The sequence below is a fragment of the Sorex araneus genome, chromosome X (assembly GCF_027595985.1).
Source record: "Sorex araneus isolate mSorAra2 chromosome X, mSorAra2.pri, whole genome shotgun sequence".
NCBI lineage: Eukaryota > Metazoa > Chordata > Mammalia > Eulipotyphla > Soricidae > Sorex > Sorex araneus.
Genome location: NC_073313.1, coordinates 325113094 through 325185182, shown reverse-complemented (window position 1 = coordinate 325185182; position 72089 = coordinate 325113094). Strand labels below are relative to the sequence as shown.

Genomic DNA, 72089 nt, shown 5'->3' with positions numbered 1-72089 from the left:
TAAAGAATTTATTTGAGAAAGAAGAATAGAAACACTCTCCGTGGGTAGGGATCCAAGGGAGAAATAGCTTCTATATATTTTAAAATAGCACTCTTATCCTGAAATTTTCATTAAATAGGTATTTAGAAAACATGTTTGAAAATTAAACATTTAACAAACATTTAAAAAAAACACTCTTGCCTAGTTTTGGTATCATGGTTATGTTGATTTCATAAAATATATTTATAAGTATCTCTTCATCTATCTATATATATATTTTTGATGAGTCTTAGATTAGGCTTAAGTTCTCTGAAAATTTGGTAAAATTCTTCAGTAAATCTGTCTGATCATGGACGCTACGCTTATGTTTTGAGAGATTTTTTTATTATGGTCTCAAGTTTTGTAATTGGTCTATTTGTTTTTCTATTTATCTTCTGTTCTGTTTTGGTACACTATATTTTCTAAATATTCACCCATTGCTTTTATATTAGCAAATTATGTGACACAGAGGTGTCCATGGTATTTTCTTATAATCCATCTGTTGTAATTTCTCCCTCTCCAAATTTTATTGAATTTATTGCAATTTTTTATAAGCCTAACTAAAATTTTATCAATGTTATTTTGTTGTTGTTTTTAAGGATAAAAGTGCACTTTAAAGAAACAGCATTTACTGAGCATGCCTATGTAGAAAGCTCTAGAAGACTGGGCTGAAGCAATTAGTACAGCAGGGAGGGCGCTTGCCTTGCACATGGTAGTCCTGAGTTCAATCCCCAGCATCTCACGTGGTCCCTAGAGCACCACCAGAAGTAATTCCTGAGTGCAGATCCAGGAGTAATCCCTGAGCATCTAGGTGAAGCCCAAAACCTAAACAAAAAGATTCTAGAAAAGAGATGGAGGGGGGGATGCCTAGGGGAAAACCCAGAACCTGCAACATTCTATGAAGGGCTAAGTAAAAAACTTGACAAAGTTTTTTAAAGGGAAAATTTAAGACTGCAGATGTTTAAGCTACTTCATAGTATGCAAGGCTGGCACTGAGGTATCTTCCCTTACCAGTCCCTTAGCATAGAAAGAGGCTTCTAGAGAAAAAAAAATAAAAGACACACAGAGTCACACACAATTATTGCTGGGAACCCAAATCAAAATGTATTTAATTAGTCAAGACCAGCAAGATGATAGAGCCAGGTCAAGAAAGTGCACGAGGGCCAGACAGATGGCTCAGAGGACTGGCGCATATACTTAGCATGCAGGAGGCCTGGGTTCAAGCCTGAGCAATTCCAGGAGTGACTCCGGTGCAACAAGTCAGGAGTAGCCTCCAAGTTTGATTAGGTGTGGGCCCAAGACAAAGAAAAAAACAAAGAGGGGCTGGAGAGAGAACAGCAGGTAAGGGACTTGCCTTGCACTACCGTCCCGGGTTTGATCCCTGGAACTACTTATGGTCCCTGAATCCTGCCAGGAGTGATCCCTGAGCCCAGTCAGGAGCATGACCAAGTGTGGGCCAAAGACAAAGAAAAATCAAAGGATACAGAAGACACTGAAGTATTTATAATAACTTTGATTAGCATATTTTAATTGTATCACTCTTCTACGGGCTGGAGCCATAGCACAGCAGTAGGGTGTTCGCCTTTCACACGGCTGACCCGTGTTCGATTCCTCTGCCCCTCTCGGAGAGCCCAGCAAGCTACTGAGAGTATTGTGCCCGCACGGCAGAGCCTGGCAAGTTATCCGTGGCATATTGGATATGCCAAAAACAGTAACAATGTCTCACAATGAGAGACGTTACTGGTGCCTGCTCGAACAAATCGATGAGCAACAGGATGACAGTGACAGTGACACTCTTCTACAAACCTGCATCACTCTCAGTTTTCTATGTCTTTCTTCTATGGTTGTAAAATCCCCAAATCCACAGTAAATAGTAAGTTACAATGGAAAGTCAGACAATGTCCTAGAGTAGGCCTGCTGAGGGCTTTCAGGAATCCCTTTGATGTTGGTGACTTAAATGAAGTGGGGAGGAGAGACAGTCACTTTCTCCCCAACCGCCTCTACCACTTCTACCACCCAGCACCCAGAGTTACTGGGTTCTTGTCTCGCTCGCGGAAAAGAATTTCAGGAGTAGACAAGCAGTGAAGTAAATAGATTTTATTTAGAGGTTTCTGAGGGAAGGAGGAAGGGATAAGTGGGAGAGAGAATAGTAAGAATAACGCGTTCAAGAAAGAACGCGGGTTTCTCCAAGAGTGGAGGAAGCCCCTACACATAACCGAGCTTTAGACACAAAAGTACAAAAGCATGAAAATACACATCTCAAGAGGGGAGATGCGGGCGACACATGTGCTCAGTCATGTGGGTGCAAGCAGCACAAGGGCTCAGGCAGCATATGCCCGCCCTTCCTTTGTTCAAGGTGTCTTTTATCAGGTTTCTTCAACCTACCCCCACGTGGGGCTTCTTTCCAGGTAAAAGTTCATTGCTAAGGTTACCAGGGAGGTTGGGAGTGGTGATGGCCTTCTTTGGGGAACCTGGGGGGGGGGGCGGGGGATGTCCATTATCCTCAGGGTCTGCTGATGGTTTCCTCAGGGTCTTTTGTTTTCTTGAATCTGCAAATCTTAAGAGTCTCCTTCCCAGAGACTCTTAAATCTCAATTTTCATTGCCCACAGCCTTTCCCTATCTACCTGTCTACATCACCTTGTCTCATTTCTAAGTCTTGCACACTTTATCCTAAGGGTCCTAATGAAGGGGAGCACGTCTGCAAGAGACGTACAGAGACGAGCAGGAGAAAAAAGTGAGCAAGGGATCCAGGTGTCTTGTCCTAAGGATGTTTCATCCTAGTAGAAGCTGACAATTTTCAGGAATATCGGTTATTTCGTTATTTCACTGTGGGAGTGGAATACAGGCTTGTAGAGAGTAGATTATAGAAAAGAAAGCTAAGAAGGGGCTTCCAACTTGTTACACTCCTACCGGGCCCCAAGTCATCCGGGGCCAGCAGGCCTTTTGCCTGGGATTCCAGTCCCACCACAGTGGTTAGGCGTGGGCTGCCGTCCTGCTCTCGGTCTTGAAACACAAAATCCACCTGAATAAATGTAGAGATCCAATTGAGCTTATTAAACAATTCCTTCATTGGGCAACATCCCTCGTAGCAAGCTGAAAGCACTGCAAGGAATTATACAAGATGAAGAAGGGTTTCTGTAGTAGGAAAGAGTCGGATAAAGTTATTAGCAAAGGAAAAGAGACTTGCAGCAAAGCCGCCCTGTCAGAGTAAGGGGAGGTAGGGGGGATCTTATCAAGGAGATTATCTCCCTGCTGCTGACCGGGAAATTCCAGTTTAAGTGGCTTAAATTTCTACTTTCGAAAGAAGCTGAAATTACACGTAGGGTTGGGTATCAAATTTGGGTAACGTTGGGTATAAATGACTCACTCCATGGGAGGGGAGGCTGCTGTTTCTCACCCCTTGACAACTCCTCCACACACAGCAGTGATCAGGGGCTACTCCGGGCTGGTTGTTAAGGGTCACACCAGCTAATGCTTAGAGACTATGTGGTGACAGAGATCAAACCCAGCCCCCACCCCCATCCCACCCCCTCCACAGGTAGTACAGTGCTTTGGACTCTTTCCAGTCACTTGTCTTTTTTTTTTTTTTTAATAAGAACTATTCTGGGGGGCTGGAGCGATAGCACAGCGGGTAGGGCGTTTGCCTTGCACACGGCCAACCCGGGTTCGATTCCCAGTGTCCCATAAGGCCCCTTGAGCACCGCCAGGGGTAATTCCTGAGTGCAGAGCCAGGAATGACCCCTGAGCATTGCCAGGTGTGACCCAAAAAGCAAAAAAAAAAAAAAAAAAAAAAAAAAAAAAAAAACTATTCTGACCTTCATGCCACCAGGAGATTCACCTTCCTTTCTCTGACAGCCCTGCAAACTGGATCCCTTGTGGGAAATGATTTGGGAGTAGAGCTGGCCTCTGTACCTGTGTGGACTGGAGGAGTAGGTTTGCCTGCCAACCCTAAACAGCCTTTGGAGGCGACTCCCACTGGCCCCGGATTGCTACAGGCTCTTCCTTTGTGGAAGGCGAAGCAAAGCTACTCTGCTGGAAGGAGAATGCAGAAAGCAAGAGCAGCCAGCTTGCTCAGAGCCAGAAGAGGAGGAGACACTGGTGTCTGTAAACACAGGACCCTGAGAAATCCGGGGGTGGGGGAGATAGTGGCAGCCGAGGTCAGTGTCCCCCTTCTCCAAAAACACATTTGCCTGACGTCTTCTTTACAGTTCAGGCCACACGGAGGCAGCCACCCGGAAGCCACTACATTCTCCCCCTCCTGGGTGTAAGAGCCCAGCGGGCCCATCCATCCCCCCCGCCACCGCCCGTCCGGGCAGGGTGAATAATTCAGCTCTCTCAGCCCCGTGGGCCCCAGCTCGTATCGGGCCGAGCCCTGTGGTTTCTGTTTCCCTGGCGGCCTCCCACAAAGGCTCCCAGACCGTCTCCCCACACTTCAAGGTGAGGCGGGTGCGGGCCAGGGCAGGTCCTCAGGCCATCACTGTCCTTGCTCAGAGGATTCTGCTTAGCACCACCCACCAACCTGGAGAGTAAGGACTCTTAGGGATCTCAGTGCTTTGTCCCAGCCGCTTCCTGGTCCAGCTGGGACTGTCCCCACAGCTCCGATTTCTGGCAGCCACTTGGCCCCTCTCCCAGGCTGGCTTCACACCTCACTGGAAGCTGATTGAGGAAGTGAGGTTCCCCCAGGCCCCTCCCTCAGGCGGCTGCCCTTCTCCTTGGCTCCCCCATCTCAGCCCCCTGGCCCAGTCTCAGTTCCAGCCAAGGCTCCTCTTCCCTGCGCTGGAGGCAGGGACGCTGCCAGGCAGAGAGGGTCTTCACTCCCCACCCCAAATTAAAACTCAACTTTGAAAAAGTCGCCCTGGTCACCGGTAGGATGGTGGCGTATGGGCTCAAGGGGTTCCGTGGCCCGCAGATTCCATGGGACTGTATCCTCTCCACGGAGAGGGGTTGTGTGTGTGTGGGGGGGGGGGGCAAGGTTTCAGGCATTCCTGTCATGAGCCTGAGCCACTGAACAAGCAGGGACATGGACACACACATGAGGGTGGATGGCTGTTTTGCAAGGTGCTATCTGATGTGATCTCGCTGCTGAGTGGCAGAAGCCGTGATGGCAACAATCTGATGAATGGGACAGGTTAGAAAGCGTCTGCCTTGGCACGCCAAGGCTACAGCAGGCTGCAGTTCGGGGCCCTCAGAGAAAGGGACGGGAGGCCCTGTGAATGCGGACAAGACAGCATGGTTCCGCAGCCCGGTCCCAAAGAGTCTCCCCCACCTGGCCAGGCCTTCAGTGGAGAGCCCGGCACAGTGCTCGGCTGGCTATGGCACGCACACAGGACCGCCTAGACTGCAGGAGAAAACCTCTCCCATAACCGCAGCATGCCGAGAAATCACAGTAAGTCTGCTTTGATTTCAGGGTTCTCCACGGTTGGTCTTCTTCTCACTCGGCCTCTTTTCCATCTCAGGGGTTTCTCGACCCTGAACAAGACGTGTCCCAGCACACCTCTCAAGCACTGGCACCTGCCACCCCTCAGTTCAGTGAGAGTCCATCTGTTTCTATGTTTGCTTGCTCCCGCTGTAAATTCCCGTTTTCTCCAGAGTGGGTCAAGGGCCCCTGGTCCCTGGCATCTGGTTATCTTCCTGGATTGGAAATACCTACCTGAAACTCGGGACACTGGCGAAGGTGTGATGAGGGGTTCCAAAGTTAGCAGAAAAGCAGGTGGCTGCTAAAAGACAGCTGGGAAGCACGAGGACATGCTCCAAGGGTGCAGTGGCAGGATGCCCTGAGAATAGCCTATCACACATTGCTCTTTTCAGCTGCCAGCAGAAAACGTTTTACCCATTCAAGGCTACCTAACTGCAGGAATCTGGCTCCCATACTGAAATTGTACTTGCTTATTTTAGCTAATGAGAAAGTTGATTGATGCTGCTAAGCAGAATGTGATAAGGAACATTTAAAACTCTGCTTGGGCTCAGACTGGGGGCTCTTCAATACACAGAGACCCTAGCTCTTGAGCTGGGCAGCCCCTGCAGGGTCATAAAGGCTCTTCAAAAGCTTATTCTAGACTTCTTTGGAAATTCTCACCCCCGTAACAAAGGGATTGGTGTTGGGACAATGTACACCTGAAACTCAATCATAAATATCTTTTAAACTTTGTAATTCAAATTCACAGTGATTTATTTTTTTAAGTAATAGAAGATGTATTTAAAATCGTTTGCTATATTATGTTTATGTCAATAAATGTTATGTGTTTATTAGAAGGGAGGGGTGTGGAGAAATACCCTATAAGGAGGGCAGCTTAAAGCCCCTGATATGTGGGACAGCAGGACCTCACTCTGGTATGTTGGTTATCTAGTCCAGGCTCTGTATCTAGTTATCCGGTTAAGTGTGCGAAAGGGTGAGCTCCAAGGGTGCAGGGACAGGATGCCCAGAGAATAATCTAAGTAGCTATCTTCCTGCCTCTAGCTATCTTCCTGCCTCTTCCTGCCAGGTGGAGACTGATCAACCTCATGGGTTAGGAGGGCAAGGGGGGGGGCCTTTCTCCCTTCTGTGGTCACACACACACACACACACACACACACACACACACACACACACACACACACACACACACACACAAACCAGCTGCTTTACTTTCTGTTTCCTCTTTCTGACTTTCAGGAACTTTGTAGCAGCTGCTGCCCCCCTCCCCCACCTACCCCCAGCCCGGTGAAGGGTAAACCGTGGGCCAGCTGAGTCCAGCTGCCCCTCTCACCAGGGGCTCTCCACTATTCTAAACCTGAAGGCCTGGACCACCAGAGGAGAGAACAGGAGGTGGCCATTGAAGGAGGCCCTTCCTCTGCTTCCCAAAGCTGCCAGCCACATCCAAGGCCCTTTCCAGAGTCACCGAGCTTCAACTTCCTATTGCTATGTGTGGCAGACACCAGGATACACCATCCACAGTCCACTAATTCAATGAGTTTTACAGCCATTTCCCTGAGGTTTCGTCCCGGGCACTGCTGGGGTGCCATATACAAGCCCATGGTTGACTCTGCAGTTAAAGCCCATTTTGAATGAAGATGGGGAGAGAAGGTAACTCTTCGGCCCAAATAAGACTTTGGGGTCTATGAGCACTCCCAGCAGGGCTGTGAGGGTGGGTTCTCCCATCACCCACCCAATCACCGCCTACACGGTGGTCCTCTGCTCTGCTCCTTCCTCTCAAAAGGTCACCGGAGCCTGTGGTGTAAACACATGAGGGTTTCTGGTGAATTGGGAGCCTGGGCTCTGCCAGTGTTCATCCCTATATTAAGCCAGGTTTGCTCTTGCTCAGGATCCAAATAGTTTTGAAAAATCAGTGCATGTGTCTGCACGTTGAACCAGCTTAGAGATCTCTTTTTATGTGATTGTTTTATTAGTTTATTTTGGCCTCCAGAGGGCCTCAGAAAAAACTGATGTAACTCCTGGAGCCTTGACTAACCTCAGTATTCTGATAAATATACTTTTAGGTAGAATTTTTTATTTAATTTTTAAATGGGCCTACAAATAATTCAAAACAAAACAAGCTCTTCACAACACAAACACGGAACAAAACAAAACAGAACAACAAGAACCATATTTAAAAATCCCTGGAAGGCTGATAGCAAGAGCAGTGTGTAAAGGATTTAGTTTTTTAAAAACTAAATCATGTCTGATCTCTGAAATTATAAAACTGTAACAACATCTTTCCCCTGTTGGTGTCTACCAATCTTAATTGATCACATGTGAATACATGTGATCTAAACTGGGGAAGGAACTGACTTGATCTTATGATCTTTGGCTGAGATGGAGTCACTTACAATTAACGTCAATGCAATATCCAGTTCAGGTAAACTTATTTGGCCTGTTTAAGATTAAAACAAATAATAGAAATCACTAACAATAATTGGTCTCAAAATGTTGATTAAGTTTTAGCACTAGATAATGCAGTAGAAAAAGAATGTTATAATTGATAAATATATTACTAAAATAACACAGCGGGTAGAGCATTTGCCTTGCACACGGCCAACCTGGGTTTGATTCCTCCGTCCCTCTCGGAGAGCCCAGCAAGCTACTGAGTGTCCCGAACCCACTGCAGAGCCTGGCAAGCTACCCGTGGTGTATTCAATATGCCAAAAATAGTAACAAGTCTCACAATGGAGACATTACTGGTGCCCGCTCGAGCAAATAGATGAACAATGGAACAACAGTGCTACAGACAGTGCTATTACCAAAATAACTTTATATTTTTTGCCAGTTTTATTATCTTTATTTAAGTAAATCTGGTCAGTTTTAAAAGAGAGTGTAAGGTCAGAGCAATAATACAGTAAAAAATAGGGTACTTACCTTACACAAAGGGCTGGAGCGATAGCACAGTGGGTAGGGCGTTTGCCTTGCACGTGGCCAACCCAGGCTCGATTCCTTTGCCCCTCTCGGAGAGTCCGACAAGCTACTGAGAGTATTTTGCCCGCACAGCAGAGCCTGGCAAGCTACCTGTGGCATATTCAATATGCCAAAAACAGTAACAACAAGTCTCACAATGGAGACGTTACTGGTGCTCACTCGAGTAGATCGATGAGCACCAGGATGACAGTGACAGTGACAGTGACCTTACACAAGGTCAACGCGGGTGCAGTCCCTGACACCTCATAGGTTGTCAAGTAATCACTGGGAGTGATCCAGGATCACACCAGGAACCAAAGGGAGTAATCCCTGAGCATAGAGCCAGAAGTAAACCCTGAGCACCACCAGGTATGACACACACACACAAAAAGAAAGAAAACTAAAATAGACTAATGTGAGATCTATTAACTTGGTAAGTGTGGAAATCAGTCTCCCTGGGAGAAGTCACCTTGTCTGACTGGTTCAGTAATTGCGACTATATTGTTATGATAATCCAATTATCTACCAATATTTGTGGTTTTGTTCTGTTTTTGCTTTTTTAGGCCATACTCACTGGTGCTCAGGGCTTACCCCTGGCTCTGTGCTCAAGAATTACTCCTGGCAGTGTTCCAGGAATCATATGTGGCTATAAGGATCAAATCTGAGTCAAGCCGTATTCAAGGCAAGTGTCCTACCTGCTGTACTAACTCTCCAGCACCAATACCTACCAATATTACAGAGTAAGGTTTGTGTAGTGATAAGGATCCCATGTTCCATTATGGACAGTATTGGCCAATGAATACTGATTCTTGAAATGGTAGAGTAAATTACAGGACCTCTGACTCCTAAAAGACCAGTCAGGTCTACAATTCCTTAATGGAAAACTTCCAACAATGTAAATGAAAAGAGCCTATATAATTATATCTATTCTTACTGTACTTATGCAAAATAAATGGCCAGGTTCATTAGATGTACACTTATTCATTATTGTAATTACTCGGTAAAGTAGGGATGAAAGTAAGGGGGGGAAATGCATTTCAGCAACAAGCCTTTATGTAGAAATCCAGTGTCTAACCATCATTTTCCAAAAAAATTAAAAGGTTTTTTTTTTGTTTGTTTGATTTTTGGGTCACACCTGGGAATGTACAGGGGTTACTCCTGGCTTTGCACTCAGAAATTACTCCTGGCAGTGTTCTTGGGTACTATATGGGATGCTGGGAATCGAACCCCAGTCAACCGTGTGCAAGGCAAATGCCCTACCCATTGTACTATCACTCCAGGCCCCCAAATTTTAAAAGTTTCCGTTTTTTTTAAGTTTTCAGTTTTTCTAACTCATTTGAAGTCCCCAGATCCCATCACAATGACAAGGACCCAACTTTCATGGTGGCTCTGTCCCTAGGAGTAGTGAGTACCCTGGGTTTAATACTAGCACATGACAGCCACTGTCCTCTATAAAGACAGAATGAGCCAATCAGACCCTGAAATGACATCTGGCTAACCTGTCAGGACACCCGTCACTACTGGGTCCAGATATTAACATTACCCCTCATCCATATCAGGACAAGTCCAAGGAAATTGCTCTTCTTCCTATACCTGAGTCAGTAAAGAGCTGAGATTACCAAATAAGAGAAAGCAACCTTATTCTGCCTCCTGGCTCAGGCAAGTGACCTCAAATATGTGGCCCACAAATGTGTGGAGGTTCTGCTCCTGCACAGGAGTATTTTTCATCCCTCCCTCCTTCCCTTCCTCCCTCCCTCCCCCTCCCTCCCTCCCTCCCTCCTTCCCTTCCTCTCTCCCTCCGTCCCTCCATCCCTCCTTCCTTCCTTCCTTCCTTCCTTCCTTCCTTCCTTCCTTCCTTCCTTCCTTCCTTCCTTCCTTCCTTCCTTCCTTCCTTCCTCTCTCACTTACTTTCTTCCCTCCTTCCTCCCTCCCTGCTCCCTCCCTCTTTCCTTCCCTTCTCTTTCTTTTTCCCTTTATTGAGTTCCTGTGTACATGCCCCAGATGAAACCTAGGGTGAGGGACACCCAACAGAACAAGTACCCAAGGAGCAAGTGTTTGCTTACCCTACACTATGTCCTGGGTCTTGAGGGCTTATTTCTGAATAAATAAAAATGTTTTAACAATTGATTGTGGGGGCTCCGGGGAACAGTTCAGTGGTTCAGAACTCATTGGAGCAATCTGACAGTTCTACAATTCCCACAGCACAATAGCTGAGTATGTGTGATTGTGTGTGTGCACGTGTGCACATGTACAACACAACTACAGGGGAGAGACCCCTATAAGCACATGTGAAAACACCATATTAATATGCACACAGCCCCCTGAAATTGCCTTGAACCAGTGGCAGGCCCAGAAAGCCCTACTGCTAATAGGTGCAGCATCACACCCCGCCCTGTGTGTGACCCCAGTCACTGCAACAACACCAACAAAATGAGGGCAGGGGGCCACACCCGGAGATGTACAGAGGCTACTCCTGGCAGGCTCAGGAGACTGTGCAGTGCTGGGGATCAAAGCCATTGCTGCATGCAAAAGCATGTGCTGCAGCCCACTGAGCTCAAACCCCAGCACCACATCCAAACAATAAAACTGTAAGACATTCACTAGGAGTGATCCTTGAGCACTGCCAGGTGTGGCCCCCATCCCCCCCAAAAAATTGAAGGATGGCTTCATAGCCCTATGAAGATTGGATTGTATGCCATGGATGGTTAAATTGTGTGGTCTCTGAGTTATACCTCAATGAAGCTGTTAGGGGACAAAAAAAAGTAATCTTACAGATGTTTTTGATGCTTAACATGACCCATGCTTTCGAATGTGGCTCTGTATCTAGGCTCAGTCACTATCCCTGTAACCAGAACTTCTGCCTCAAATGTACAGTCTGACCTCCTGGAGGCTGTGTCCTGTCTCCCCCTCACCATGTGGCTTGTCAAGAAGGCCAGGAAGAAGACAAAGAGGCTCCGGGGAAGGGAGGAGGGAGATGTGGAGGATTCCCTTGCACTCACCCAGACTCTGGCACCCTGAGCTCTCTGCTAGTACCGGGATGCGGGCAAAGGGAGGCTTTACCTTTCTGAGAGGCCATGAAGACCTTCCAAAGCTTCCGTTTCTCCAATCTCAGGTTTAGGGCCAAAGTTTTTGAACAGTCTACCTGGAGGTCAGTGTCCCTTGGGAAGCTGATTCTCCTCGTGGTGAGAAGCACAGCTCTGGGCGGCCAACCTCAGGTAATTAGGAACTTGGCCCAAGGCTCCGCATTACCTAGAGCTTACCTGAGTGAGTCACTGAAGTGGGAGCTAAGGAAGATCTAATAGAGATTATTTCCCAGTCCAGTAGTTCTCCAAGAGCGTTCCCAGACATGTGGTGTATGCAACGCCTGGGAACTTACTGGGATTGCAGAATCTCTCCAGATACCATGGCTTCAAAAGCCCAGGTTGGAACCCCACAATCTATGTTTCAACTATACATTGCTGGAGTCTGTTGACGTTAAGCTGACAACCAGGCATAGAGTCTATGGTCCACAAGGAGAAGAGGAGAAGAGCCCCTTCCCTTGCTAGAGCTGCATCCTCCACTCCAAGCTGGAGTTGCACAAAGTCTGGCAGACAGTCATGAACATCTTACTGAGTGAGAGGGTGAATAAACGAATGGGTTTAGCTTCATTTGCTACAGACTGCTTTGGCCCATCAGGTGCCAAATGGGTCTTCGGCAAGCTGATAGGAGAAGGGTGTGGGTATATCTGATCATTCCCTCCAGTTTCTAGTTGGCTCTGTCAGGTCCCTGAATTATTGAGCAGGACTTGCAGCCCATTTCTTTTAGTGATGAGGTTTTGGCTTTTGGACAATTGTTTTCCTGATCTTCAGAAACAAAAACACTTTCCATTTGATTTCGGATTGAAGCTCTTGGGCTGTTCCGGCCTGTAAGGAAATGGAGGATACAGCTGGAAGGATGTTGTGCATTTTTTAGTTAAAAGGTATCCAAATTCGTATAGATCTGGCTCTCAGGGGAACCAAGGAACTGAGAAACATGGGGCAAGCATTTCTTTTAAATCCTGGGTATGGGTACCCCAGACCACACTGGGTTGGTGGTCACGGGTGGGTTGGAGTTGGAGCCTCCCTCATTCAGCTGAATGACGGACCAACATCCTCATTCTCTGGGGCTGTCTCCTCCTCGAATGCCCTGGAACCAAGATTTCTTTGTGCTCACACCTCCAGACATCACCCTTTGTTGGTCCAGTCCCTTTCTCCTATGCACCTTCCACATGCACTTCAGTAGGCCTCCGAGAGGCCAGTGCAGTGCCAGGACACTGAGCTGGTGGTGCTCTAGCCCCTGCTCTCCCTAGTCACCACACTCAGCTGGCACATCCTGGCAACCTCTAGGACCCACAGGGCTCCGCCCACCTCTTGCCCCTCCTTGTGTCTCTGTTTTAAAGCTCAGAGTTTCAGCAGCAGTGGGATGGAACCACCAGGCTGAAAAAGTTACTGCCCTCATCGGGGCTATAGGTTCATACTGAGAACAGTCTCTCTGGTCCTGGAACTTGGGCTATACCTCGGGACGGATATCCTGGATTCCCTTTACCAACTGCGTGAAGAACTGGAGGGTCACGAGGCCAGAGAGGTGGCTCAGGAGGGAACTGTCCAGAGAGGATGGAAGGAGGAGGACACAGCTCCCAGGCTCTCCAGGGCCCCTGTGTGTGAGTGGGGTGGTCACTCCAAGAGAGGGGGAGAGACAACACAGTAGGAGGCCGGGGGGGGGGGTTGAGAACTTCCACCCAGAGAAAGAGCCTGGCTTAGTTTGAAAGAGGAAGAACCACGAGCCTGAAGCCTTCTCAGGCTCTTGGACAAGCAGCCACTGGTGGGCTAAGACAGGGAGATTCCCCGCCCCCCGCCTCCCACAAATCTGTGCAAACCAGACGGGGTGTGGAAGAGGAGAAGGAAGAGAGACCCTACCAAGAGACAGGGACTTTTAGACGAGGCTTTATTTGTCCTCACCCTTGTGGGGCTAGAAAAACACATGACCTCTCTAATGGCTGCGGGCGCCCGAGCACACACCAGGTGACAGACAACAGGCACAGGATGTGTGATCCCCAGAGCTGCTGATTTTCCTTCTCCCCCTTCTTTTTCCTAGCCTTCTCCTCCCACTTCTTTTTAATTTTGCTTTAATATGATTAGGGAGCTCCCAAGCAGTGCTCAGGAGCCCTGGGGACCGTTCCTGGCAATGTAAGGCCCATCAGCCACATGGTTCCATCCTAGAGCCTGGCAGTGCCATGCTGCTCCGGCCAGGGCACTGGGGACTGCTAAGGTGACTCCTGCAGTTCAAGGGCCACCATGGCTACACCTGGTGGTGCTCAGGGGATCTTGTGGTGCTGGGATCAATCTTGGGGCTTTTCACATGTGAGCCTGGACCCCCTGCTTAACCCTTGACCTATCCTCCCAGCATCTCCATTGCTATTTCAAGGAACTACATGGGGCATGATTTACACAGAGCAGAGTTCATCCTTCTTGGTGTACAGTTCCTTATTTTCACAGACTCATTAGTCAGGCAACCCCATCACAAGGCAGGTCATAGGACACCCCTTCACCTCTGAGCTTTCCCCTGGACCCCCCAGCAAGCCAATGTCCCATCCTCCACTGCAGTCTCACAGATCAAGATCCACTGGTTGGTGGCTTCTTCTCTTACCATGATGCTTTAGATAGGTATCTGTATTTTCCTGGGTGTGGGCACTTTGCTCTTTCGGCGGTGGGGGGGCGGGCACCTCCTACCCTGCTCTGCTGTGTGCTGCAGATGCACACCTGGTACCAAGGATCACACCTGGTGGTGTTCAGAAGTGATACTTTGGTGATGGAAAAGTGTGACCAAAATCTGTACCAAAATCTGATTTTTCTCAGCAGCCCAAGGGAGTTAGAATTGCTTCTTCAAAGGATTCTTATACTATCACTGTCACTGTAAAACTAGTTGAGATACATCAGTTGACTAATGCAGCTGCAGGAAGGAGGTGGGAGGTGGTTCAGGCAGCCTCTGTGGTCTGACACGCCCACCAGACATCAGAGGCCCAAGTCCCCCAGCTCTGTGTCCTGCCCACCTTCACCACCACATTTTCCCCCGTCTTCACCACACAGCTGGCTCAGAGCATGATCTTAGAGACACGCTGAGTGCAGGGGCACAAGGTTCTCAGGGTCAGAGCTGGGCTTGTCCAAGGGCCATGGGTCTATGTGGTACTAATGTAGAAAGTCCATGTGTATTAGCTGGACCTGGTCTCAGACTTTCTATCTGTGGAGAACTTAGCCAGGTTGGCAAGATCTCTTTCAAACTAACCAAAGAACTGAAGGTTGTTGAATGGGAACAACCAGCTCGGTAGTAACACCTAAAGAAAATGAGGGGAATTGTTCTAGGCAAAACAGAGTTATCATAGAGATGTTGCCAAAACAGAATTCTGGGCCTAAAAATGGTGATAAAAGGTGTCTGTCTTAGTGCTGGAGAGATAGTACAAGAATAAGTCACGTGCCTTGCTCATAGCAGACTTTAGGTTGTTTTTTAATTTTTTATTTTAATTAATCATCATGAGGTACATTTACAGACTTACAGACTTTCATGATTGCATTTCAGTCAAATAATGTTCAAGTACACATCCCTCCTCCAGTGCCCATTCTTCACCACCAATGTTCCCAGTATCCCTGCCTCCACCCCAACCTTCCCATCTCCTGCCTCTGTGGCAGGCACAATCCCTCTTACTCTCTGTCCTTTTGGGTGTTATGGTTTGCAATACAGGTAACAAGCAGCCATCATGTTTGGTCCACACTCTACTTTCAACATGCATCTACTATCCCGAGCGATCCCTCCAACCATTATTTATTTAGTGCTCCTCTCCCCATCCCAGATGACTTTTCCCCCAGCACACGAGACCAGCTATTAAGCCATGGGGAAGTCTCTTATAGTTTGATCCCTGGTATCACCTATGTTCCTGAGTCCCACCAGGAATATCCTTAGAGCCAGGAATAAGCCCTGAGCACCACCAGGTGGGGCCTGAAAACAAACAGAAAAGTGCCTATCTTACAAGTATAGCACTACACTGTAGCACCGTCGTCCTATTGTTCATCAATTTGCTCAAGCAGGCACCAGTAACGTCTCCATTGTGAGACTTGTTGTTACTGTTTTGTCATATTGAATACGCCATGGGTAGCTTGCCAGGCTCTGCTGTGCAGGCGGGATACTCTCAGCAGCTTGCTGGGCTCTCTGAGAGGGACGGAGGAATCAAACCCAGGTCGGCCACATGCAAGGCAAATGCCCTACCCACTGTGCTATCGCTCCAATCTAAAGATACTTAGTACCTTTTTTAAAAATAAAGTATAAGTACAAGTATAAGGCCCAAACTCAACCCTCAGGACCACCCACATGTACAAGTGTGACTATGGCAACTCTGTTGACTGGGAACATCCCCTCCCAGCACAAACAGTATGCAGGTCTAGCATAGGGCCAGTGTGGGGCAAGCATCACAGCTAAAACGTGGGACCTCATAGCTAGCTGAGGGCTTACTCCTGGCTCTGTGTTCAGGGATCATTCCTGGAGGCACTTGGGACCGTTTGTGGTGCTGGAGATCAAACCAGCTGCATGCAAAGCAAGCTCCTTACCTCTTATACTATCTCCCCAATCCCTACATTGACATTTTAACACCAAACATACAGGATGCTTCAAAAACCCAAAGAAATATTAAACAACTTCTAAAATGTCCAAATAGAGGAAAAATGTTTTGAAAAATGTGTTACTATAAATGAAATATATATACTTGCTTCTTGCAAAACGTATCAGGTTGTAAAAACTGAAAAAGTCTATTTTATTAAAATGTCAGAAATAGTCATGAGGGAAAGTACGATTTCATTATTGAATGGTGCTGGTGTTTGTCACCTTACATGGCCTTACCTTAACAAGCATTGTCCACAGTGGTGCCATGGAGCCTCTGTTATGATTATTTGCAATTTACTTTGATCAGCAGAGACAACTGGGTCTTGTCACTGAGGCTTGGTGGACCAAAAGCTCGGAGCAAAAAGAGAAAATAGCAAAAGAGAATCCTCTCACTCTCCCCTTTCTTTGTCCCAGCTGAGAAATTTGGTTATTATCTTTTAGATGGCAGGGAGCCATGGAAGTTTATAAAATGAACCTTTGGAGGCCCTGTCTGGCAGCACATCGCCAGCAGTGTCCCCAAAGATGACCATGACAGCATCTCCCACTGCACCAGCTCCCTGCCATGTCCCACACAGTCTGCCACACACCGCCAGGAGTGATCCCTGAGCAATGGGCCTGGAGTAGCCTGTGCGCACTAACACGTATGTTCACCCCTGAACACATATTTCACTTGTTTGTCTCTAGGTCTCTTTGCTTAGTTCCACTCTGGAGAAAGCTATGTGTTTAAATAAAAAAACAAAACAAAACAAAAAAAACGATGATGCTTCACACACACACACACACACACACACACACACAGAGAAAATACAGCAGACAGCTGCAGTGGCAGTCATCACTGGTACTTGCTCAGTTACTATTTTCCCTTCTATTTCAAATATTCTAACTTAGTTCTTAGTTTTTTGGTTTTGGGGCCACCGTTGGCAGTGCGGAGGGGTTGCTCCCAGCTCTAGGTTACCTCTGGCAGTGCTCAGGAGATCATGTGGTGCCAAAAAATCAAACCCAGGCCTCCCACATCTCTCACATGCAGAGCATGCACTCAGCTTATTAAGCGCTCTCTCTCTCTCTCTCTCTCTCTCTCTTGTTTGCTCACTCTCTCTCTTGCTTTTTTTAAAAAATTATTATTTTTTAATGCCACTAAAATTTACTTTATTTTTATTTTTTTGTTTTCCCATGACAGATAATTTTTTTATTTTATTGAATCACCAGGAGATTAAAAATTATTTTCATTCATTTTTCATATATCCTCTACCTAGTGGTGCCTGGAGTCCTGTCGGTGATGCTTGGCTAATGTTGTGGGGTTGGCAATCACATCTGACCCAGCCTGGTGAGGCTCAGAGACATCAGCCTGCAGCCTGCAGTGCTCAGAGCTCTCAGCGCCGAGATGGAGTACAGGGCTTCAACTGTGCAGGGCCTGTGCTCTCCGTGTCAGTCATCCACCAGCCCCCTTCTTACTCTTCAACATAAATCCAAATTGATTCAGAGCCAGTACACCCAACTGAGAGAACAGGAAAAAAAAAAGAGAATTATAATTGGTCCAAAGTTCTGAAAAATAAAGCATAAGCAGAAAATTGATGGAGACTATTAGCAAAGAGTTTACTTTTTTGAAATAATTACAGAGGAAAAGATCCCTTATGTGCTGTTTCTTAGTGTTTGTCCTCTGTGTGTATATAAAGTTCTTTTTTCTTTTTTACAAGTTCATAGTATTTGATTGGAGATATATGTTATGACTTATATTTATGAAGCCTCCATGGATAAACAGGGTATATAACAAACAATGTTACAATAAACATCATATCATTAGAGTGTGTTAGATAAAAGGAGTAGAATACCCAGCTAAAAGTAGTCCAAACCTTAAGAATGTATTTATCATCTCCTGTGGCAAAGGATCTAGAGAACATGGTTCAAGGGTGGGTTAGCTCAATTACAATGGCATCGTTCAGAAGTCAGGTACTTTTTCTGCTTCTTTTGCATCACAGAGCACTAGATTTTGCATTCTGGGTTTGGAAGTTAAGATGGTTGCCAGCAGTCCAGATTTCTCTTCTGTTCAGAGAAATACATGCTTTTTCCTTCTACATATCCCCCCTTCTACATATTTCCCAGGAGGAAAACTTAGCAGAAGCCATGCTGCAGACTTCTCTACACACCACTGCCAGAAAATGCCCATTCAGGCCCAACCAAATGACTATTATTGGTTTATTCCCATTGAGATCATCCCTCAACAATGAGAAGGGCTCATGTTTGCTGAACACAGAGAATATTAATGCCTGAATCTGATCTTGATCAGATCCTACTAAGAAGTGTCTACAGGGAGGCAGCCAACAATACAATTACATTCACAGAGAGAAATCTTTGCAATAGACTTCCTGGGTTAAAAGAATTTGTTCAGCTATGGGGAGATGGTACAAATGGCTAGAGCGCATGCCTTGCATACACTCGGCCCAGAGTATTCTTGGCACTACATGATCTTGCACCCAAGCATCACCAGAGTTAGCTCCAGTGGTTTCTGAGCACCACCAGGTATGGCCCCTCAGTTCTCTGAGCACAGCTTGGGAGCAAAACAATAATTTTTTGGCAAAAAGAATTTGTTCGTTTTAAATGTTTCTAAACATCAGTGGATGCGTGGATAAACAACATGTGGTATACTGTAAACATGAATGGGAAATGATTCAGCCATAAAAAGTATTGCAATTCTGACACATGCTATGATATGCATGGGCCTGAAGGCATTATGCTAAGCGAAGTAAACCAGACATCGAAGGACAAAACTGTACAATCTCATTGATATGAGCTCTCCCGACCTCCAGCATTTGCACCCGATTCCTGGGCAGGCCCTTCCCAGACCTCACGCAGCACCAAGCAGCCTAGAGCAGTCAAACTTCCAGACACAGAAAGTGGAACGGTTTCCGGAGGAAAGGGGACTCGAGGTCACTGCTGGCATTTCAGGGACTGATGCTGGGGTGTCCCATCCTTAGCCACCTTATTCTAGGTTCCCATTCCCTTTGAGTGTCCCTGCCCTGCACTGCAGCTGCTGTCTTCTCGACAAGGCTTCTTTTTTTTTTCTTTTTGGGTCACACCCGGCGATGCACTGGGGTCACTCCTGGCTCTGCACTCAGGAATTACTCCTGGCGGTGCTCGGGAGACCATATGGGATGCTGGGAATTGAACCCGGTTTGGCCGTGTGCAAGGCAAATGCCCTACCCGCTGTGCTATCACTCCAGCCCCTCGGCAAGGCTGCTTTGCAGACCCTTGTGGCCAGATTTCTACCGTCACTGTCAGGACTCTCGAGCACTCCAGCCTTTTCAGCTGCTTCTCAGGTGGCCCCTCCTCAGACCTCATGTGTCTGGGACAGAAGACACTGCAGCCCCTTTTCTCTAAACCGTTCCCTGTTCCCTTCCTTCTCCTCCCTGCTCCTTTCCCCCTCTCTAGAGCTGTCTAGAAATTCAAAATTGTTCCCACCTTCCTGGGGAATGTATATCCTGGTCCACTCTGCCCAGGACCTGAGTGAGTACTCACCTCTCACACCCCAGACATCCTCCAAAGGTTTTCCAAACTATAGTCCTTCCCCTGGAAATAAGACACGGCTCTAAATAAGTGGCATACCGGACTCTTGGTTTTTTTCATCTGTTTTAATGATGGACTGGAGCAATAGCACAGCAGGTAGGGTGTTTGCCTTCCACACGGCCGACCCAGGTTCAATTCCTTCGTCCCTCTCGGAGAGCCCAACAAGCTACTTAGAGTATCCTGCCTGCACGGCAGAGCCTGGCAAGCTACCCATGGCGTATTCAGTATGCCAAAAACAGTAACAAGTCTCACAATGGAGACGTTACTGGTGCCTGCTCGAGCAAATCGATGAACAACAGGACGACAGTGCTACAGTTTTAATGATCTTTGTTTCCTCCCCTTCTCCTTCCCTCTATTATTGCAGAGGCAATGGTGATGGGGACGGTTCTCATGCACGCCTGACTGTGTTGAAGAGCATTTTAGCTGTGGTAGTTGTGCTCCCTCTTAGCTGAGGTTGTGCTCACTGGGCTCACACATGCATTCTGTAGGGTTGCACCTCCCCAGCAGTGGAGCTTGCACCTCTGTTCTCTGTTATAATGTTCTTGCCTCATGGTCGTGGTACAAAGCTAACAGCAGTGCATCCAGAAGCTGCTTGCAGTTCTAGGGAGGGCAGATGGCAGAGCTGCCAGGATCACGGCTGGCACAGGCGGCAGCACTGGGGATTTGAACTGGCTGGTGTAGGAACAACCATATTCTTTCAAGTCATGCATTCTAAGCCACTGGGCGACCCCTTCCAGGCCCCAGCTAGTTCTTGTTTTAAGAAGCAAACTTTGGGGGCTGGAGCGATAGCACAGTGGGTAGGGCGTTTGCCTTGCACTCGGCCAACCCGGGTTCAAATCCCAGCATCCCATATGGTCCCCTGAGCACCGCCAGTATTAATTCCTGAGTGAGGAGCCCCTGTGCCAAAAAGCAAAAAAAAAAAAAAAAAAAAAGCAAACTTTTGGGGCTAGAGACATAGCACAATGGGTAGGGCATTTGCCTTGCACAGTAAGTTCAATCCTCAGCATCCCCATATGGTCCCCAGAGCACCACCAGGAATAATTCTTGAGTGGAGAGCCAGAAGTTACCTCTAAGCATTGCCAAGTATGACTTCCCCCCAAAACGGTGGGGAACAGAGTGGGGGAAGAAGTAGCAAACTTTTCTTCATGTAAGCACATTACAAAATAATAGGACAGCTAAATGGAGAACAGGAATAGGAAACTGTCACATGGGTGCTCAAGGAAACCCCATTTGTATTCTCATTCTGAGAAGCAAAAGAAGCAAGATTAAGTATTTCCCTTTAGGGACTAATGCAGCTTCCCAGATGTAGAACACATCTCTGGGGCTCAGACCATAACGTTTGGGGCAGTGGGGGATGCAGAAGCAGCAGCCTGCAGGCAGGTGAGATGCAGGATGCTCCTGCAGGGTGTTGGCCCATAATCCCCACATGTCAGCCAGCAGCAGTCGGGAAGCAGCTCAGCTGCACAGGGTGGCATCTTAAAATAAAATTTCCTAATTCTAAGTTTCATCAAGCTTTCATTTGATTTTGTAATATTATGCTTAGGTTCCTGTCTTCTGACATTGTCTCAACTCTCACATTACTTTTAGGAAGCATCTCTATGTACAAAGAGGTGACCCCAAGTTCCACTTTGGAGAGGGAAGGATTCTGGACTGCAGACCCTGGACTGCCGTCCCAAACACTGCAGACTGCACAGGCTGAACAACAGAAGCTAATTTCTACACATTCTATTTATTCCTAGAGAGTGCATGCATTCCTTTTTTTTTTTTTTTTAATCTATTGAATCACTGTGAGATAGTTACAGACTTTCATGTTTGGGTTACAGTCAAGAGTGTGTGTATTCTTGAAGGTAAGAAAGTTCAAGGTTGAGTGGGAGAAAGGTAGATTTTCTTCTGGGACACTATCTGGGCTTCGGGCAGCCACTGCCCTCCGGAGCTCTGGCTTATGTAGGGCAAGAGCTTGCCCTGCTGATTCTCTTCAGTCAAACCCCCTCACCTCCCAAGGTTCCAAATACCAGCACATTGAGAGGCATGGTCTCTGCACATGAAGTGGAGGGGTCACTATCCCATCCATAGTCAGGTCAGCCTTAGGACAGTCTCCCCAGTTCTGATCACGTCAAGTGAAACACGACTTTTGAACTCTGAAACATCAGGATTAGAGAGATAGTACAGCAGGTAAGTCGTTTACCATGCACGCTGTCAACCCCAGATCAATCCTCAGTACCACCTGTGGTCACTTAAGGTTCACCAGCAGGTGTGACCCACACACATACGGTGGGTGGGGAGGAGAGAAGGAGGGAGGGAGAGAGAGAGAGAGAGAGAGAGAGAGAGAGAGAGAGAGAGAGAGAGAGAGAGAACTTCCTTTTTTAATTATTTTTATAGTGAGTCACAGTAAGGGTACAGTTACAGATTCACACATTTTCGTGCTTGTTTTTCCCTCATGCAATGTTCGAGAGCCCATCCCTCCACCAGTGTCCATTCTCCACCACCAATGAGCCCAGTATTCCTCCCACCCCCGGATCCCATTCCCCCCACCCCACCCCGCCTCTGTGGCGGTGCATTCCAATTTGTTCGAGAGAGAGAGAACTTCTTAAAGGCCAGAGCAATAGGGCATTTTCCTTGCATGCAGCTGACCTGGGTTCGATCCCCGCCATCCCATATAGTCTCCCAAGCACCTTTCGGAGTAATTCCTGAGTGCAGAGCCAGGTGTAACCCCCTAAAAATAAGAGAGAAAAAAAGACATTTCTTTCATCTTCTGTGAGAAATATGGGACAGGGTATGGTTCAAGCAGCACGGCACACGTCTTGTGTGTGTAAGGCCTTGAGTTCAAGCCTCAGCACTGTGTGTCCCTCCAGCACAGGACAGAGTGCCCCCAAATTAAACAGGAACAGAAAAGTTCCTCTAAGTTTCAAAACATTCATAAATTTCTGCCAAATCGCCTTCCTCTGGAGAAAAAGAAACTCATGATAAATAAAGGAAGAAGATGACAGTAAGTTTCTGTGGTGATCTAAAAATATCACAGAATGTTGCATGTTAAAAAGCATAAGAAATGCACAATGACTTTCTTTCCACCCTTTCATAACTCTATTTATGAACCGTGATTCATGAGAATGCATTATCACTAGAAAAGCACCAAATAAAATAAGATCAAATTTCACTCTGGCATATTTATGACTACTAGTAATAAAACATGTGGTGTTAAAACTGAATGTGATTATTTTTTCCATTGATCTTTTGCTGTTTCCTTTGTTGTCATAATTTTGCTGCTTATCTAATTATTTTTTGAGCAAGAGCAAATACTGAGAGCTAACATTGACAGACTTTTATTTACTTACTGACAACCTTAATATCAACATGTGTTTGACTCTCAAGAAACTTGCAATTTAAAGGGAAAGACAAAGCGCTGGAGAGATAGTACAGCAGGCAAGGTGCTTGCCTTGCATGCGGCCAACCCTGGGTCAATCCCTGGCATCCCAGATGGTCCCCCAAACACTGCCAGGAATAATTTCTGAGTGTAGAACCACGAGTAACCCCTGAGCATTGCTGGGTTTTACCCCAAAACAAAGTAAAGGGAAAAGAAAGTTGCCATTAGTGAAAGTATATGTTACTTGTGGAAGATAAGATGCAATTTCTAAATCCAGCTAATATCCAAATATATCAAAGCAGGGCTGGAGGTAAAATGATCTGGCATCACATATGGTCTCTAAGCACTGACAGGTGGAGCCCATCCCCCCCACCCACGCTAAGACACTCAAATATATCAAAGCAATTGATAACACTCATGTTTGAACAAAATTTCTTCAAAGATTAGTTCACTTATTCTTTGGGGCAGGGATGGAGCATGATGCAAGCAAGCCATATTGTCTGGATATTCCAGTCATATCATGTGGTCATGCTTGTGCTGCAAAAATCTCAACCAGTTCCCTTTTATTCTGGGGGGTGGGGGGCCTCATCTTGGACCTCGAGGACCACCTGTGTGTCTGTGCCCCCATTCCTGGAGTTAATCAGATGTGTGCAGGCACTGAGGTGAATGTACTAGGCCACTGGGATCACACAATAAACCTGTGCTATTAATGCACCTGCTGACCAGGGAATCATCAGAGGCTATAACAGGGCCTTTGTAACACCAAGAATTGAGCCAGGACCTGCAGGAAACTGCCACTTCCCCAACCAACAGAAAGACCAGACCTGGCAACCACTGATGAAATTCTTAACACATGACTGCAGCTGCCAATTACAAATCCCTATTTCTCTTAATCCTCACAAAAGCCTCATGCGGTAGCTATTATTATTCCTATGATTATTCACAAAACCACACACACAAATGAAATGTTAAGTGTTTAAAATTGCTTCACCTTCTAGGGGCTGGAGTGATAGCACAGCAGGTAGGGTGTTTGCCTTGCACGCGGCAACCGGAGTTAGACTCTCAGCACCCCATATGGTCCCCTGAGCACCGCCAGGAGTAATTCCTGAGTGCAGAGCCAGGAGTAACCCCTGTGCATCGCTGGGTGTGACTCAAAAAGAAAAAAAAAATTCTTCTAAAAAGGTGGGTTTCTCAGAGGATTCTATTTTCATGGGGAGGTGCTGCTGGCAACAGGAATCAAAGAAGTCAAGGGAAGATGATTAGATTAAAGACATGGAGATTGAGAATTATAAGGATAGAGAAAACACAGGAAAGTTTTAAACAGAAATAATATGTTAAAGAATACAATAGCTTAGAGGCCAGAGAGAGAGTACAATGGGTAGGGCACTTGCCTTGCACATGGCCAACGTGTACCTCATATGGACGCCCAAGCATCTCCAGGACTGATGCCTAAGTGCTGAGCCAGGAGTTAGTCTGGAGCACTGCTAGGTGTGACCCCAAAACAAAAACAAAAACAAACAGAAAGAACACAATAGTTTGGCTGAAAAGCACAGTGGGGCTCACAGCAAACTAAAGGAGGTAGCTGATAGAGTACAGTGTTGGATACAGTGAGGTGGGAAACACCCAAACAGGTGTTAAAAAATATTTTTTAAAAAACAGCATAAAAGCCCTAAGGGATATCGACAACAACTCTGAAGAGGAAAGGGAGGAGGTTGGGAACAAAAAAAAAAGTAAAGCATTAAATTATTTTTAACTTACAAAAATGAACTTATGCCAATTTTAGTAAAATGAAAAAAAGCTAAAGAAGATTCTGAGAAGCAAAATAAATCTAAGGAGAAAGACTAATATTAGATTATTTCACCTTGGATGAAACAGAAGGAAAAAAAATAATGATAAAAGAAACAAAAATTTAAACTTTAAAACAAATCAGTAGATATTTGTTGAATATTAACCCTAAGTGTTTTAGGCTTCATCAATGAATTGCCCCTTTTCCACCCCCCAAAGAGCACCTCTAATCCACCTGAGTTTATCTTTAACCTTTCCTTTGTGCTTTACCTCTCATTGTCACAATAATCTAAGTCAGGATTGGTTACTTATAAGTCAAACTTTCTGATAACTCTGGACTTTGTATTTGTAGTGAATAACTTGCTTTACTATTTCCCCTATAACCTTTCCATATTTTACTAAGGAGCAATGTTCTTTGCTTAAACATAGAAAGACGATTAATGCTATTCTCCTAATATTTGGGAGCTGACAGACTCTGAAATATATCTACTCCTAGACATCTGTCATAAATACTTGACTCAAGCTTCAGTAGCTGTAGTTTCTAATACCCAAAAAGGGGGTCCTCACCACAGGACTTGGATGGACCCGGGGCGAGCAGCTACCCCGGCACTGAAATGGGATAGTATAGAAAGCATAAAAGTATGGTCTTGATGCAAGCCATTATGACTTAAGAGACAGGACCCCCATGGGGAAGGACAAACTGAACTGGCTTGAGGACTTAGTCTTGGATTTGCGGTAGAAGCATTGCCCTCAGAACCCAAAGAACTAAGTTTTGGAATATCTATTTCTTACTGTGTTTATCCAAATAACTGAAAGTATTAATAGAAGTAAACTTAATTGTTTAATACGTACAATTAAAGGGAAAGAGAAAAGCAATATAGATGTCCCTGAGAGACAGAGTGTCTACTTAAGTTAATTCCCCCCAAGAGAATTGCCTCTGTCAAAATGCTTTACTTCTGTAAATGATCGATCACACTGTGTGCAGTCCTATACCTTGAACCCCCTCAGATGTCCTCTAAGTATGCTCACAGCTCTGCATTAAATGGGGTCATTTGACCATCGGTCTATGGTTCCCCATCTCTTTCCTCCTCTGCTGGGGGGGCCAGGGAGGCAGTTCTCAGCCACTGAACGCATTGTGCACCCCACTTCTGAACTCACAGATATTCACAGGAGAACTAAGGTTTTTGAAGGGAAAAATATTGAAGGTAGGAGAAAGGGCAGAAATGGTTGAGAAGGGAGGTGATGGGTATTCATTTTGGTATTTAGTATTTTAAATAAATTAAAAACCTGTAACCCTGACAGGCTGGAGGGTTGGGGCTAGGGGGTAAAGAGAAGAGTAAGGAGAATGTGCGGAGAGAGGGAAAGACTAAGGGGAACCAGACAAAGGTTGGCAGGCTGCAGGAGGAGACTAGAGAGGAAAAGAAGGGAGGAGCTGCCACGGCTACCACAGAGGAACAAGAATTTTGCAAGAATGGGCTATTAGGAGAGGAACTTTCAAAGATCTGGTACATGAAATATTATTTACTTCTTCCACAGTTATGGAAAAGCTGGGCACAAAACCTGCCAAATTTCATCTCATCTAAAACGCAGAGACGACGACATGTAATCAATGGCAAGATACATTATTATTTTATGGATGGAAGGGAGGGAGGAAGGGAGGAAGGGAGAAAGGAAAGGAAAGGAAAGGAAAGGAAAGGAAAGGAAAGGAAAGGAAAGGAAAGGAAAGGAAAGGAAAGGAAGGAAGCAAGGAAGGAAGGAAGAAAGGAAGGAAGGAAGGAAGGAAGGAAGGAAGGAAGGAAGGAAGGAAGGAAGGAAGGAAGGAAGGAAGGAAGGAAGGGAGGAAGGGAGGAAGGAAAGGAGGGAGGGAGAAAGGAAGGAAGGAAGGAAGGAAGGAAGGAAGGAAGGAAGGAAGGAAGGAAGGAAGGAAGGAAGGAAGGAAGGAAGGAAGGAAGGAAGGGAGGGAGAAAGGAAAGGAGGGAGGGAGAAAGGGAGGGAGGGAGGGAGAAAGGGAGGGAGGGAGGGAGGGAGGAAGGAAGGAAGGAAGGGAGGAAGGAAGGAAGGAAGGAAGGAAGGAAGGAAGGAAGGAAGGAAGGAAGGAAGGAAGGAAGGAAGGAAGGAAGGAAGGGAGGGAGGAAGGAAAGAAGGAAGGAAGGTAAGTCTTTCCTTCTCTCTCTTTGGGGGTGGGGATGGAGCCACATCCAGATGTGCTTAGAGGCTTCCTCCTGGATCTGTACTCAGGGATCACTCTTTTTTTTTTTTTTAAATATTTTATTGAACCACCGTGAAAAAAAGAAAAAAAATACAAAGCTTTCAGGTTTAAGTCACAGTCAAATACTGATTAATCCACCATCCCTTCACCAGTGCACCCGTTCCACCACCAAGAACCCCAATACACCCCCCTCCCACCCTACCCCCCATCTAAGTAGCTAATGATATTCCCATTATTCTCTATATATATTGAGTACATTCCATATTTCCATACAGAACTCACTATTATTGATTGGAAATTTTCCCCAACAATCAGGCCTGCTGAATAGGCATCATCTAATAATTTCTCTTCATTGCTAAGAGTGAAGACTTTGCGGCCGCGCGGTTTTGGGTTTCTAACATTTTAGCTCAGTTCACAGTCAAAATGGATGGCTGCAAGCATCCGCTCTGGTGCCAAAATGGGTTAGGAGACCTCAGGATCACAGTCAATAGGCGCGGAGGGTCCGTTTCTCATGCCGCGGCTCCCGGTTCATCTCTGGGCGGAAGGCGCGCCGGGAACGCCCCCCCTCCCAGGACCACCTACAGGCTACGTCACTAAAGAAAGTCCTACCTTCTGGTGGAGGGGTCTTAGAGGGTGGCTCTTACCACGTGGCTGCTACCGCTGCCGCCATTTTCGCTCAGAAAAATGGGGTGGAGAGGGAAAAAAATCCCTCTCCGGGCTGCACGAAGTTGTAGCTCAGTTCACAGTCAAAATGCATGGCTGCAAGCATCCGCTCTGGTGCCAAAATGGGTTAGGAGACCTCAGGATCACAGTCAATAGGCGCGGAGGGTCCGTTTCTCATGCCGCGGCTCCCGGTTCCACTCAGGGATCACTCTTACAGTGCTCAGGGACCATATGTAGTTTCAGGGATCCAACCAGGACCTGAAGCATGCAAGGAAAGCACAAGAACCCCTCTACTATCTCTCCAGTTCTTTCCTTTCTCTTTATTCTTATTTTCTTTGTAGGTGTTGCCAAGCACCGGGGTGGTACACACGTGGTTTGCTGGACCACATGGGCAGAGGTAGATCACTCATCATGATGTAACCTCATGCATACAGAGCAGGCACATTACCACTGAGTCATGCCCCAGAACTTGGGTATTAGTCTTCAATCTTTTCACCATCAGATTTGTGGGCTTTTCTTCTTTTAATGCATCATTATTTGTCCAGGCCAGATTTAAGCTGCTTAAGAGGTCTGGTTATATTTTAGTAATATCTGCTTTCTAAATAAAAATATTAAGCCTCAAAGACACTAAGTTACTTATCCCCAGGCTCAGGGCAGGTAATTGGAGAGACAAGATTTCAGCCAAGTCTGCCTGATTTCTAAAACTGTGCTCTCTTCCTTAATGAAGATACCCAATCAATCACCGGCGAGCATTTAGTCGGCCAGTAACTAATCCGTAGTCAGTAACAAAAATAGTCTTTGAAATACAAAATAACACCATTATATAACATCTCCTACATGCTGCTGTGATTCAGAACCTCCTGGCCCATCTGGAGTGAATTGTGGGAACCCATGATTTGGGGTTTGTGACTCAAGAATTCCTTTCTGTTCTTATTAACTTATCTGGATTCAAACAAAGGAGGGAAGGAAAATGACAAACATCTAAGGGGTCTAAAATCACGACAGACTCCATGATTCCATTAAGCAAAAACAACACAAGAAACATCTTTCAGTGACTCACAGAAACAGCAGGACACCAAGCTCCCTATGACCAGGTGCTAAGGACAGCTTCTAAGATCAAAACTATGCAGTATGCATGAGTGTGCACAGCACGGCCACAGGGGGAAACTGTTCTATCCCCTCTCAATCATTACAAACAATCGTGGGCTCTCCCGGTCCACCACAGGCGTCGGACAAATGGTTTTTCATTATTAAGAGCACTTCAAACAATCAAACTTATCCTCCAAGAACCACCACAGACTTGCTTATTAAACCTCAACGGCTGCCCTTCCTGTGCCTCCCCTGCACTGCTCCACCCTTCTCTGCCAGTATTCATAGCCCTTTCTTGAGCCTCCTGCCCTGATTCCGACGATCCCACCCTCATCCAGTACTGGGGATCAAACCCAGGGCCTCACACATGCAAACAAGTGCTCTTCTGCTGGGCAACATCCCCTGTTTTTTTTTTTTCCTTTTCATTTAGTGGGAATTGAAGAAAGAACTACAGGGCCACAGTAGAAGTGCCGAACCTCTTGTACTATTTCTCTAAAATATCCTGTGAGATGTTTCAGTCTACAAATTGGGAAGAAGGCAGAGAATAAAAGTTTAGAGAGAGCCAGGGCCGGTGCTCGGCTCCGGCCGGCCGGGTTTTCGGCCCGGGTGCCCATGCCTCTGCAGAGCTGGTGGATGCGGAACGAGCGGGAACCAGAGACAGCTTTAGGAATTGGGGTTCCAGCAAGTGCTTGCACCCATGTATGGAGACTGTGAACTAACTTTGGCTACATGCTGTTCCAGGGAGGGAAATGATTCATTTTAAAACTTAAATCTTCACGGACTTAATTACTATAATACAGAAATTGTAAACCACGCAGCCGCTACCCCAGCCGCGCGACATTTTATCTCTCCATTTTCATCAGTGGAAAACTTATTATCAAATATTTCCCTGTTAATAGAGCTGTATTCTTAGGGGATACATTCCAACAAAAATAGTCTGTTTGGAAACTCTAACAACAATAGTGAGTTATGTGTTGAAATCTGGAATGTAATCAAGGTAAAGAGAAAAGGAAGTGAAATTATCACTCACGTACAGGGTGGGTTGGGGGGTGAGGGGTGGGATGTATACTTTTTGTTTGTTTGTTTGTTTGTTTTGTTTTTGCTTTTGTTTCTATTGGTGGTGGAATATGGGCACTGGTGAAGGGATGGGTGTTTGAGCATTGTGTAACTGAGATATAAGCCTGAGAACTTTGTAACTTTCCACTTGGTGATTCAATAAAATAAATTTTAAAAAAAAGTTTAGAGAGCTGTCACTTCAAAATTTGTAATTGTTTTGTTTCCAACAGGAAGATAACAGTTGTCTTTGGAAAACTACCTGCCTGGTGCATAACTTAAGAAAGATAATACAATGGAATGAGACCAGAGAATTGTTGGACTTACGATCACACAATCAGTCTGTTCTTTCTTTTAGTGACTTTGCTTAATTTTTATATTACAGTAACAATGCCAGTCTCACAAAATGTGTTGGGGAAACCCTTCCTCTTCCATGTTCTTACAAAGTTTAGGCAAAATTAGTATTGTTACTTCTTTAAATTTACCATTTGTGTCTGGACCATTCAGTTTTTTGCTTGCTCTGTTTTGTTTGGGGGATACACTTGACAGTGCTCAGAGCTTACTCCTCCTGCCTCTACACTCTGGCAGTGCTCAGGGGACTGTATGGGATGCTGGAGATCAAACACAGGTCAGCTGCATGCAAGGCAAGTGCCCAACCTCCTATACTACTTCTTCAACCCCCTTTTCTGGGATGTTTTACCCTACAAATTAAATTTCTTTACTAGTCAGAGCTAATAAGGTAATTTCTGTTGAAAGAACTTTGGAAGTTTCTATCTTTAAGGGAATTTGTCAAACATGTTGGCATAAATTGTTCATACTGCTCCCTGGGTTGTGCTAATACCTGCAGAATCTGTTGTGATGCCATCTCTCATCCCTGATCAGCAGTTTGCATCTTCTCTTAACTTTCCTTAGGGTCTGGCAAGAGGCTCATCAATTTATTGATCCTCTCAAATACATCTCTTTTGGTTTCATGGATTTTCTCTTATGATTCATTAAGTTCTGCTTTGATCTTCATTATTTTCTTTCATTTGGTTTAATTTGGTTCTCTTTTACTCATCTCTTAAGGTGGAAACTTAATTTCAAAACATTAATTATAAAATTAAGACTTCTTTTACGAGCACTTTGTGCTATAAACTTCTATGTTCTGCTTTTGCAATTATCATAAACTCTGATATGTAGTATTTCCACTTTCAGTTTCATGAAGACTTTCTACCATCTTTTTTATTTCTTATATTACATATAGTTAATCTAGATGTGTTGGGTTGTTTAGTAATTTGGGGACTCTTCCAGAGGTTTTAGTAAATTGATTTTTAATTAATTTCATTATGATTAGAAAAGATACTTAATGACTTATATCTCAGTAGCTTGCCAGGCTCTCCACGAGGGGCGAAGGAATCAAACCGGGGTCGGGCCACATGCAGGGCAAATGTCCTACCGACTGTGCTATCGCTCCAGCCAGGCTGACTTATCACTTGTATCATTTGTCTTCCCATTGATCTTCAATTTGCTCGAGCGGGCAACAGTAATGTCTCCATTTGTCCCTGTCACGTGCTAGTGTAACCCAATGACATCTGCTCGCTCCAGGAACAGGAAAAGCCTCAAACCATTCAGGGTTTTAACAAAGAAGTCTGACCATCTCGTTGGTGGGTGGCCACACAGTCTTTTGACGTCCAGTGGAATCCAGTCGGTAACAGCTCTAGTCCAGCGGTAGTCTCTGAATCGATTACATGTCCGGCCCATCTGATTTTTGATGTCTTGGCAAACGAGACAATATCCCTGATTCCTGACCATTGACGGAGGTCGGAACTCCGGATTCCTTCTCTCATTTGAGTGAGACGTGATACTCCTAGCATAGCTCTTTCGATTCCTCTTTGGGATACCCGAATAGCGTTCTCATCCTGTTTGCATAGGGCCCAGGTCTTTGAGGCATACGTTAAATCAGAAAGAACAGTGGAATCAAAAAGATGTGCCCGGAGTCAGAGGTCCTTCATCCTCTTAACCACTTCTTCGGTGCTCTTGAAGGCGTTTCACGCTGCTCTCTTCCTCCTGTGCAGTTCTGGCACCAAGTTGTTCCTCATGTTGAGTTCTCGACCAAGGTATATATAGCTGCTGCATTCGGAGATGTCTGTTCCATTGAGAGCAAATGGAACATCAGGGACTAGTTAGTTTTTCATGAGCACCATCTTGTTGAGGTTCAGCTGCAGTCTGACCTTTCCACACTCAAGGTCGAAGTCGGCCAGCATTTGTGCCGCTTGGCTAATGTTTGGCGTTATGAGAATGATGTCATCAGTGAAGCGGAGATGGTGTAGTTGCCGACCATCTGTCTTCACTCCCATTCCTTCCCATTCCAGTCATCGCATGACATTCTCGAGGGTGGTACTGAAGAGTTTCGGTGAAATGGTATTACCCTGACGAACCCCTCTCTTTACGTCAATGATCACTTCCTTGTAGAATGGTGAGATGCTGGTGGTGAATCCGTAATACAGCTCAAGGAGGATCCTGATGTACTGAGTTTGACGCCCTGTTTGGCTAGGGCTTCGATGACCACTTCAGTCTCAACAGAATCAAGGGCCTTCTTTAAGTCGATGAACGTTAGACAGAGTGGCATCTTGAACTCTCACGAGCTTCAATGAGTTTGGTCACTGTGTGGATATGGTCGACATAAATAAAATAAAATAAAATTTATTTACATTTCTTTACTTTTTTTAGGGGGTGCATACCTGAAAGTGCTTGGAGTTCTACTCTTGATGGAGTGCTTTGGGGTTACTTCCTCCAGCGCCCAGAAAACCATACAATGCTGGAAATTAAATCCATGAGTCCCACATGCCTTGAACTCTCTTTCTGGCCCATTAGACTTACTTTATGACTTCAAATATGGTTTATTTTGGACAACTTTCCATATGTTTAGAAAAATCTATGTTTTTCACTTACTATAAGAAGGTAAGGCTGGTTAATGTTTAAATCTTCGATAGTTCTGATTTTTTTTGTCTGTTTTTTGTCCCATAAATAACTGAAAGATTACTGAAATCTCTAAGAATTGTTGTAAATTTATTTCTCCTCGTTGTTCCACTTGCTCTACATGCTTTGACTATCTTTCAAGTACATATTTAGTTTTGGGTCTGGGGATGGGGGAATTGGTTTGAAGGCCACATCTGTGGTGCTCAGGGCTTTCTCCTGGCTATACACTGAGGGATCACTCCTGGCAGTGCTTGGGGAACCATATGTGGTACTGGGGAGCAAACCTGGGTCAGTCACATTTAAGACAAGCACCTTGCTAATGTACTATCTCTCTTCGGTCAATATTTGATATTTTTATCCTCTTGATGTCATCATGAAATGATGTATCTTTATCTCTATGAAAATAATTTTCTTTGATATTAATAACCCCACCCCAGTTTTCTTTTGATAGGTGTTTGAATATAGATCTTTTTATATCCTTTTATTTATTTTGGGGTTTGGTCACACCTGGTGATGCTTAGGGATTACTCCTGGCTCTGGGCTGACTAATCTCCATTCTTTTATTCTGTCTTTTGATTGAGAGCATCTGGATCATTTTTATTTAATGTGTTTACTGGCATAATTAGGTTTTAAGCCTATCATCTTATGACTTGTTTTCTATTAATCCTGTGTCCTTTATTTCTTTTTATGACTAATTTGCTGATTACAAGTATTTATGAACCTACTTTAATTATTAAACTATTCTTACAACTATTTTTATTTAATGCTATAGGATTTATATCTCTAACTTTTCAGTTCCTGAAAGAGAAGCTGTCAGCTCTCCCAGGAATCTCCAAACCCTCACTGGTCATACAGTGGCACATTACAACTTCCTGCTCACTGCTCCCGTGTGTTCCCTCTTATCAGTCTTTGGTTTCAGCCCATCAACTCCCACCCCCAGAGGCCCGCTGGGATCAGCTGACTTGTGATTGGGAAACTCAGGTAGGAATCTGAAGGTACGCATAGCTGAACTCAACCTAGAAGTGAGAGAAGGAACTTGGTATTTAAGATATTAGTCAAAAATGAGAGAAGCTCAGAAAGACCAGAGATCTGTGTAAACCAGCTCTGCATCAGCTCACACAGCTGTGGAGGTCAGGGATGGAGGGGTTCAGAGTCCAGAGCTTCCCATGTGTCACCATGTGTCACCACTGTCCTCTCTCCTTTCCCTTCCATTTTCTTAGAGGTGTTGCCTGTATTTAGGTTTTCTGCCTATGGATGCTTTGGGCCCTATCAAGGGCACAGGCCAGGAACTCCAGGGGCCCCATTTAGCAAGCCTAAGGCAGAAGAGCTCCCTCATCTAACCTGGGGGAACCCAAATAATCCCTGCTGGGCCTGTGCACATCCCACTGGGCTTGAGGCTCAGACAGGGTCCAGCAGGAGAAGGATGGAGGCCAGTGTGCGGGGCAGCAGAAACAGCAGCCACCACAGTCCTTGCCACAGGAAACTTCTCGTGTCTGACTAAGAACAGAGCCCAGATGCTCTAAAGCGACGGCCGAGTGTGGAAGGCTGAGGAGAAAGCTGCCATGAAGAGCTGCCCTGTAAACCAAGCTCTGAGCTGGGGAGGGGCCTGGGGGGACAGACACGCAAGATCTCCAGGAAAGGGACAAGCGGCTCCTTGCTGGTGTCTCGGCTGCACTGGCTCCCTCAGGCCTGGGCAAGGGGATGACGTGGCTAAGATGTGGTCGCCTGTCCAGCGTGGGAAGGGGAGCTACTGCTCCCTCCACTTTACCCTCAGTCCTCTACTCCCATGTGAGCCCTGGAGTGTGCTGGGACAGCAGCCCGGGCCTCCATCCCCTCCTTCCCCACCAAGTGGACTTGCTCCAGGGCACGTGCCTGACTCGGGGCTTCCACCGGCTTTGCTCGGCTGCATCCTGTCCTCGAGGTCCAAGAGGAGAGAGTCCCACACCAGAAACACAGGGAGGCCAACTGTCCCCTCTACAGATGGGGGCTCTTTCCGTGTGTGTGTGTGTGTGTGTGTGTGTGTGTGTGTGTGTGAGAGAGAGAGAGAGAGAGAGAGAGAGAGAGAGAGTCCCACACCAGAAACACAGGGAGGCCAACTGTCCCCTCTACAGATGGGGGCTCTTTCCGTGTATGTGTGTGTGTGTATGTGTGTGTGTGTCTGTCTGTGTGTCTGTGTGTGTGTGTGTGTTTTAGCCCTGAGTAATGGTCAACTCTTGTCCCACCCGATCCACATATACTCAGTAGTGTCATTCCTCGGCATCCTGGGGAAGGCCCTCAACACTTTGGATGCGAGAGGGCCTCGGTCATCGGTGTGAAGAAGAAATAAATTAAGGTGGACCAGCCACGGCTGATGAAGGTCAACAATCATAGTGACAGCAGAAGGCACTCCTCAGAGAGAGGACTGGGACAGAGAGACAATGATGAAGATGAAAAGCAGCAGCTGCCACCCATTATGTATGTTTATACACTAGGTTCTAAGCTTTCCAAATATTGACTTAATTATTTGTACATTTTATTTATTGGTTTTGGGGCCACATCCCACACAGCTCAGAACTTACTGCTGGTTCTGTATTCAGGGATCACTACAGGCAGGACTGGGGGGACCACATGTGGTAACTGAGCAAGGGTCAACTGTGTGCAAGGCAAGTGCCTTCCTTGCTGTACTTCCTCTTTGAACCCTATTTGTACATTTTAAATATACAAACATTTTCTTTGAGCACTGCTGGGGATCAAACCCAAGGTCCCTAAATGTACCTAAATTTCAAAGTACAAACATTTCTGGGGTTTGTTTTTCCAATTTATTTTATGGGAAGGGGGGAGGTTCTGGAATAACACCTGGTGGTGCTTAGGTGTTTCTCCAGGCAGTGCCTAGGGGACCACAAATGGTGCTGGGAACCAAACTAGAACTGGCCATATGCAAAGCAAATGCTTTAACCCCCATGCTACCTCTCGAGCCCTCTGAGATATTTAGAGACAGATAGTACATTCCTGGGGTCAAATCCAGCGAATAAGGTGGAAACTACCAGGAATCATGACACCAAGATGTGATGCTCAGAGGACAAAGCACTGCTTCTGGGCTTTATGCTTCAAGAAAGGTCACCTCATTCTAAATGTGAGAAAACATCAGGCAAACTCAAACTGAAAGCCCTTCTACAAATAACCAGTTTTCAAAAGCATTAAAGGTCATGAAGTACAAGGAAAGACTGACAAGCTGTAACAGATTAGGGATCACAAAAATAACTGAATGCAATATGGAACCTTGAACGGAAAACGGTTACTAGTAAGAAAAAAAAATGATCAAATTAAAGTAAGATCTGCAGTGTAGTAATAGAATTAAAGAAATGCTGAGTTTTATCACTGTAATATGGCTGTGTAAGATGCAAAACAAGGGAAAGTCAGCTATAGCTATGACTGTTCTACAGATCAGAAAGTAATTCACAAATTTTGAATGCTATTTTAAGTTTCCCAAATGTAAGATTCTCCAATCTTCTGAGGTATACTGGCTCAGAAGAGTAATTTATTGACTTGGTTGCAACAACACTGGTGGCCAGCAATAAAAATGCTTAGACTTCCAATGCATAAAACATGCATAGTGATATCAGGCCACATCTGGCGGTGCTTGGGGGCTACTCCAAACTGTGCTGAGGTCACTTGGTGCTCCGGGTCCCAGGCGGTGCCAGGGGGCTGATACAGGCCTCTATGCACTGAGCACGTACGCCAGCCTTTTGAGCTATGGCCCCCAGCTCTTTATTTTTTGCAAGAATTTTTTCTTCTTCTTCTTTTTTTTTTTAACTTCCATCCCCTTCCCTTTGTTGCTTTCTGCCATGACCAGGAGTTGTACCGCTGTGGCACTGGGGGTCATAAGCAGCAGTGTCCTTGGGATCATGCCTGGAAATGTGAGGCAGGGATCAAACTCAGCCTCCTGCTTGGGACGCAGCCACTCTACCCTCTACCCCAGCCTCTCAGTAACACAGCTGCGTTTAAATGTGTACTATTGTTGAGTTGGTTTTCATCAAGAAAGCACAGATTTGGAGAATAGGAAGGTGGATGCTTTTAAATCAGGAAGTGTACCTTAGAAATCACAAAATGAAACCCCACTGTTTTATAAGGTCTCCCCAAGCCCTGGAAACTCAAACACCCATAGCCAAGAGGGGAGATTGGAGGCAGAGAGTGAGTCTGAGACGTTGTATGACAGCACCTGCAGGGCCCATAAAGGGGGTGGAACTCAGCACAGGGCCACAGAGGCAGAAAGACTGGAGGGTGGAAAAGGTGAGTGGATTCCCAAGGGTAAGAGGAAACGCTAGGGGCTGGAATGATAGCACAGCGGGTAGGGCATTTGCCTTGCACGCGGCCAACCCAGGTTCGATTCCCAGCATCCCATATGATCCCCTGAGCACTGCCAGGGGTAATTCCTGAGTGCAGAGCCAGGAATAACCCCTGTGCATCACCGGGTGTGACCCAAAAAGCAAAAAAAAAAAAAAAAAAAGGAAACCCTAGACATTGGGGCAGGGGAGAAGAGGTGCGCTAGAAATGAACATGCAGGTTTGCCTTTGGTTTGAAGGATTAATGGCTTCTTACAGAGAGGCGATGAAAAGTGGGGTTGATGATGAAGAATGGTGAATACAGGGGGCGGGGGGCCACTGCAGAGGGCAGAAAGAGGTACCCCTGGGAGAGGCCCAGAGATGATGTGGGGCAGTGCAAAGCTCCGGCCCAGGGAGCTGACAGGACAAGGAGGCATCTCCTAGTGGAACAGATGCTAGGAGAAGCTGGTGAGGAAGGAAGCTGGGGAGAACGAACAGGAGAGAAAGTGTGATCTGGTACAGTGTGGTGCAAGTCTGGAGGTCAGCTACAGAGGTACAGTCCTGAGGACCCACCAGTTCAGGAAAGTGCACAGTCTTTGCCTCCTCCCCCAGACAAAATCACCTTCAATTAACAATAAAGGGATGCAAAGATAAAGATGAAGAGGCACAAGAGAGCAGCACGTAGATGTGACAGCATCAGCAGCAAGATCTCAGTGTGCAAGCTGGGACACAAGGAGCTGAGTTAAAGGACAACTGGAGAAAAAGCACAGCCCAGAACAAAAATGGAATCAACACGGCATACGAAGCCCACCTTCCAGAGTGATCGAGGGGATGGGCAGCTGCAAATCAGGGTCAAGAACCCAGCACACACAAAACTTAGTAAGACTCCATTATTTTCTCTTTTGAGGGTGCCTCCCAAGCAGTGCTCAGTCCTTGACAATGGTAGTTGGCCAACAGGACTCAGTGGTTCATTGCAAGGGCCTGAGGACCCTACACCGCTCAGAGACCACTAGGCCTACACGTGCAGTGCTGGCCAGAAAAGTTGCACCAGATTAAGAAGGCCTGGAGATGTGGCACAGCGACAGACATACGCCTTAACTGTTATGAAGTTGAGTGTGATCACGAGCACTGAAAAACAAAAGAAAGATCTAGAGTGATCTCACCCACCAAACATCATTAGCACCTAGGACTTTGATCTGATAACACAACAGGAAGGCCGCAAGAAGCTGGCAAGAATCCCTCAGTGGTCCTCCAAATAGTGCCTCCAAAGGGGCTGAAGTGATAGCACAGCGGGCAGGGCATTTGCCTTGCATGTGGTCGACCCGGGTTTGACTCCCAGCATCCCATATGGTCCCCTGAGCACCGCCAGGAATAATTCCTTAGTGCAGAGTCAGGAGTAACCCCCGTTCATCGCCGGGTGTGATCCAAAAAGCAAAAAAAACAAACAAAAACAAATAGTACCTCCAAAATCTGGTCTCTCCCTTCTCCCAGGATATTGTAATCTCAAAGGAGAATTCCTTGAAGAAAAAAACTAAAGAAATTCCCCTCAGAGGAGAAATCTATTACCTGAGAATGTAGAATCAAGTTATACGAACACATACAAATTGTGAAAGTTCTGTGAGCGTTATTCTTCTCAAAACACAAACCTAAGGGTTTTGAGAACTCTGAGAACTATGCCAGCAACCACCAGGGACAGTGAAGCCAAACGCTGGCACAGGAAACTTCTAGAAGGAACAAGTTAACAACAGTCTTCAAAACCACATCTAGTATCTGTGTCTTGTACCTTTGAGATGCTGATAGGGCCTCCCAATTCTTAGCAGTCTGCTGGATGCCATCGCAACACTAATTCAATGCCTTGGGCTTCATCAAATGTCTATTTGTTTAATATTCAACAAGCAGTGAGAATAGGAGAGTAAAGAAGCTTTTTCTTTTTTAATTTCCTCCCTTCCTCTATGGTCTGTGTTACAATAAGCAGAGCTGCACATATTCCAGGCGCTGGTACTGGCTGGGGCTGCATCTCAGGTTGTGGTGCTCCCTGAGATGTACGCTCTGGTGGATAGGGTGCTTGGTATGTGCAAGCCAGGCCTCCCATTCTTCGCTGAAGTATACAAGTCATGACTAAGATGTTCACTTATCTTTTCAGTTGTGCTGGCCAGGGGCCAGCCACGCCCCTCTACGTGGTGCTTGCACACACCTGGCTGTGGTATGGCCATAAATTTCGTGTGGTGCTGGGAGTTCAGATAACAGGGCTGCCAGGGATGCCTTGGGTGTGTGCGGGACACTGGGAGTTTGAACTCTGACCATATGCTTGCGCAGCAGGCACTCTGAACCCCTGTGCTATTCATCTTTTCTAAAAGAGACAGGTGAAGGCTGCCTGCCAGTTCGGATGCAAATTCCAAAACAGATATTATAGCTCATACAGTCTCAACAGTAATACTCAAGTTCCTAATTCTTTATACTCACTGAGAATAAAAGGAAGCATAAATAATTATTCATACTTCTCCTTAACAATTCTGAGTGGGAAAACACTTTTAAGAATTTTAAATGCAAAAATAAAGGGCCCAGTGAGGCAGAGAAAAGGTTACAGTTCAGTATTACTGTATCAGTTTCTAGGGGAAACGGGGCTCTGTGAGCAAAATTAGCCAGGTAGGGTAAAACCGTAAGGAATCATTACAGGGCTGGAAGATAGCACACTGGGTAGGGCGCTGACTTTGTACTTGGCAAACCCAGGGTCAATCCCTGATACCCCAGATGATCTCTCTGGGTCCTCCAGAAATGATGCCTGAGAAAGAGCCAGGAGAGAGCCCTGAGCACTGCAAAGTGCAGACTCAAAACTAAATTACTGAGTAAGTTAAAAAAATGTTTTTTAATCATATATTTGGCCAGAGTAACAGAACAATGGTGCTGCTATAGTTTCCCAAACCTGCCAAGAGTGAGCCCTGTGTAGAGATCCAAGAGTGAGCCCTGAGCACAGCCGGTGTCCCAAAAACAAACCAAAACAAAAAACTGAAGAAGAAAAAAGAGAAATTACACAAGATAATTAAAAATACAGTGACTTTATTTCTACCTTCTCACAGTCCTCAAGTATCACATCTGGTAAGAATCTTCAATTCTATAAACACAAAAATATTTCAAGAAAGCATTTTACAATATATATATATATAAGCTGTTTGGCATAATTTTAAACTAGTTTACACCCACCCTCAAAAAAAACATTTTAAAATTCAAAAATAACAATTAGCTTTAATAGACATATATTACACCTTAACACTTACAATGTCATGCTCTAATTAAATATTTTATCAACAACACTGTATACAAATAAAATATTACACAAAATATATTTAAGAAAATGTTTGGTCTTTGATCTGAATAATAAATAAAAACACAGGCACTTCTACACGGAGACAGGGAAGGGTCACTACTCAGTATAACTATTTTCTAGAAGCAACATGTAGAAATATGGCAAGAATAGAACCCTGGAGTTTAAGACTGACAAACTGTTACTCATGAAAAGGTCTGCAACTTTAATCTTTTCACTTGCAAGTTCCAAAGTTACATTTGCTTTCCTGGGCTATACTGGAAAACCATAAACCATAAACATAAAATATGGCTCCCAGGATCAATTCAATCTGTTGTTGGCCATTATGGAATCATACTCCGATTTTTCAAATACTAAAAATAGAGAACTATGACTCCACCCAGCAAACCAAATATAAGAAAAGTTAAAATTGCTCCTTATTATGACTGAAGACCACAAGATACACGAGATAAAATGTTACACAATGATTCTAATTTTACAAAATTTATTGATAAAATTAACACAAGTAAATACTGTTGAGGCGGCAGGATATTTAAAAGGAAGTCAATTTTTCTAGACAAAAAAAATCCAAAGACTCTAAAAATAAATGTTAATTCCATTTTACAAAAAACCAATTAACTTGTGCATAACAAAAGTTTTTGTAGCCAACAGGTTTATAAACAACTAAACTGCAGATAATTCTGTTATACTGAAAAACAGTAACATTACCATGAGAACAAAACAAAAAATTTTAAATGGCTAAATTGCACAAACTTTAGGTTTCAGATGATTCAAGGGATCATTCAAGGGATCAATGAGAAAGTAATGACCACTAGCCAATCATCCAACTGTAACTTCCCTGAAAACATGAATGTTCTGCTTTCCCTCTTCAGAAAGTTCCACAATGGACGACAGAGAGGCCCGCAAATAGATACTACTTATAAAGGCAATTTTGATGGTTTACATAGAAGTTATCCCTAGTGTGTAGCAATACAACATGGGAACTATTCAAGATAAGCCTTCCTATGCAAAAGTTAGTTTGTAACCTATTTTAACATTTTAAATGAACATTTTGCAATCGAGACCATATATCAATCATCTCTTGAGGTTTTCTACTATGTACTAACATCAGATTGAGATAGGAACAAATGTTATTCTTGTTCTTCTCTTCTATATCAAAGGTCTTGAAGCCGTCATGTTTCTCTGGAACGAGGCCAAGTTTCTGAAGGCACATTCCAGTATAAACGTCATCAATGGGGTAGAGAAGGACCCGGTCAGTGACATTGTACAGTCTCAAGGCCAGGGGGCCCGAGAAGAGGAATCCACCTCCCCCCGCGTAAGGCGGGTAGACACCAGTGTAAACAACTTCAGGGATGTAGTACTTCAGTTTCTTATTCCGATGAGGTCCAGCATTGTGGATCACATCACCTATAAACAAATCTTTGGCCTTCTTCTTAGATAAGCTATTCAAGTAATTCAGGATATGGTGGGTGTTCACAAAGACATCGTCGTCGCCCTTGAAAATGAACTCTGCATCCGGGCAGGAGGTGCTCACCCACCTGAGAAAGAGCACTTCCTTCAGAGACAGGTTGAAGAAAGTGTCTCTGTAGTTCCACAGGAGAATGTCCTGGTGCTTCTCGCTCTCATATTTCAGCATGTAGGACAGGTCAGGGTGGTTGTCCTCTGGGGGAGTCTGGCCCAGCAAGAAGACCCGCACTACGGTGTGGTTCCCCACACTGGTTTCTCGGCCCCAAGACTCCCGAATGGCTTGCCTTCGAGCAAAATGCGAAGTGAGGGACTTAATCGCCAGCAACAGGAAGGGTTTCTTTGCACACTTATTTGGTTGATCAATGAGCAGGGAATAATTTCGACATCTCAGATACAGGAGGAAGTCTTTAAATCTGTCTGGCAAATTGCTGAAACCTGAAACAATGGAGGTGACCCTCAGGTCAGGTTCACAGTAATTCAGATGGCTGGTATTAGAAAACCCATATGCATCCCCCGTCTGGTTGGCAAACATGTTCAGGATGGGATTGTACTTCCTGTTCAGTTTTTCTTGTTCTCTGTTCCAATAGGCCGCAGGTGGCTCCGATATCCTCCAGAACTTTTCTTTGGGTATTATGACTTCCCCCTTGGCATTTTTCTCTGGGTTACTATTTTTGGAGACTTCCACAATCAAATAAATGAAGACATTTACCATCATCAGGATACCCAACAACTTTATTCTTCGACGTCCAACACTCATTTCTCATATCTGGAATAAAAGGGAGGAGGCACCATATTAATTACCAGTTTGCATTTGCACACATGTGCTCATTTAAGTCACTCGCCTGCCTCTCAGTCTCTGTCACCACTGGAATCAAGGTTTATTTTTTGGTTTTGGGGGCACACTTGGTTGTATTCAGGGACCATGTGGTGCTGAGGACTGAACAGGGGCCTCCTATATGCAGAGCTTGTACCCCAGCCTTTGAGTTATCTCACTGACCCCAAACTCTGGTTTTGAGTTGGTTCTCGATTTGCCATTGCCAGGGCTCAATTCATGGCCCTTTCATCTTGGTTCAGAGAACATGAACACACTGTATTGATATTATGACCTCTCCATCTATAAAATGGAGAAAATGACGCATTCCATAGGATGGCTGGAGGCTGTATGTGTGCACAGGCCTTCAGCAAGCACTAAGTAACTACCTGAGCAGTTGTTTCTGACACCTCTGGTGACACACATGCCAAATAAGCACCACATATGTTCAACTTCCTTGCTTACAAAGACACAAACATTTGTATACTGCAAACTTACTTGCTCACAATTCACAAGTATGTGTAGCTCCATCTGTGGAAATTGTGGAATGTGAAAATTTCACTGATTTACTATTGATTCCATTTCATTGTTTATAAACGATGATCTCAACCCTGAATTGTTTTTTCAACCCACCATTTGCAGATGAGGAAACCATGGAACTGGAGAGATACTACAAAGGGTAAGGTGTCTGTCTTCCATGAGGCCAGACAAGGTTTGATCCCCAATACACATACCTGCCAGGAGTAACCCCTGAGCAAGGAACCAGGAGCAAGCCCTGTGCACAGCCAGGTGTGACACCTCTCCACTCCCCACACACACACACAAAAAAAAAACAAGAAACAAATGAGAAAATCAAAGCAAAGATTAAGCTCTTGCCCAGAGTTTCAGGAATAGAAGAAGAGACATTAGTATCACTGAGTATTCTAAGAGACTAAGGATAAAGAAAAAAAAGAAAGAAAGAAAAGCGAAGGCTGGAGTGATAGCACAGTAGAGAGGGCCTTTGCCCTGCATACAGCCAACCTGGGTTCGATCCTCGGCATCTCATATGGTCCCTTGAGCACGGCCAGGAGCCATTCCTGAGTACAGAGCTAGGAGTAAGCCCATGTGAATCACTGGGTGTGACCCAAAAAGCAAAAAGAAAAGAAAAAGGAAAAAGAAAAGTGAAGCCTCATACCAGTTTATCCTAGTAGACCCACACTGATAATTACCATACTAGCAACAATACACAGAAAGTGAAAGACAGCCCCCCCACCCCGCACTGCCAAGTTCCATTTCTGTTAGGTTCAAGAAGGCAAAATTAATATATGCCCTAGAAAACTTCATGTAATAGGGAACAGCTTTCGACTACAAAGGTGCAGGAGAGACCTTTCTGAGGGATAGAAATTTAATATGTATGTCTGGATTAAGAGTTTCATAAGTAGGTACATTTCTCAAAACTCAAATTATAAACTTAAGATCGATGCAGTTTATAGAGAAAAAAAGGAAAAAAGAAATGAAAATGACATTTCAGTGAAATATCAAAGGTCAAGAATAGACTGCAGGCTGAGGCTACAGAACAAAGAGTAATGAAACATTTTACTGGGGTGTAACTCCAGAGTTCAACACCATTCAAATGCATAACCTGCACAAGAATAACCACTTAATGGACATTGAGAGTAGCATGCAAAGTGAAATTAGTCAGAATGAGAGGGACAGACATAGAATGGCTGCACGCATTTGTGGAATATAAAATATCAGACCAACAACTAAGAAGAGTAGAGACAAAGGCCAGGAGGATAGCGCCATGGTTTGGAAGCCTGCTCATGTGCAGGGGGAAAAGACAGTTGGGATGGAGAAGGGACCACTAAGTAAATGATGGTTGGAGGGATCACTCAGGGTGGGAGACACGTGCTGAAAAGTAGACCAAGGACCAAATAATGATGGCCTCTTGTATTGCAAATCATAATGCCCAAAAGTATTATAAGGGAGGGAGGGAAGGAAGGAGGGAGGAAGGGAGGGAGGGAGGAGGAGGAAGGGAAGGAAGGAAGGAAGGAAGGAAGGAAGGAAGGAAGGAAGGAAGGAAGGAAGGAAGGAAGGAAGGAAGGAAGGAAGGAAGGAAGGAAGGAAGGAAGGAAGGAAGGAAGGAAGGAAGGAAGGTAGGTCCCTGCTGCAGAGGCAGGGGGTGGGATAGGGCAGGGGGTGGCAGAAGGGATACTGGAAACATTGGTGGTGGAAAATGAGCACAAGTGGAGGGATGGGCGCTCAATCATTGCATGACTGAAACTGCTCAATCATTGTATGACTGAAACTTAATCATGAAAGTTTGCAACTGTATGTCACAGTGATTCAATAAAAAATAAAAAGAAAAAGAATAACCACTTAGATAAGCTTCACAGTAAAAAATAAAAACAACCCAAAAAGTGGAACAGCAATTCAGTGTCAGAGTTTCTTAAGCAGTTTAGGCTATGGCTGGAAATTAATCTTCAGCAAAGAATCCCAAAGACATATTGAGTCCCAGGCACAGAATTCAAAGGCTTCTTACATTTTTTCCACTTGCAAACCCCTTCTGCCCCAAAAATATTTGTGTGACCCTGGGTATATAAGCATATGTAACAGGCATACAAAAACATTTGCTTATAATCTTAAAATAAATTTTTCAGTTTATCTTTGGACCATACCCAGCTATGCTCAGGGACCACTCCTGGCAGTGCTCAGGGAACCAGATGCAGTGCCAGGGATCAGCCCAGGAATGGCCATGTGCAAGGTAAGCATCTCAACCTCTGTGCTCTATCCCGACAGTGTATTTTACAAGTACCCCCAATTTCAATTAACAATTCCGTACGGGGTCCTGACCCATTGTTAAGAAGCCAGGCATTATCTTACTTGACATAGGGGAGTCTATGAAGTAGGTATTGGAACCTTTGTTTCTGTTTTATACCTGACGGAACAAAGAATAACTGTGTCAAGGACAGAGCTGGAATCCCAGTCAAGGAAATAGGATTCCAAGGCCACTGTGTCAAGCATGGATTGGAATCTACAACAAAGGTGTGTGACTATTTAGTGAGGGGTAGTGTTTACTACTTTTTTACTCTGAGAGGATTTTTGAATTTAATGAATTCTAACAGTCTCTGGGCAGAAATTGTTTGCTGTGCTGAAAATGCTTTGACATTGCTGTATATTAACTATCCTGACTGGATGAATAGGCACTGTCTCTCTTTAAACCTGTGCTGTTGATCCTAATATTGTTATTTGTTTTTACTATCACTACTAAACAGTTTCAATCATGTACCTGTATGCGAAAGCTATCTTTTAACTTTTCAAAACTTCCTCCATAACAGTACAAAAAACAAAATCTCTTTTTCCATAACTACAATTTAAAAGGATCCCAAGACATGCATGATTAATGAAAGCCATGCTAATATCTACACCTGTCTCAGAGAAACGCTCTCCTAGGTCACCCCTCTCCTCTCAGATGGGGTGTCAGCTCACCAATATGAGTCCGGCGGGTCTCTGCCAAGCAGAACCTTGTGACTTACTTCCAAAGGCATCTGGTTTATGAAAGAATGGATCATCTTGGGAACTGGAGCAATAGCACAGCGAGTAGGGCGTTTGCCTTGCACACAGCTGACCTAGGTTTGATTCCCAGCATCCCATATGGTCCCCCGAGCATTGCCAGGAGTGATTCCTGAGTGCATGAGCCAGGAGTAACCCTGTGCATCACTGAGTATGAACCAGAAAGAAGTCATCTTTTAAATTAATCATAGTTGTAGGTTTTGTTTTGGCTTCTGGAAGTGAGACAGAATAGTTTTCAAAGACAAATGATTTGAGGCCAGAGACTTGCGCTCAAGTGGCTAAATGCAAGTGTTGCCTGCAGGAGGCCTGGGGTTTGATCCCTGGCACCACATGGAACTAACCCCTAGCCCAGAGATGGGAGTAGGTCCTGACTACCACAGAAGTCAAACAAAGCCCGGCCTCCCCACACACACAAAAAAAAATTCAAAAATTGCTCTAATTGGGTTAGTTCACCTACTGCTAAAGCAGCGACTAAGCATCACTGATTTCTAGGTGTTAGCCTTCTGAGTAAACAGAATAAGGGAAGGGCACATGGGTGAGTGGAGAGAAACTATAATGAGGACAAGGACATGGAAAGGTATTTGGGGAAAAAAACAGTAATGTTGTGACCAGCCCACTAGATGCCATTTCCTCGTTTCCCTCTCTTTTCAATTTTTTTGTTGGGAGTATGGCACAGTGGTGCTTGCGGAGACTGAGTCACATTGCCAGCCCTCACTGAAATTTTCAACTCAGAAAGGAATTAATTATCAGTAGGCTATTCCTGAAACTTATAAAAATGATAGTGTTAGCTTAAGGAAGAAAAGAGGGAAGCATTGTACTTAGCGTGGCAGGCCACTGAACCTGATTTGATTTCCAAGGGAAAGATTCAGAATGAATGATCTAAGAAGATTTGGGATAAATGAGCAGGTTATGCATTCAGTTTGGGGGGTGAAGGATATACGGAACCCAAAAAAGAACCACCTGAAGTCATAGGTAGGTGCCACAGACAGCACCAAACTCTACAGAATGTATTAGGTGTGCCAACCTTGCCCAATATGTTCAGCTTTTTCTGGTGTAATCCAAGGTTCCACTTCCTCGATCACAACCCAAGCCCTCCCACCATCTGACCAGCCAGGACGGTTCTCTGGCCCGCAGCAAAGGCACCCAAGCCTCACCTTGCTTCTGCCTATGGACCCAGGCTGCAGGATCTTTTCCTGGCTATTTCTTATTTGAGGCTCCAGTGGGAAGCTGACAGGACACAGTTTCACCAGTAAGAGAACATTCCCTAAAAGTTAAGTGACCAGGTGGAACAATAGTACACGGGTAGGGCACGTGCCTTGCATGCAGCCAACCTGGGTGAGATCCATAGCACCCTATATGGTCCCTGGAGCCCTGCCAGGAGTGATCCCTTCACAAAGTTCCAGGAATAAGCTGAGCACAACTGGGTGTGGCCCAAAAAACTCCTAGCCACCCTGTCCTAAGAATATGTCAACTATCCTTCTTGAAGAATTTATACTCCCCACAGCACCCTTAGGCTGACTCTCACAGCGACTTGCTGCAGGCATGTCTTCCAAACCAGCCTGAAAAGCCAGACTCTCCAGTATACATTTTCCATCGAGTTTAAATGTCAACGTTCACTCGTGACCTGGGCACACAGTCCCCGGCATGGGAACTCTGGTTTTGGCTGACACTTCCAACAAACAAAGTTCATGGAAAGGAGGATAAAGCAATGACCCCCATAAAAATATCTGTGGGAAAACGTTCTCTGAATATCTGACTAAATGTTCCCATTGCAGAAATAAAAACCCATTCTGTGTCTTCGAAGCAGGAAGTTACACTGCTAGAGAAAAATTTGACTAAGAAAACTTACCCCCAAGCTGGGGAAGATGTTATACAACCCTCACTGTAAAATCTAAAATTTTTACTGTTGATCAACGGAAATCAAAAATCCCACAAAGAACAACTTTAAATTTTCACCTTATGTTTGTGGATCAAGTCTTCAAACGTGGATGAAGGGGTCCTGAAATTTTTAAAATACTTCAGCTGATTTCGTTTTACAAAAGGAACAACTTCCTTCTTTATTTTGCAAGTAAAGTATTTAGGATGACACATAAAACCTACATTGGGCATAGATAAAGTTACAAAGTTGTTCAAAATCTCTGATTAAACTATGTGAATATTCAGATAAAATACCACTCAAAAGCAAGAGTTTATTCACAGTAGGATTAAGTATTCTTCTAACATTCTGCAATGCTATTACATTATAGGTTGCCAGAGACAGCAGTGGGGACAGGATCACCCTAGTGTCCTGAGGCTGGGCTCCCATTTATGCAGCCCACAGCACTGGCCTATGATATGGCCTCATATCCCCCTGGACACTCCACGACTATACTGAACCCCGAGACCCCAGTGGCCAGCAGGGATCAACACAACACTCCCCTGAGATCTTATGCATGTCATTCCCCAGGCCTGTGCAGCCTGTCTGGAACCATCAACTGGAATGAACTTCTAAACATAAGAGTAAAATACAAACCTATCTGCTTTAATTCAGTATTTATTATGTGCGAGGCACCAGCAATCCTATTATAATATGCACAGAGAATTGATTTCACTTGCAAAGAAGAAGTCTGGTTTGGTTGCCACACCTGGCAGTGATCAGGGGTTATTCCTGGCTCTGTGCTCCTAAGTGACCCTTGGTGGTGCTGCGGGAACAGATGGGGCAACAGGAACAGAACTGGAGCTGGGCACGAGCAAGGCACCCTTCACCCCATACTATCTCTCCAGCCGGAGCAGTGATTTAACTTGCCCAAGGCCCCACAGTGGGTCTTTGGCAGAGCCCGGTCGAAGGAGCCAGATGAAGCTGACAGTGCAACTCAGAGTCCTGAATTCCAAACTCAGTCTCCACCACATGCTCTCCAGGTTATGAAACTCAAGGAACGCTAGCCCTATTTTCAAAAGCCAATCTTCTTAAAAACTGTTAAAGGTTCTAAAACTTTGCTACATACGCATTTTTGTCTCTAAATTGAACCGGCACACATCTAAACTAGATAGGGGAGGTGGGCCTGGTTTCTAAGTAACGTTTACCAATTAGGCCAAGCTCCAGGTGAAACACCACCATACCTCACTTCGTTTTTCTCATCCATAGCCCAAGCAAGTCCAAAGGCCCACTCGTCAACACCAGACTGGACTGCACTGGACAGAAGGCCCTGGGATAGCCCCACATTTCGGAGAGGCCAGCAAATGCTGAAGCACAAAGTTGGTCATTAAACATTTTTACCAGATTACCCATAGAGGACTCTCTCACAAAACTGAGTCAAAGACTGACCTTCGTCCTGAAGGAGTATTGACAAGGCAGGTGGGTGGCCACCAACCGCTAGTCAGGGGCTAGGCCAATGACCACCCCAAGCCCCCAACCCTGAAAGCTGCCTGCGCTGGTCTACACTCTCCCCTCACCATAACACCACCCGGCCAAAGTTCAGGACTTCCTTGTTACCAAGACATAAACTGCCAAGTGACCTGGTCTACACAGGTTGACACAAGGAGCTTGGAAATCCAAGACTTGCGATGACCCTGAGGTGAACATGGTTATCCAGAGCAGCAGTCTCCAGATAACCATGGGGAACCCTCCTCCTTCACTCTCCTGGGAAAACTAGACGTGCACATCCTCAGAGAGGAAGTGCCCAGGCGCAGGTCATGGGAAGCAGGAAAGACACTTCTTCCTCTCTGAGAGCTGCTGCCTCATTGTGTCCACCCACCACCCTCACTCCAGAAGCCTGGGAGAGCATTTTCCTCTCTCTCCATATCCAGGAGGCTTCCATCTGCTTCCTGGTCCTTGCTAGCCCTTCCCAGGCTCTGCTCACTCAGAGAAGGGGCAGTGTGTGTGGCTCTGCTTTCGGGAGACAGCAGCAGCCGCATTAGTGCCTGGCCAGAGGGGATAAGGGTATTAGCAAGGCGACTATGAGACCAAAGGGCCGGGCCCTTCCTGAGCTTGCTTCTTAGTGGGAACAAGAAGCCTGGCCTGGGCTCATGCTACAGTTGGAGCCGGGGAAGCCCCAAGACTCCCTCCATTTCCTCCTCTCAATGCTGATGCCAAGTGAGAATCAGTACCTGACTCTGCTTTCAGATCTGAAAAATCACTACACAGCTACCAACGACTTTCAAGAACCGTGGCTCGCAGTCATTGGCAGTACCTTCATGTTCAAGCGAAAAGGGAAAGAAGCACAGGAGTCTAATTCACTTACGCTGCCCCAAAGGCAAAAGGCAAGCTCAAAGTGCCAGGCAGCACATGCTCTCCTCCCCACTGATGACAGCCCTCCCCAATCCCAGGGAAGCTTGTTTTCTCAAATGGTATTTGCCACCTAAAATAAAGCACTGAGTCCATTCTTCAGATACACACATACAGACATTTCAGGAAAAGGCAAAGGAGAGCGCTTAGCGAACAGGGAAAAGAAGCTGCAGTCTGGTTATGCCACCTACTCACTAGGTTACGCAGGGCAAGTCACTGCCCTCCCAAGGTGGGGTTTGCATGGCTGAGAAATGGAGGTGCATCGCCCACCACACCCACTTAATCACAGGCCACGAGGATGAAACAATGAAACCTGACATTTCTAATTGCTACACAAACACAGAGCACGTGTCAAGTTTTGTTGCTCTTTGCTTCTACTCTAAGCCCTCTTCCCCGGACCCCAGGACCCATCTGGCTAGCTAGCTACCCCTGCCGTGGCCATCACCTCCAAAGGATAAACAGCCCACGCAGCTCTTCTAAGCTCCCTGGGCCTGCCCGTTCGCTGGCCTCCAGCTGCAGCTCAGAACCTGGGTGACTGCCCAGCATCACCAAGCCGAGTGTCTTCCTCTTCCTGTCCCCAGGGCCACCTAAGACTCATGTCCCCACTGCTATGACCTCCCTTTCTCTCCCCTGCTCCACTTCAGGCTCTGCCACAGGCTACAGCAGGAGGCCGGTGCCTTGCTGCCAAGGAGGCCCCCGAACACTCCGATTCCCACACCCCATCTTCAGCATCCAGTACATATGCTACCTGCTCACCCAGGCTGTCCGGTCTGGGCAGGCCACTGCATGCACGCTGCTGCTCCCTCAATTCTCACGGGGTCCCATCCTCCAGAAAGCCCCCTCCCAACCCCCTTTCATTTACAGAGCACCCAGTCTCTGCTATGAGCTCTCCAGTCAAGCTCCCACCTCACTCCTCCATTTTTCTAGTGCACCTGCCTCTAGTCCAGGCCAGGGCACAGGGGAATGAGGGATGCTTCCCTCTCACATCCCCCTGCATCAACACTGCCTCTGTCTCCGACCACAAAAACCGGACCACCAAGTATAACAAATACAAGCTTAGGCCAAAAAAAATCCCAGCCTTGCTCCACCGGCTGCAGAACTGGGTTCTCCACAGTCCGCTCCTAGAGCTCTGACTCCTCCCGCAAGAGCACGCCTACAGAGTACCCACTCCCTGTGAGGGGAGCACGTTCCCCGCACAGGGCAGCTTACCACACAAACACCTGTCTCACTCTCGATTTTGTTCCGGTTTGGGGATCACACCTGGCAACGTTTAGGGAACTGTGCTAATGACGGCATTCAGGGGAAAGTGCATGTTTGCATGAGGAAGCCATGTCCCCAGGCCTACCCCACCTTTTCAAGGAAGATGAGCGCTGCAGAAACACTGAGTCCCTGTTAGAGCTGAAGGTGAGGAAAGCAGGAAGTAGGAAGGAGTGAATGGAGCAGGGTACAGGTGTTCAGAACACAGAGAAGCTCTTCTTCACGGCTCCACCCTCCTCCTGAAGTCACCAAGCCAACCCCTCCTCCAGGGAAACCTCCAGCCATGGGAACCCACAGCCCAGCGATGCTGACAAGGTACACACGCCTACAGGAAAAGGGCACCTACCAGGGCTGAAAACCTAAGGGTGAGAAATCTTTGATTTTGGTGAGGTTTTTTGGCTTTCAGGCCACTCCCTGCGATGCTCAGGGGTTACCACTGGCTCTGTCTGCTCTCAGGTATCACTCCTGGTAGTACAGAGAGGGCCGTATGGGATGCCAGGGATCAAACCCAGGTTAGCAGCATGCAGGTAAGTGCACCACCCACTGTACTATCTCTTCAGCCCTGATAAGAAATCATTCTAGACTCCCGTTTCTGTGGGTCCGGGATCATAGCTAGAGCTTCACACATGTGAGGCAACTTCTTTACCAAACAGTCAGATCCTTAGCCCCAGAAATCACTTTAGAAAAAAGAAATGCTGGGTCGCAGACAGTCACTTCCTGAGGAGTTTCGGATCCCTTGGCAATCCCTACAAAACTTCTCAGTTCCACCCTTGTGTGCTAGGCTGTGTTAGATGTTGTGGGTTTCTACCTGGGTTCAACTAGGAAACAGAAACTACAGGGCAAGCCTAACGGGAAGTTGAGCGTGATAAATGAGCAATCCTAAAGATGGAACAGAACTCTAAAGACACATGGAAGGGTGTTTAGAGGTTACTGAAGAGGGTCTAGAGGAAATAGGGACAGAAAAGTTCCTGGATTTCTAGGATAGAGATAGTCAAGTGACCAGGAAATCTCCCCTGGAGTGTAGGTAGCAAACAGGAGAGGGAGCAGAAGGCAAAGCCTCGAATGAATATACAACGTTGGTGTCACGCAGCCCCCGCCCCCCCCCCCCCCGCCCCATCAGAAGGGCCAAAGGAGCAAGTCTTGGGGATGCAGGAGAGTCAAGACTGCTGGGAGAGGAGGGCCAGGGAATGAATGAAGTGCAGCTGCCCCCTTCCCCAGAGAGTCTATGTGCCTCTGACCAGAACCAGAGAGGCCCATTTGGGAGCTGACCTTGCACAGCGGTAGGAACTGGTGCTGTTCAGGGCAGCTGCTCAGGCCAGAAACTGGTGGTGAGCTCACTAGATTCCCAGGACCATCATGGACCACCACCCCCAGTGTGCTCACATGGACCAAGGTGAGAGTGCAGGGACTATATGGGATGCCAGGGATCAAATACGGGTTAGCCATGTGCAAGTGCCCTTCCCGCTATGCTATCAGGTGCTTTTTCTCCAGTCCCTCTACTAAACAAACAGAATCACACAGAACATAACAGGAAAATAAAGACTAAACTGGATGTTTATGTTGATCACATATATCTGGTTTTTGTAGCACTGTAGCACTGTTGTCCTGTTGTTCATCGATTTGCTCAAGTGGGCACCAGTAACGTCTCCATTGTGAGACTTGTTGTTACTGTTTTTGGCATATCAAATACGCCATGAGGAGCTTGCCAGGCTCTGCCGTTCGGCGGGATACTCTCAGTAGCTTGCCGGGCTCTCCAAGAGAGAAGCAGGAATCGAACCCAGGTCGGCAGTGTGCAAGGCAAACACCCTACCCGCTGTGCTATAGCTCCAGTCCCTGTTTTTTGTAGTCATTAAGATTTAAGCTTTGTTGAGGCTGGAGCAATAGCATAGCGGGTAGGGCGTTTGCCTTGCACGAGGCCGGCCCAAGTTCGATTCCCAGCATCCCATATGGTCCCCTGAGCACCACCAGGAGTAATTCCTGAGTGCAGAGCCAGGAGTAACCCCTGTGCATTGCCGGGTATGACCCAAAAAGAAAAAAAAAATACAAAAAAAGATTTAAGCTTTGTTAAGGAATAAAAAAAAAATTCATGATCTGAACTGTATGTCTCTATCATCATGTTGCTAACATATAGCTGACAGAATTCAGGTATTTGGTCTTACTTGCCAATCATCAAACCATTAGTTCTCAATTTTCCCCAATAATAATAAAAAATAATAATAATGAGCTCACACATGGATATCTTTTCATTCTCTGTGCTTTGAAAAAATTACAAAAAAGATATAATGTTCAGTTACTTGAAATGCATATAACCAAATTATTCCCCTCCCCTCCTTTTCAAAAGGCAAGGCTGACAATTATCCTCGCCATATGCTCAGGCAAGGAGCAATGCACACTGACTGTGGATATGTTCATTCCTTTTCCTCTCTGGAGGGGGGAGGGGTGGGATCATTTTCTTATTTATGTTTTGTTTGTTTGGAGGCCACACCCAGCAGGGGCTACTCCTGGCTTGGTGCTCAAGGGATATACGGTGCTGGGATGAAACTGGGCCGCCCATATGCAATTTGAGGCTATCTTCTCAGACTACATTTATGTGTGTGGGGGGGGGGGAGGGGGAGTGGTGTCCCAGAAGTGCTTAGGGGAGCCCAGGAGACGCTTCCGGCTGTGTTCTGAGGGTCATGCAGCGCTGGTAATCGAAGCCAGGACTTCCCTAATTTACAGGCTTTTCATAGCTCTTTCTCTTTCATTTTTACAATAAAAAGAGGACCTTTCTCCCTGTTTCAGTTTACATTTCACACATTATTTTTCTCTCTCCTTCCTGGTTTCTCCATCCCTCAAGCCCTTATGCCCCTTCTGTGTGCTGTGATATTTTCATCTCACTTAATCATAATTATAAGTTGAAATACAAGAGACTGAGGTACCACATCTCATTTGGAGCCAGTATGGGGATCCTGGATCCTGACTCCAAGTCCAAAGTCTCACACTTTTCTGCCCTGACACATTGCCACTCAAAGAATTTCAAGAATCCCCAGATATACTGCTTTTGTGGGTAGCCGGAAGGTCATTTTGTTATTTTTAAATCAGTATGAGAAAGGAGTGACGTAGATAAAACCACCAGTTAATGAGCAAAATGGTCTTGGTAGCAGGGGCACCACTGAGCTCCTGGCAGAACGCTGCCTGTCTCTACACGGCAGAGGAGAGGCTGGCAGGGCTTACCCTGGCCTAATCAGGAGCAGGCAAACCCTTTGTAAGGCTGTTTACCCGGAGAAAATTCTGCCTCTTCCGTCCCCTCCAGTACCAGAGGCCTCAGCCTCAGGGAAGCCTGCTAGCACCACCTGCCACCTGCTCCTCAGAACAAGGGTTAGAATAGGGGTCCGGGTGAGAGTTACTGAGTAGGATTCTGGGTGGGAGTCAGGCAGGGTGGGCAAACTGTGAGTTGGGGGGAGCTAGTCAGCAGCCCAGTTCCTGGCTCTGAGAGGAATACACTCGGGCAGTGTCAGAAAAAGCGACCAAAAAGGCCGGAGAGATAATACAGCAAATAAGACATTTGCCTTGCACACAGCCACCCAGGTTCAATTCCTGGTACCCCCAGCCCGCCAATAGTTAATTCCTGTGTGGAGAGCCAGGACTCCTGAGCATTGCTAAGTTTGGCCCAAAGACCAAAAAAACAAAAGTCTTCAAAGAATAAGCCACATCCTTTAGTTTTCTGGGTAATCTGTGCATACTCTTTACCTATACATTTGGATCACGTACCAACTTTCATTACGGAATGAAGAAACTGAGATTTGGTCTAACAGGTAAACCAGCTGATCCAGCTAATAAATACAATGTGAAGGTGCCACTGCACTTAGGCCAGTTTGTCCTTCTCTAACAGGCTTGCCATAAGGGTTCAACATTTGAGATCTGGCCCACAGCAACCCAAGCAATATGGTAAGGAATGTGACAACTGATGGAAATGTTCCATTTGACTTATTTGGGTGAATGTCAGATAGCCTCAATATCTGCTATTTTTTTCTGGTTGTTTATAAGCTGTATACATTCACAAACTCAAACCTCAGCAGTGCCCTGTTCATTTACCCCCTGAAACCTAGTACATACTGTGTTCCACTGGTTTTCTATCCATCTGCACGTAGAAAAATAAGTAGGATATTTAAATGAGACCAGATTGTTTTGGGCCACACCAGGCTGTGCTTCTTCTGGCTCTGCATTTAGGGTTCACTCTTGGTGAGCTTAGGGGACCATACAGGGTGCTGATGACTAACCCAGGTCAGCTGCTTGCAAGGCACATGCTCTACCCACTGTATCACTCCAGCCCCATGCTTTTACAGTTTATCTTTTAAAAAGTACGGTATGTTATCACTTGTAGGGAGATTATTGAACACTATCTACACACTGTAATGACCCCCAATTTAGTGATAATCCATGCACCTGTTACGCAAGTCCAGAAACAGGAAACTGGGCCTGATCAGCAGTGTGCCTTCGTGATCATGAGCACCTCTCCATCTGCCAAGAGAAATCATGACTTTGATTTGGGGGGCGAGAGTTCTGCCGTTCTTCATACCTGCATCACATAGCTGGATATTTCTGAGTGACACTTTGTTCAGTTTTGACTATCTTAAACTTTGCACGAAGACAATCTTATTGAGGGTGCGAAAAGAAAAGATTTCTTTTCCAGAGCCTTACAGATCATCAATTCCAACCATCTCATATCCAGAAGAAGAAATCAAGGCACAGGGTGGTGCTGAGGAAGGAGACCCAGCAGTAAGCCTCTTGTGTCCGTCTCCTACTGCTCCAATTTGGGGCTACCAAGAGCCAAAACCAAAAGGTCAAATGCCATCACCCCAGAGCAGGCCTCCCTTGATCTCCCACCCCTCTTGCTTTGTTTTCTGGTGTGCAAAAATGTATTAACTACCATGCTTTCACCACCAAAACTTATCATGTTGGTCTTTCTTTCCTATCTCCGTATAAGGCCACAAGAAACACACTGGCTTAAGCCAACTCCAGGAATGTCATCCACAGTACTACTGCGAATTCAGTGACCAAACCAGCATTTTCCTCAATAAAGATCAAGCAACCATCAATGAATTACAAAGCCTGTGACTTCTCTTGGTTTGGGGGGGTCACACCTAGAGGTGCTCAAGGATTTATTCTTGACTTGTTACTAAGAGGTCATTCACAGAAGTGTTCAGGGGTCCATGAGGGAATGAACCTGGACATACTCATGCAAAGCGTATGTTCCAGCCCACTGAGCTCTTTGTGTGATTTTCTTGCTGTTCTTGTTCAGCTTGACCTGGACACACTTTCTGGTGGCAGAAATTCACCCGTTTGGCTTCAGCTCCTACACAGACAGGTTATTAGGGCACTTGGCAGTGGTTGTTAGTCACTCCCAGTGGTAACTGGGTGACTATGTGGAACCGGGGATGGAATCAAGGTTGGCCATGTGCAAGGCAAGGCCTTTTATCCCCGTACAATCTCTCCAGCTCCTTAGGTTCTTTTACTCCAGCACAATTCCTTTTGTACGGGAAGTACCTTCCAAAGGGTTGGCCTTCAACGCTATGCCCCAGTGAGCTTTCTTGAGCTGCTTCTAATGCTGTTTCTGATCTCACAAGTAGCTATGCATTTCCTGGGAGGAGAAAGGTCATAACATTTGTCCATTCTCCCAGAGTGACCAACTTTTCCACAGTAGTTATTGCACCTGATACTCATTAACTAGACCATGTTAACACGTGGTATATCCACAGGACATGTGGGTCTCCAAAGCAAAGACTAAGCCACATGCATTTCTGCATCTCTAGTATCTACCAATCCATTGAATGTCAGTCAATAAATCAAAGGGCAAGAATGACTAGAGAGAGAGGAGAGAGGAGAGAGGAGAGAGGAGAGAGGAGAGAGGGAGATGCCTGCCATGGGTGGGCAGGAGGGAAACTGGGGACATTGGTGGTGAGAAATGTACACTGGTGAAGGGCTGGGTTTTGGAACATTGTATGACTGAAACCCAGTCATGAATAACTCTGTATCCCACAGTGATTCCATTAAAAAAAAAATAAACCTAAAGAAATGTAAAATGAGGGTCCCTCAGTAAACACTTGACAGGCTATTTTCAGTTGGGTCCTGAGAACATTTCCTGTGATATGAACTAGCCAGCAGTGAAGGGATGGGAAGAGAAGTAGGGGGTGGGGGGTTCAGTTAATCTGCCAAGTTAACAAGGACTGACTGAGAACTAAGAAAAAGAAAGGAGGCTTTACCACTGCTCCAAACTAACCACTCCTTAAACATGGTTAAATACAAGACAGGCCCTTGGCCTGGGGAGATGGTATGAGGGTATTTGCCTTGCACGCAGTGACCCAGGTTTGACCCTTAGTGCTCGCCAGAGAGTCAGAGGCAAGCCTTTAGCACTGCCAGGTGTGGCACCAATATGAAGGGGGGTAAAAAAAAAGAAAGAAAACTAAAACACAGCTCTCATATTCTGAGCACCCCACCCCCAGCCTTCTGGAGCCTGGGCTGCCTGTGTACCAGACCAAATCATCCCCATAAGCCTTCCCTTCAAAGCCTCACTCTCAGAACAGTATTCCCACTGGGACATTGGTGGGATGTGCACTGGTGAAGGGCTGGGTGGTGGAACACTGTATGACTGAAACTCAATCATGAGCGACTGTGAACTACATATCTCAAGGTGATTCAATTAAAAAAGTGGGAAAAAAGGAACAGCGTTCCCTGATGTCAACAGAATACATCCTCTAAAAACCTCTCTCACGAAAGTCACATAAGATTAAATAAATCTGTAAACACACAGAGACCCCAGGGATAGTGAGAGGAAGACAGCAATTAAAACTTAATACAAATGTACAAGCATAAATTTTAGTAACAGATTAGAAATAGAATCCTATTATATAAGCTAAATTATCCAACTGACCTTGTGTAAAGGCTTCTACAACCAAGTAGGCTGTTCATCAGCAGAGCCTGGCAATATTGGTGCAAAGAGATGGGAACAGAGGGAATTTGGCATCTGCTATATTAGCTGCTCATGTCTAAAGACACATATACAGAGAAACCAGAAGAATGAATGAGAGAAGAATATCTTGCTAGAGGAATTAGGAAGCTGGGGCTGGAGAGAGCGTACAGGAGGAAAGGGCTTGCCATGTCCGGCCAATGCTGACTTAATTCCCAGCACTGCCAGAAGTTATCCTGAACACAGAGCCAAGCACATACACTGCCATGTATGGCCCCGTGTCACTCTGCCCCATGCCCGACTAAAACTAATTACTGTCATCTTACATCATGAAATACATGGGAAAAAAACCCTAAGGACTAATAAATAAAATTTAAACATAATTTTCTTCAAAATTTTAAGGCTGACTTTCTAAAATTCCATCATCCCCCACTATTACATTGGTTGGTACAACTGATCTCAAGCACAGAAATTTTAGATTTTAAAACACTTTTTATGGGTCTTGTACATAGTCAACCCCAGTTCCATTCCCTGGTATTCCATATGATCCCCTGATCTTGCCACGAGTGATCCTGCGAGCAGAAGTAGGAGTAAGCCCTTCACACTGCTGAGTGTGGCCCAAAAACCAAAAAAAGAAAACCACAAAAACCAATCATTTTAATGCTAAGCACCATAGGCAGTCAAATTCAATCTGCTCTTTCCTGACGGAGATAATTACCTGTGGCACCGCCAGGACATGCTCTTCAGAACAAACACTGCCCTTCCCAATTTTATTAAACTGTGTCTGGCAATTCGCTTGCCCATGAAAAATAGTTTCAGAGCATTTTCCTCAATTTCTTGCAAAATGAATGCTTACTTTATACACACAGTGTATATATACAGTGGTCTTTCAAGCAAATCAAAAGATCACTGTCTAAACATGCTGCAAGTCAGGATTGCATATGGCAAATTAGAAACATTCTTCCTTTGTAAAAAGATATTTAAATTATTATCAGTGATATTCTACTTGCTAAGTAACTTACTAAACCACATGGGAAATTTAATTTCCAGGTTGTCAGGATGAGGGTAACCAAAATGTCAAGTGACATATTCTTAAAAAGCATTTGCCCTTTGTTACAATGAAGGAGCCCCTGGGAATATAAGGTCCCACTGCTGCAGGCAGCGGGACACCACAGCTCAAGTCCCGGCATAGGAGAGGAGCAGCCTTCACATAAGGGCCTGACTCCTTCTGAACCGCACACGGGAACCACAGCGTACGGGTTTCACGTTTTTCAATGATGTTAAGATAAAGAGAGGGGGCTGGAGCAATAGCACAGCGAGTAGGGCGTTTGCCTTGCATGCGGCCGACCCGGGTTCGAATCCCAGCATCCCATAAGGTCCCCTGAGCACCACCAGGGGTAATTCCTGAGTTCCTGCGTGCAAAGCCAGGAGTAACCCCTGTGCATCACCAGGCGTGACCCAAAAAGCAAAAAAAAAAAAAAAAAAAAATCAAAAAAAGAGGAGGGGCTGAGTGATATTTCAGTGGGTAGGGCACTTGCCTTGTACATGGCTGACCCAGGTTCGACTCCTGGCATCCCATAGGGTCCCTTGAGCATTGCAGGAGTAATTCCTGAGCACAGAGCCAGAAAAAAGCCCTGAGCACTGCCAGTTGTGGCCCAAAAACCAAAATAAGAGGGAAGCAGGTCTGATAACCTAGGGAAGTGGGGAAGAGGTGAGTGAAGAAGGAGGTGGAGGCATCAGGGATGTGCCTGGCGTCCTGACAAATCCACAAGCATGCAGGCCACTCAATGCAAGCCTGTTCACACCACGGGAACCAGACTCGGGGCCCGGCTAGACCCCGTCCTGTGAGGTGCTCCCTGAGGGTTTCTCATTTCTCAGCTAAGTAGCAGTAAGCTGCTTCCAGAAACTTGTCCAAAGTTTCCCAGATGGAGAGTGGACAGAGGAAGGAAGTGAGGATGCGGAGAGGCCACTCCCCAGCACTGAGATTAGCACAGGGCTATGTGCACATCAGCAGCGGCAGAGGGCATCCAGGAAACTTGACTCCACGGGCACGGGCACTGCCTGGCAGACGCCCGTGTACTGGTTGCAGCACTGCATGGTCCGTGAGCACCGCCAGAAGCACAGGCTGCCCCGCAGACCCTCAGCATTACCAATCCAAGCACTGAACCATTTATCCCAGACATCTGAGCACGTCCAGGAGTGACACCCAGGTCCCCGGAACATGGTTTAGGAGATCCAGAAAGAAACAAACAGGATTCCAGGTCTAGGCAGGCCACTCCTAAAACCCACTTCTGGAGCACGTGGGCCCTCCTAAAGAACAATCCTGAAGAGGTGTTATCTTAACACCTCTGCTCAGGCTAGAAATGCTGCTTCTCAGTCCTGCTCCACGTCCCCGACGTTCTAGGTCCGGATCCCATCACCTGTCCCTGCACAAGGACATCCTCAATGACCCCGATCATGGAATGCAATCCTTCCCCAACATTCCGGACAACCCTAACTAGAGCCCCTCCCGGGGAAGACTATCTGTTTCCCAGCAGCAGACTTCCCCATGAGAACAGATCTCTTGAAGGATCCCCCCGCCCCTTCAGAGAGAAGGACACAGGGAAGCACCTGGAGCAGAGCCCCAGTCTGACAAAGATCCTGTAAAATCCCAACAACACCGGCGACTCTGGACAGTACTCCAGGGTTGGAGGAAGGACGTGCCTGCTAACAGCAGCAGCACTGAGAGCACCCAGGAAGGGGAAACCAGCCCAACCAACGCGGAATTGAAGGAAAGAGAGCACTCAGGAGAGCACTCGCCACCCATGTGGCCCACTTGGGTTCCACACCCAGCACCCCACATAGTCCCCTGAGTCCCAGCAGGAGTGATCCCTGAGTGCAGAGCCAGGAGTAAGCCCTGGGCACTGCTAGGTGTGGCTCAAAACAAAACAAAGTACCTAGAGCTAGTAACAGAGAACCGGCACCAATGCAATTTCCCACTGAGTGGTTCCAGGGGCCCCAGACCCAGCTCGCACCCCCCAGCAGGAGGCGGGGAGTTGCGGGGATGGCAGAATTGCCCTGAGTGGACGTTCCCCACAGCTTCTCAGCTCTAGTCTCCACACAGACTAAGGAGCCAATTAAAGGTTGCTGCTACCTTTCCTCCAGAGCCGGGGGCCACCGCCTCCCACAAGACAACCTTTCTAGTGTCAAGTGACGCTGGCGTGGCAACTCCAGAACAAGCAAAAGGGCGCTCCCCTCCCAGGTTTCAGATTCCTTTGTGCCGCTTCTCCCTTCCTCAAATGCAGGTTAAATTTCAACCTGTTACTTCGGGGTGCTTGGGCATAGCTGTTGTCTAATTGCTTTCATTTGTTTTATTTATAATCCCTGTCCCATCAGCACTCTGGGGCGGTGGGCCATGCCCAGAGATGCTCAGCCAGCAGGGCTCAGGGAGGACCAGAGCTACCCCTGGAGGTGCTCCAGAGGCTGTGAGGGATCAAACCCTGGGCCTTGCATGTGCACCGCACACACTCTAACACAGGGCCTATCTCCCCAGCCACTGCCGCTGTTTTCCATACCAAAATCAAATCATACGGATCTAAAATCCTCCTCTCCAAATCACAACATTCTGGCCTTTCATTCAAGTGTTTGATTATGATTAGAGGGTGGCTGTTCAAGGAAGAGGAACATCCAAGGGTCCAGGGAAAGCTTACTCGGCAGAGTGCCTGCCTCGGGCGTGAGCCCCAGCACCGCCCCACCTTGGTGGCACTGCTGTTAGGATACCTGGCATCAGGCGAGTGGGTGACCTCCAGCACAAGCAGGGAAGCACTGACACTAAGAGTATGAACCTCTCCACCCCCCCCCCATTCCCAAAACCACAAGGGGGGAAAGAAATAAATCTTAAATTTTTTAAATAAACAAGACATGAAATAGTAACACTGCTTTCTCTGGCCATCTGCCAAGAAAAAGCTATGTTGCCAAAATAGAAGAGCACATGTTTGCTCAATATATGGGCTTACTACAGAGGGGCATTTTTGGGATCCGGATCCACTTCCTTCCTTATGCGGAGGGGGCGACCCTTCATTACAGGCACCCACCAGTGTGAACAGTTACTCCTGTGGTTTCGACCCACTCACTGGAAACTCTGCACCCACGCCGCCAGACTCCCACGTGTGTAGGCCCAGTGAGCACTTGCTCTGTGGGTGGACGCACACACCCCAACAGTCAGGGCCAGGCAGGGGCCCACAACCCAAAACCCAACCCAGGCCGCTGGGGGTGCCATGGCATCCTCTTGAAAATTTCCATCATGAAGTGTTTTTTTTGAGTCACACCCGGCGATGCACAGGGGTTACTCCTGGCTCATGCACTCAGGAACTACTCCTGGCAGTGCTTGGGGGACCATATGGGATGCTGGGAATCGAACCCAGGTCGGCCGCGTGCAAGGCAAACGCCCTACCCGCTGTGCTATTGCTCCAGCCCAATCATGAAGTGTTTTCAAACTGAGGTTCCATGAAAACCCAGAGGAAAAAAGATCTGAAAAAGAAACATTCCACTTTTGAAAAAAATCCTGGTGAAGAAAATAATTCATTAATATGGTAAAGGGAAGAGAAAGATAAAAATGGCTGCCTCTAATTTACTTAGAAGCTACAAAAGTCCCTTAAAAAGAAGCTTACAATTCAGCCATAAAATAAGAAATGTTAAACACATTCATCCTAAATGCTAAATATTTAGAAAGGTGGCACTGGCAACAAACCTACTCTGGCCCTTTCAATATTAGACAACAGATCTGATTCTGCAAACACCACCAGGCTTCCCATTGAACAATCTAGAGATAGACATGGTCTGTGTGTGTTTTAGACCATGATGTTGTTACTCCCTAATCAGGGGGAAGAGGGGGAGAAAACAAAAGCATTTCAGAGAAGCTTTTGGGTGTGAACAGCTTTTTCAAAGGAAAATGATTTTTAAATTCTGAAGTGCAAATTATAAGTCTCAGCAAGTTCATAGTCCCTAGAAATAACAGGGGTGGGAAGACATTCATATCCAAGACTGCGCTGGATCCAGACAACAGGCATACGCATTCAGGCGGTACAGATTGTTTTCCTGGTCTTTATCTCCGGGTGGGTGGGGAAGGACCAGACGCCTGAGTGCGTCTCCATGGTTACAAAGATATCTGATGTCAGCTCTGGGACCAAAAATTGACTTCAAGTTCTCCACAGGGACTAGTATCCCCTTTCTAGTAAGCTGCTCAAAATCCTTCCTGCACCATGCAAGACTTCTGCACCCCAAGATCTTGTGTCAAAGGCAATCGCTACTATTTCCTCTACCAGCTTCAGGCAAAGGCTCCTTTTTTCCCCTTCTCTGACAACTTCCTGAAAAAGTGTCATTCCCTGCCTCTGGGTCCTGCCCTGACCTTCCCAATCCTTTCATCCTCTACAGTCTTAGCCTCCACAGGCTTCCCAAAGATCTCCCACTGCCTCCACCGCACCCAGCCCCAAGTTCAAGAACCCACCCACCCTGCTCATCCTAATTTTCTTCCCGGTTCTCTACTTTGTAAAGAGAACAAGGGCTTATTCAGATTAGAAAAAAGCAGACACAGAGAGATACATGTTCTAGAAAGAACACAGAAGCCAAAGACTTTTTTTTTAAGGGAGTTGAAGCCATTATATGAGACTTTTTTAAAAAGATGTGCTACTTTTCCTGGAAATAACTGGGTGTGACAATTAACGCAGTGAAGTATGATAGTAGAGAACAGTGTGGGGCTGAATTAAACGTAAGCCTTCAAAAGCTCCTATACTCTCTACCAGCTATCTCTCTAGGTAAACCCACAGATCTCTTTTAAACCTGACCCAAGTGCTGGAGCATGTTCTTCCTAAGCTCATTCTAGAAGCATACAGATGCAGAGAACCCACCTGGGATTCAGGCCAAGATAACAGTAGTTACAGTATTAAGAAATGGTGAAATTAAGTTCATTTTTCTTAACTGTATTATTTGGTTTCCTCCATCCCAAATGTCTGTTTACCAGAAGAAAAAAGTCTCCTTATGCAGAAGGCCAAAACACCACCCGTGTTACATGTAAAGAATGGCTAAGAAACAAACACACACACACACACACACACACACACACACACAAAAAAAAAAAAACCTGTCGCCTGGGAACAGGAGAACAATGAATATATAATACCACTTAAATGTAAGATCATAAAAGGTGAAAAATGTTTTAAATGGTTTGCTGAAGCAAGCAATTAACAATTAGTCCTGTGCTTTCACTTCTGAAATAATTCTTTCACAAAACACAAAGTACTAATGTTATTTATTCTAGGCATCTGGTGCATCTCCTCTCTGAACTAAGGAAGCTCATCCTGGGCTTCATAATTAGGTGCAATCTACTGTCACTCCTTGGTCTATACACTAACACCATGGAAGAACACCTAGTTCTGAAGGGGACATGTCAATGACTATCTTCCAGTCACAAGAGAAGATTAAAAAAAAAAATAACAGAAACTAGAAATATGGATATGTTAGAGATGTTGTATTAGAGCTAAATTCCATATCAATCAAATGTTGTACCAACAAAAATACGACTTCCAACATTCAGTAGAAGACCTCCATAACTTTAATAATGTTACAGCATGTTAAAGCACAGGAGGCCAGAGATGTGACTCAGCAGCAGAGAATTTACCTTGCACATGTGAGAGATCCTCAGTTTGACCTCTGGCAACAAGTAAATAAAATCTTAAATAAAACAGAAAATACAGCTGCTTATGGCCTTCTTGTTTGGGAGGAGGTACTTGAGATTGTATGAGCATCAGCATTGCTGGGGGGGTGGGGGGGAGTCTGCTCCTGAGAGTGCTCAGGGGACCATGTGGTATCTGGAATCAGAAAGGAACCAGTTACATGCAAGGCTGTCACCTTAACTCTGGACTATCTCTCCGACCCTCATTATCATCACCTTTTGAAATAATTAAAAGGAAGACCAAAAAGTTACACACTACACTAAGTGTATTATGACCTTAATTTATTAGCAAACCTGAAATAGGACTTTATTGTACAAATGAGGAAACTGAGTCTCATAGAGGTTAAATAACTATCACACAATAAATGACCAAAATAAAACTTAGGGTCATTTCATAAATGATTAAATACTGCATGGGTCTGTAATTCCATTTACTTGAAAGTTCAAATAGGCAAAACCAGTAGAATCACATCTAAGATGATGGATGTGAAAAAAAAAGGTTTCCAGTTCTGGCCAGTAAAAATGTTTACTTATTGATCTAAGTGGTGAACACACATTCCTGCTGCACACTTAATATAAGCGCCCTGCACAACATTCTGTATGCCGGACCTCATGTTGGTTTTTTAAAAAACCTCATATTATCAACTCCAAGTTCATGTTCTGAAATCACTGAACTACTAACAGCCTACTCTCACGGAACCTGGCCCTTCTGTAAGAAGGCTCTCGGAAAAATCCACTTTTACAAACATTATGGTAATCAACCTATAGTACATCCTATTTACAATCAGAATTACAATACCTGTACAATAAACATCTTTTAAAAAGCCTCGGAATGAAAAATAGAAAGTATCAATTTCCTGGCTAACTGGGAATTTCCCCTCCTTAGCCACAGCAGAATAAAATCCATTTTAAACCTAGCTCTAAGCTCTAAGGCAATGTTTACAGAAGCACAAAGGCAACTGGAAACAAGATTGCTTTTTTTTTCCTTTTTGCAGAGCCAATATGAGCCCCCCCTCCACACACATACACAGACAGCTTACACAAAGTAAGCCTCTCTATCACTGGACACATCTCTGGTATTTATGGAAAATACTTAAAGCTAAAATTACACAAAATATTTTAGGACATGTTAGAACTTTAACAACTATGTTAATACTCAAAACTCAAAAGAAGATGGAATTTTGTTTCAAAACTTAACAAGACAAAGCTGGTGGGCAAAGAGCACAAAACTGACATGAGGAGCAATAACTTGAGAACACAAATCTCAACTCAGATATAACAACTAAAAATCTCAGTACAAACAACTTTTTCCAGAAGTCATATTGCTTCATAAGCACGAACAACAAATTCCCCATCAAGCAACAAGCTCTTCCCACCTAAGCCTTGTTCAGACTAGCAAAGCTCCATCACTGCAGATGATGATGAAACCATTACATCAATTCTCTCAAAGACTTGTCCTTCACATGCACACGCGCACACACACACCTCTTTCTTATTCAAACATTAATTGCCTCTCCAGAGAGAGGAATTTATTCGTCCAATAATTCAGAGACCTTCAGCTAGAACCTATTAACAGATACCCCACCTGGAGTGCAGTGTGCGGGGGCGGGGGGAGGTAGACAGAGACCCACAGTGGTTGGGCAGAGGTGCGGCCTTCTTTACTGGATGCTTCCTATTACAGTCAGGAAATGCGCCTTTCAAATTACCAGAGCCTCGTTTAACTGACTCTGAATATTCTGTATATACCAGAATGTTCAAAATGCCAGGCCCTCTACAGAAATACTGAGATGACTTGTTTCAACTGACATGTTGCTACACATTACCAAATATTATTCCAATTGCAAGAATACAAGTGTTTCTAAAACTAACCATTTGCATTAATATTTCTAGTCTTTGACAAACTGTCCAATAAAACTGTCAATAAACAAAAAGAACTAAGTAGAGTTAAATATTGATACTATTAAGAAAATTAAAAGAACAAAAAGCATCTCATCAGTATGTTAAGGACAGAATGTACTTTAGGAATATACACTGCCCCTTTCTTTTTTTTTTTTTTTTTTTTTTTCTTTTTTTTTTTTTTTTTGCTTTTTGGGTCACACCCAGCGATGCTCAGGGGTTACTCCTGGCTTTGCACTCAGGAATTACTCCTGCCGGTGCTTGGGGGACCATATGGGATGCCGGGGATCGAACCCGGGTCGGCCGCGTGCAAGGCAAACGCCCTACCCGCTGTGCTATCGCTCCGGCCCCTACACTGCCCCTTTCTGAGTCTGAGTCCGTAAGTTGCTAAGTCTTACCTATTTCTTTTCTGGGCCACAAAGAGGTGCTCAGAGCTTTCTCCTGATTTGAGCACAGGGGCTGGGAACCAGGTAGATCACACAGCATGCAAGGCAAGGGCCCTACACTGAGTACTACCACTCTGGTCCCACTCTATTTATTATGCATAAACCCTATCATTACTAGAAAACAGTAAAATGAAGTTTTGAAATTTCTTTGAGAAACAAGGGTTTCAATTTTTCATCCCAGCACAAATTGTAGCACTGTAGCACTCTCGTCAGTTCCACTGCTCATCGATTTGCTTGAGCAGGCACCAGTAAAGTCTACATTGTGAGACTTGTTACTGGTTTTGGCAAATCGAATACGCCACGGGTATCTTGCCAGGCTCTGCCGTGCGGGTGGGATACTCTCGGTAGCTTGCCAGGCTCTCCGAGAGGGACAGAGGAATCGAACCCGGGTCTGCCACGTGCAAGGCAAACGCCCTACCCGCTGTGTTATCACTCCAGCTCCCTGGCACAAAAAAAAAAAAAACCACTTCTAGCTTTAGTTTTTATACTAACAATGCATCATTTATAAAAATAAATAAAAAGTAAGCTTTCTGGATTCTCTCTTTGGGATGAGGCGGGATCACACTTGACAATGCCCAGGGGTTACTCCTGGTTCTGCACCCAGGAATTAATCCTGGCAGTGCTCAATATAGGACTACATGAAATGCGTGCAAGGCAAACGCCCTACCTGCTGTGCTATCACTCTGGTGCCTCTTTCATTTTTTTTTTTTTTTTTTTTTTTGCTTTTTGGGTCACACCCGGCGATGCACAGGGGTCACTCCTGGCTCTGCACTCAGGAATTATCCCTGGCAGTGCTCAGGGGACCGTATGGGATGCTGGGAATTGAACCCGGGTTGGCCGTGTGCAAGGCAAATGCCCTACCTGCTGTGCTATCACTCATTTTTTTTTAAAGTCACATCCAAACAGCATAGTGAAAAAAATTAATAATGAAGTCAGTTCCACTTTCCTGTTTCTAACAAACTTTGGTTAAAATTAGTAGAATGTAAATTGCTTTTAAGCAAAATCTTCAAAACTACAAGTCTTCTATATGCTCATCTTTTCATTAGGAAGTCAAAAATCAATTCAGAAGGGGACAGATCACTGGGCACACCTTGCATGCCATGCTCAGAGAGGCTAATCTCTGAGGTAGTGCAGAGGCTCAAACGAGGGTCAGCAGACATAAAGCAAACACCTTAACCCCTGAACTAACTCTCTGATTTAGTTCATAATTTTTACAAGATGACCTCATTCCTTGGATTTGAAAACCTAATTTGCATCTGCCAAATCTGGTTGATTTCAGTCTCAAGTAAATCTAAACAATTCCCACAAGGTTACCGTTTTTGGTCAGGGGAAGTTGCTGCCTGGAGGAACTTCTATCCAATTACACAATGACCAGCACTTAACAAGCACTTCCTAAATCCCGAACTGCAGAGCTGGGAATCTGGCAAACTTTATCTATTTGTCCTCAAAAACAATCTAGTAAAGCAAACTTGGCACCCGCCCCCAAAGCCCAGATACGGAAAATGAAGCTGGGATGACAATTTACTGAACAGAATGCAGTAGAATCAAGATCAGTGAACAGTGAGGTGGGGGAACTCAGAACTTTATGAAGTAGAACCTTTCATTTTACACATACCATCTGCACAAAAATGGAAGAAAAGTGCAACGATCTACAGAGAGATTCCCCAAGGGGGAAAAGCAATATTCCAAACTGATCAGTTTTAGGTTTTTACTTAAAAAAAAAAAAAAAAGCAGGAGCAGCTAAAGACACAGGCATTTGTAAAGGCTGGCCAGGGTGGAAATTTTTCTCAGACTGTAGCTCGGGGCTCCTGTCTTTCTCCACGTCTTTTAAAATCTAATCTGGTGTAAGAGCACAGGGGCTCTGCTTAACACTTGCCCAAATTCCACTCGGCTTAATAACTCCCATGCAAAAGGAACGGCAGCGGGAACTGGGGGAGTGGAAGAAGTGTCCCGGCACCCTCGGGCTCCCTCTGGGTTGGCTGTCCCAGCGGCTAACGCCACCAAGAAAGCACAGGGGCCCTCGGCCTAGGCTCGGTTCAAGTCCTCGCCTTCTTGTCCCGTACGGCCGCCTCCTTAGTCATCCCATCCTCCGGAGGCACGAGCACACTGGCAGAATTTATTCTAAGGAGCACAAGGCCACCCTCGCCAGTTAGCTCCGCCAGCTGAACTCCGCAGCCGGGCTCAGACCCACCAGGGAGAGATCAGTGTTTGCAAGTGCGGTTCCACAAAGTTGGGGAGTCCCTGGCGGGCGTGGGAGAAACGACCAAGAATTTCTCCCCACCTCCCACCCCCGCAAGCTTCAGGCAGGAGAGGGAGCCTCCTCGCCGACACGAGTTACAAACGTGTCGATAGTCATTTCCCGAGATAACTTTCACTCTGCGGGGAGTGTCACGTGCGGGGACAGTCCTGGCTCCTTCTCACCACCCGAGATGTGGAGGCAAGTGCGTTCCGGGTACCCGCCTCCCTCCGACCCGGCCTCTGGTGTAAGCTGCCCGGGTCTGGAAATGAAAGTTACGGCCCCATCTTTTGACTTCAGCCGGGGTTCGCCAGGCATCCTGGGGGCCCTAAGTCCTCCCCCCACTGGCCCCCGCCCCGGCTCACACACACGTCTACCCTCCCGCTGGGAGTTTCGGAGACGGAGACTGAAAGCGCACCCCGCAATCCACCCTTCCCCCTCCGCAGGTCTCCCGAAAGTCGCCTAGTTAATCATTCAAAGCCCAAAGCGTGGAATATATTTTTTTTTAAAGGTCAAGCGAAAGGTTCTCCCCAAGTTTCGCAGAAACCAGTCTTGGGGGCCCCGGGGGGTACCCGCGGCAGGCGAGGGCGGTGGGGGTGGGGTGCGGCTGCCGGCTGCTCCTCGGAACACCTGATCTCCCCATGCGGCGCCCCAGACCGGCGCAGTGCGGGAGGCTGGAGAGTGCGGAGGTGCGAGCGCAAATCCCGCCCGGCTCCTCCGCAGCCCCCGGGCCCGCGTAACCCAGGTAACCCAGGTGCGGGCGCCCGGCCCCAGGAGCCCCTTCCCAAAGTCTGCATCACTCGCGGTAGCTCCCCCGGAAGTTGGGGTGCAGCGGGGCAGAGAGGACACCCGGGGTGGGGGGAGTTGCAAACAAACAAGAGGGTCACAAAAACCTCCTGCCAGCGGTTACGTTCTCCTCCTCCTCCTCGGGGAACGCCTAAATGCGGGAGGAAGCACCTAGGGACGGTTTCCTCTGCTGGGGCGCCGACAGCACGCCGGAACCCGCGAGGAAGAGACTCGGAAGGCGCGGCAGAGCCCGGGTCCCGCGGAGGCGGCGGGAGCGCACACCGCCCCGACCTTACCTTGTCCGGAGCAGCTCCAGCTCGGCGGGGCGGGGGGCGGGAGAGCGCGGCCGCATCCACGTCCCGGCCGCTCGGCGCGGCTCAGCCCGGCGACCGCCGCCGTTCACGCTCCATGCGTGGCGCCCGCGACGGGCGGACCGGGGGGGTGGGGGGGTGTCGCGGCGGGGATGGCTCGAGCTTCGCTCTTCTCCGGCACTTGTTGCCACAGCGGCCGCAGCGCCTCACCCACGGCTCCAGCTCCCGGCGCCGTCACCGCCTGAGGGGCCCCAACCCGGCCCCGCCCCGGTACCGCCCCCGAGAGACGAGCCAATCAGGCCCGGCACCGCCCCTCACGTCACCCTCAGGCCCCGCCCTCTGCTCCCCGCCCCAAGTTTGGGGAAGGCCCGGCTCGCTCCTCGCTACCGGGTCGGCGCCGGCATCCGCGGGGCTCCTACTCCTACTCCTCCTGACTTCTGACCATCTTCTGGAAAGCAAAGGCCTGGGACACACACACGCGACACAGACACACACACACAGAGCCCAAAAAGTAGACACACATGCACACACACACAGAGCCAACCCCAGAAAGTAGACCCCCATGGAAAAAGCCGGCAGCTCGATGTTCAAGTAAACAGTTCCAACTGCTCTAACTCATAGCGGGCTACAGGTCGCCCCTCTTGCAGTAAATCTGATTTGGGGAGTAAGCACATGGCCCATTGAGGTGACAGGGCCTGCATTCCCAGCCAGCTGCGTTTCTAGCGTTTGGGTCATAGCACCCCAGGCATCAAAGTGTGGGAAGGGGGCAACTAGGCCAAAGTAGGGCTTTGTGATCTATCACAACCCAGACAGTGCCTGTTGTCACTTTTTTTTTCCCGGCTTTTTGGGTCACACCCTGCTATGCACAGGGGTTACTCCTGGCACTTGCACTCAGGAATTAACTCCTGGAGGTACCATATGGGATGCTGGGAATAGAACCCGTGTTGGCTGTATGCAAGGAAAACGCCCTACCCGCTGTGCTATCGCTCCAGCCCCTGTTGTCACTTCTTGACTGCCCAACTAACTCCTAAACTCCAAGGCCTAGAGTGGTGTG

At 46.2% G+C, this 72089-nt stretch overlaps 1 protein-coding gene across 1 annotated transcript; it reads right to left on the bottom strand.

Annotated features, from left to right (window-relative positions):
- Nucleotides 1–40075: 40075 nt before the first annotated feature.
- On the bottom strand, nt 40076–71259 carry B3GNT2 (UDP-GlcNAc:betaGal beta-1,3-N-acetylglucosaminyltransferase 2). The gene is made up of 2 exons (XM_004609195.2): nt 71021–71259; nt 40076–42587 (listed from the first exon to the last, which is right to left on the bottom strand). Exon 2 carries the CDS (start codon nt 42576–42578, stop codon nt 41385–41387), a length of 1194 nt encoding a protein of 397 aa, XP_004609252.2. The 5' UTR covers nt 42579–42587; nt 71021–71259; the 3' UTR covers nt 40076–41384.
- Nucleotides 71260–72089: the final 830 nt, after the last annotated feature.

Bases quoted from the DNA above. Each gene is read 5' to 3' on its own strand.
- B3GNT2 (XM_004609195.2), bottom strand. From the start codon at position 42,578: ATGAGTGTTGGACGTCGAAGAATAAAGTTGTTGGGTATCCTGATGATG.